The 72,089-nt window shown below is 43.3% G+C and overlaps 1 protein-coding gene and 1 long non-coding RNA gene across 2 annotated transcripts; one reads left to right on the top strand and one right to left on the bottom strand.

Annotated features, from left to right (window-relative positions):
* Positions 1-51,061: 51,061 nt before the first annotated feature.
* LOC139029702 (uncharacterized) lies at positions 51,062-57,178 on the bottom strand. The gene is made up of 4 exons (XR_011481916.1): positions 56,590-57,178; positions 56,332-56,461; positions 55,163-55,232; positions 51,062-52,301 (listed from the first exon to the last, which is right to left on the bottom strand). It is a non-coding gene; the product is annotated as an uncharacterized lncRNA (long non-coding RNA).
* Positions 57,179-59,195: 2,017 nt separating this feature from the next.
* Positions 59,196-66,046, top strand: POU3F2 (POU class 3 homeobox 2). The gene has a single exon (XM_070450075.1). The coding sequence runs from the start codon at positions 59,453-59,455 to the stop codon at positions 60,761-60,763; it is 1,311 nt and encodes a 436-aa protein (XP_070306176.1). The 5' UTR covers positions 59,196-59,452; the 3' UTR covers positions 60,764-66,046.
* The last annotated feature ends 6,043 nt before the right edge of the window (positions 66,047-72,089 follow it).

The following is a 72,089-nucleotide window of genomic DNA, read 5'->3' as shown; positions in this document are numbered from 1 at the left end:
GCAGAATCATCCTCAGGAGAATCATTCAAGATAAGAGAAAATTCCTTTTAAATTTTTTTCTCTAGATACTTCATATCTTCCCAATAAAAATAAATGTTCGTTTCCAAGGCAAACTATTCAATATCATGGTGATCCAAGTCTATGCCCCAACCAGTAATGCTGAAAAAGGTGAAGCTGAATAGTTCTATGAAGACCTACAAGACCTTCTAGAACTAACATCCCAAAAAGATGTCCTTTTCATTACAGGGGACTGGAATGCAAAAGTAGGAAGTCAAGAAATACCTGGAGTAACAGGCAAATTTGGCCTTGGAGTACAGAATGAAGCAGGGCAAAGGCTAATAGAGTTTTGCCAAGAGAATGAACTGGTCATAGCAAAACCCCTCTTCCAGCAACACAAGAGAAGATTCTACACATGAATGTTACCAGATGGTCGACACCGAAATCAGATTGATTATATTCTTTGCAGCCAAAGATGGAGAAGCTCTATACAGTCAGCAAAAACAAGACCAGGAGCCGACTGTGGCTCAGATCATGAACTCCTTATTGCCAAATTCAGACTTAAACTGAAGAAGGTAGGGATAACCACTAGATCATTCAGGTATGACCTAAATCAAATCCCTTATGACTATACAGTGGGTGTGAGAAATAAATTTAAGGGACTAGATCTGATAGACAGAGTACCTGATGAACTATGCATAGAGGTTCGTGACATTGTACAGGAGACAGGGATTATAAGACCATCCCCATGGAAAAGAAATGCAAAGAAGCAAAATGGCTATCTGAGGAGGCCTTACAAATAGCTGTGAAAAGAAGAGAAGTGAAAAGCAAAGGAGAAAAGGGAAGATATTCCCATTTGAATGCAGAGTTCCAAAGAATAGCCAGGAGAGATAAGAAAGCCTTCCTCAGTGAACAATGCAAAGAAATAGAGGAAAACAATAGGATGAGAAAGACTAGAGATCTCTTCAACAAAATTAGAGATATCAAGGGAACATTTCATGTAAAGATGTGCTCAATAAAGGACAGAAATGGTAGGGACCTAAAAGAAGCAGAAGATATTAAGAAGAGGTGGCAAGAATACACAGAAGAACTGTACAAAAAAGATCTTCATGGCCCAGATAATCACAATGGTGTGATCACTCACCTAGAGCCAGACATCCTAGAATGTGAAGTCAAGTGGGCCTTAGGAAGTATCACTACAAACAAAGCTAGTGGAGGTGATGGAATCCAGTTGAGCTATTTCAAATCCTAAAAGATGATGCTGTGAAAGTGCTGCACTCAACATGTCAGCAAATTTGGAAAACTCAGCAGTGGCCACAGGACTGGAAAAGGTCAGTTTTCATTCCAATCACAAAGAAAGGCAATGCCAAGAATGCTCAAACTACCGCACAATTGCACTCATCTCACACACTAGTAAAGTGATGCTTAAAATCTCCAAGCCAGGCTTTAGCAATACGTAAACCATGAACTTTCAGATATTCAAGCTGGTTTTAGAAAAGGCAGAGGAACCAGAGATCAAATTGCCAACATCCACTGGATCATCGAAAAAGCAAGAGTGTTCCAGAAAAACATCTATTTCTGCTTGATTGACTATGCCAAAGCCTTTGACTGTGTGGATCACAATAAACTGTGGAAAATTCTGAAAGAGATGGGAATACCAGACCACCTGACCTGCCTCTTGAGAAACCTGTATGCAGGTCAGGAAGCAACAGTTAGAACTGACATGGAACAATAGACTGGTTCCAAATAGGTAAAGGGAGGTGTCAAGGCTTAACTACTTCACCCTTTGACTTTTGATACTTTATTGCAAGACACACTAAAATTACAGTTAACTGGTACGAAATTCGGGAACGAAAGTTTGATGTAGAGCAGAATATCCAGGAGAATCATTCAATAAACGTTCAATTTTTCTAGATACTCAACTTCAATGAAGCAAAAGTGAAGAAATATTCAATATCTGTGATGAAATGCAAAGAAGGTGAAAAAGTTGGCTGAAAGTCACATAAGACAACTAAGACCTCAGACACTCCAAGGTCCTCACTTCATGGCAAATAATGGGTCAAGAACACCTGGATAACAGGCTAATATTTTGCTTGGGTACAAAAATCACTTCAGATTGGTGATCTGGTCATAGAAATTAAAAAAGGAGCTCTACTACGTCCAGTGGAAGAAAAGTTGATATACCACCTAGAAGCCTATAAGTAAAAAGGGCTGAGTAGATCATGATCTTTGCCAAACAGACTGTTAAGAAGTGGCATATGAGGTTGACCTGAATCAACCCTATGGATGTGGAAGTTGGAATAATATAAGGAAATGTGAGTGCTGATGAATTGGATGAGTTTGACTTGTAGGAGAAGATTATAGAGATCCCCTGGACAAGAAGATGCAAAGAACTAAAGGATATCTGAGGGTTACAATGTGTAAAGGGAAGAGAGGGCAAGAAATGAAGACTCAATCCCTTGCAACGCTGATGCAAAAATACCAGATTTAAAAGCCTTCCTCGTGAAAATGACAGAAAAAGAGGAAACAAGGATGAAGATAGAGATCATCACCACATAAATGTTGAGGATGATCAGGGACTTTGATGTACAGGGTCATAGGCGAATGGTAGGGACACAATGAGCAGAAGATTTTAAAGAGTGGCAAGAATACAAGTAATTCCAAGAAATTTTTCATGACCGAAAACTCATGTTGCTCACTCACCAGACAGACATTCCAATGTAAGATCAATGGCTTGTTATCCTAAACAAAGTTGGTGTGGAATGTTTTTTTAATCCAAAATGATTAAATGCTCCTACTTGCAGAAATTTTAAATCTCGCGTTCCAAGATAAAATCATTTTTTCAACCAAAAAAGCAATGCCAAGAATAAGAATAGCCACAATTGCATCATCTCTTACAAATAGTATATTAAAGCTTTCTCTACAGGCTTGAGCAATAAAAACATGAACTTCGAGATATCCAGCTCCAAGTTTTAGAGAGAGGAACAAATCAATCAACTCACGGATACGAAAAAGCAATGTCCAAAAACAGCATTTGCTGGACAACAAAGCCTTTACTGTATGGATCCATCTGTGGAACTGAAAGAAGGTGAGACAGCTGCTCTTAGCCTGTCTCAGTGGAAGCAAATTCTGACAGAAAACATGACATTTAATAGAATGATTATCAAGGCTGTAACATTGTCCCCTGTTTAAAATTCAGCAGAGACAGAAAATTGAGGCCAAGTTTGGAACAGTTGAGAGAATTCAACGCAGATATGCAGAGAACACCTTTTATGTTAAAATTGATGTAAGACTAAAGCTACTTATGAAAGGATTTAGAGCATGCAAAAAGTTTTCCAAGCTCAACATTCAAAATAAATCCTAGCATTCCTTTCACAAATGATGGAAAACAGTTGGAAAGTGGCTAATGTTTAATTATTTGGGCAAAATACTAATTATACAAATAAAATACGCTACTCTAGGAAAGGTCTTTTAACAACCTAGACACATAATTAAAAATGTAAAAAGGTCCATCCAGTCAAGGCTATGGTTTTTCCAGTGGTCATGTATGGATGTGAGAGTTGGACTGTGAAGAAAGCTGAGAACCGAAAAATTAATGCTTTTGAACTGTGGTGTTGGAGAAGACTCTTGAGAGTCCCTTGGACTGCAAGGAGATCCAACCAGTCCATCCTAAAGGAGATCAGTCCTGGGTGTTCATTGGAAGGACTCACGCTGAAGCTGAAACTCCAGTACTTTGGCCACCTCATGCAAAGAGTTGACTCGTTGGAAAAGACCCTGATGCTGGGAGGGATTGGGGGCAGGAGGAGAAGGGGACGACAGAGGATGAGATGGCTGGATGGCATCACCGACTCGATGGGCATGAGTTTAAGGAAACTCCGGGAGCTGGTGATGGACAGGGAGGTGATGGACAGCGTGCTGCAATTCACGGGGTCACAAAGAGTCGGACACGACTGAGTGACTGAACCGAACTGAACATTGGATAAGTTTAAAGTGTACAACGTGTTGATTTGATCCATTTATGCATTGTGATATAGCCACCACCGGAGCATGAACCAACACTTCTGTCACAGCTACAGTGTAACTATTTCTTTTTTGTGATGGGAATAAGTTAGATCTAGCCTCTTAGAAATTTTGAAGTTTATGATACAGAATTGTTGTCCATAATCACTATGCTGTAGTACAAGTTCTAACCATGACACAGCACTGCCCATGAGGATAGAAAAATTGACTGTGAAGGGCTTTATAGGTCCTGCAATAGAATTTGAACTTGATAGAATATGACCATCAAAAGTTTCAACAGAGTCAGAATTGGGGTATGGAAATGTTACTCTAATGGCAGCATATAGAAAGGACTGGAAGGCTTCCCTGGGGGCTCAGTGGTAAAGAATCTTCCAGACAATGCAGGAGACACAGGTTCCATCCCTGATCTGGGAAGATCCCACATGCTGCAGAACAACTACGCTCGTGTTCCACAGCTATTGAGCCTGTGCTCTAGAGCCCAGAAGCTGAAATTACCAAGCCCACGTGTCACCACTACTGAAACCCAAGCACCTTAGAACCTGTGCTCCACCATAAGAGAAGTCATACAATGAGAGGCCTGCCTGCAACAACTAGAGAAAAGCCCATGCAGCAACGATAACCCAGCACAGCCAAAAATAAATTCATTCATTAAATTAAAAAAAAAGAATGGATTGACTTTGGTGGAGAATTTGTTACTTAGAAGATATATTTGTGAGTTATTTGAAGTGAGAATTATACCAGTGAAGAATTATACCAATTAATGGATTAGACATCAAGGAAATCATAGGTAAGAAGACCTGTTAAAATTTTATTGCAAAAGCAGAAGCAGGAGACAGTGAAGACTTTCATCATGATGGTGAGTCTGCACAAGAAGAAACAGAATGAACAGAGATTTAATGGTTACATTAATAGGGTTTGGTGACCTCAGCAGCAGGAGGTGGGGAATGAGGTGGAGACTGGAGTCCAGGAGCACATAGTTTCTAGCCTGAGCCACTGGGGAGATGCTAAGTCCCTTGGTCAAGCATCAACCAAGGTGGAAATGCAAGAAAAGGAAGTTTGATTATGGATGTTAGTAAGTTCCCTTTGGGAGATGTTAAATTTGAGGTACTCCTTGAAATACATTTCAAGTGTTGAGAGGAGGTAAAGCCAGAAGATAAACATTTCTTTGTCATTGTCACAGGCAAGGCGGGAGCCATGGAGGGACATGAGTGAACTTAGCGGTGATGATAAATTTCATCCAGAGGTAGAAGAAGAGATCACCTAGGATGCAACTCGTGGGTAAAAGAGCTGAGATGAGGAGGAGAAGTCCACAGACAAAGAAGGTGAAGAGGGAGGAGAGATGGGGGAAAGGAAGGAAAAACAAAAAGAAGTAACAAAAGAAAAGTTGAAGCAAAATAAAGAATTGTTCAGTCATTCAGTTGCTCAGTTGTGTCCGACTCTTTGCGACCCCATGCACTGCAGCACACCAGGCTTCCCTGTCCTTCACCATCTCCCAGAGTTTGCTCAAACTCATGTCCACTGAGTCGGTGATGCCATCCAACCATCTCATCCTCTGTCATCCCCCTCTCCTCCTGCCCTCAACCTTTCCCAGCATCAGGGTCTTTTCCTGATGAGTTGGCTCTTTGCATCAGGTGGCCAAAGTATTGGAACTTCAGCTTCAGCATCAGTCCTTCCAATAAATATTCAGTGTTGATTTCCTTTAGGATTGACTGGTTTTATCTCCTTGCTGTCCAAGGGACTCTCAAGAGTCTTCTCCAGCTCCACAATTAGAAGGTATCAATTCTTCAGCACTCAGCTCAGCTCTCACAGCCGTACACGACAACTGGAAAAGCCATAGCTTCGACTCTACAGACCTTTTGTCAGCATAAAAAATCTGACCATCTTAAATTTCCAAAACATAATCTTACTTTTAATAGGGATTTGGCTTGTAATTTCCTTATATTTCATTTTCACTTCCATTAATGGTATTTAAAAATATGATTATTTTAATAGCTGAATAGCCATTGTATGGGCTTCCCTGATAGCTCAGCTGGTAAAGAATCTGCCTGCAATGCAGGAGACCCCAGTTTGATTCCAGGGGTGGGATGATCCCCTGGAGAAGGGATAGGCTAACCAATCCAGTATTCTTAGGGCTACCCGGGGGCCTCAGACAGTAAAGAATCTGCCTGCAATGTGGGAGACTGGGTTCGATCCCTGGGTTGGGAGGATGCCCTAGAGTAGGGCATGGCAACCCACTCCAGTAGTCTGGCCTGGAGAAACCCATGGACAGAGGAGCCTGTAAGGTTATAGTCCATGGGGTCGTGAAGAGTCAGATAAAACTGAGCGACTCAGCACATACAGGCACTGTATTATCTGTAAATAACTAACAAATAGATCTTCTAAGGAACAAATTCTCCACCAGAATCAATAACTTCTTAAACATAGAGAGGAGAGGTTTGTCACAGACCTTGGGAAAACCCTGTCCCCCTGAACAAGAAAAGAAAGAAGACACTTTCACACAGGAGGCATTTAGGCATTTTCTACTTTTGCTTTTCCATGAGAGCAAATTCAGATCATTGAACAAAGAGCATTGGTAAATAATTTTCAATGAAGTCAGAATTATACCAATTAAGCAAACATTGACAGAATTCTCACTTGTAACTTGTCTCCACTAATTAAAAAAGAGATAAATATTTGCATTTCTGATAAATTAATGATAATCATTAAAAATCATATTTGTCTAATACGAAAATGAGTTGGGTTCTTTCTGAAACACTTTTTCAAAGACATGAACATGACTCTCTGTATGTGAGAATTTTTCACATACTGTTAACTCTGTATCAAGAGAAACAGGACTTATATTTAGTACCCAAGTGTGTGCTTCCTGGACCAGTGTACCTAGTCTGGAAATAACCAGAGCCAGTGACATCTATGAATCTCACAGCCAGCCCTGGATAATTTGATCTCAAATGAATAACAGTGGTTTAAAAGCCAGAACCATGGAACCATGAATGACAGCTCCCTTGGCTATCTTCCTTCTCTCTTTGGTTATTTGTTCTTCCAGCAGTCAGATTTCAGTGAAAATCAAAATTATAGGCAATACAAATACCACTTGTTGTTTGAATAGGATAATAAAACTTAAGACGCATACATTATCTATAAGTGGGTATGAATGTTCCTCACGTTACATAATCAATATATCCCTTCAAAGTGTTGTACAAATAAATTATAGTAAATGAGCTAATATTTTAAGTGCCTGCCACTTAAAGAAATATTATGTTTCTATAAAGTGTCAGTCAGTCAGTTCAGTTGCTCAGTCATGTCCAATTCTTTGCGAACCCATGCACTGCAGCACGCCAGGCTTCCCTGTCCATCACCAACTCCCGGAGTTTACTCAAACTCATGTCCATCGAGTCGATGATGCCATCCAACCATCTCATCATCTGTCATCCCCTTCTCCTCCCATCTTCAATCTTTCCCAGCATCAGGGTCTTTTCAAAGGAGTCAGTTCTTCACATCAGGTGGCCAAAGTATTGGAGTTTCAGCTTCAGTATCAGCCCTTCCAATGAATATTCAGGACTGATATCCTTTAGGATGGACTGGTTGGATCTCCCTTGCAGTCCAAGGGACTCTTAAGAGTCTTCTCCAACACCACAGTCCAAAAGCATCAATTCTTCAGCACTCAGCTTTCTTTATAGTCCAACTCTCACATCCATACATGACTACTGGAAAAGCCATAGCTTTGACCAGAAGGATCTTTGTTGGCAAAGTAATGTCTCTGCTTTTTAATATGCTGTCTAGGTATATGCTATAAAGTATAGCATTTTCCAATAAAATAATCATCTCTTAGGTTTGCTTACAGATGCCTCTGCTAATCCCTTCATAAGTGAATCAATCCTCACTTGATATTTTTAAAGAACTTAAATTTTCAAACATCTCCCCTAAAGCAGAGCACAAGTACAGCCACAACGCTAACACCATCAAATTAAACCAGTAGGTAGTTTTCACAGCCACCCTCAGAATGTGACCACTCCTGGGATGTGATGACATTAAAGGACCATAGGCTGCTGTGTGGGGAATGGAGTGCAGGTGGATGGAAGGGGAGTCCAGTTAGGAGGCGCTTGTACTGGTCTGGAAAAGATGATGATGGCCTAGACTGGGATGGGGCAGTGGAAATGAGGAAAATCAGATGGATCAGGAGAGAGTCAACTGGACATGTTCACGGATTAGATGTGGGATGACAAAGCAGTGAGTGGAGATTATCTGGATGGATGAGATGCTGCCTCCTGAGATGCAGAAGATTTGACTGGAGCAAGTGTGGCCAATCATTCTTTTGAGGCCAAGTTTGAGATGTCTTCTAGGTATCCAAGTGGATGTCAGTTTTACACGTACACATGTGGCAGATTCATGTCAATATATGGCAAAACCACTACAATATTGTAAAGTAATTAGCCTCCAATTAAAATAAATAAATTTATATTAAAAAAAATAAAGTATTGATGATAACATGTACCTTGGTGGGTTGTTGGACAGAGTACAAATAGTGCATTTAAATCACCCAGCAGACTGGCTAGCCCAAAACAGGTACCTCACAGAAGAAGCTGTTTCTATAATTATTGGACATGCATAGGAAGGAGGTAATGTTATTGGGAGTAAAAGTCAGAATTATCGATTTAGACTTTGGAATCACCTGCACAGCTTAAGTTCACGGCAATAGACTTAGAGCACCTACTGCGACCCAGGTATTGGGCTAAGCAATAAGGAACAGATATAAGTGACAAAAATACAGTGTTCCTTCCTTCACAAAGCTCAGAGCAGATTGTAGAGGAGAACAAAATGCTCAAAGGGCTGACAGTGAAGAAGAAAAAGAAAAGGCTTCAACTTGGTGAATCCTCTGTTGAACATGCAAGAATTAAGAGGAGCCGACAGAGGCAGTGTGGAGAAAACTAGGAAAACCACCTGGATAAGCCCAGGGTCACTGCCACCCAAACAGGGCTGTGTTTCAACAATGCGACTTCATTAACTAGAAGGAAAGCTGAAGGTGAATCAAGGCCAGGAAAATGGCAGAAGATCACAGGTGACTTGTCATTTTCGTGTAAAAGAGTTAAAAGAGCCAGAAACTAGATTGCCAAAGATTAATTAATGAGAAAGCATATAGGAAGTAGTGCCCTCGGATGAAGAATGCCCCGCAGCAGAAGTCTGACAGGGCAAAGAAGGATGGAAAGACATAAGAGCGACTCAACTGGCAGAACCTACCACTCAAAGCCATCAAAGACACAGAGGAAAGATCTTCACCCAGCTGTCCCCGAGACAGACTAAAGAGTGAACAACACTCTGGACCTCAAACAACTGAAGACCTAGAGTACAGCTGTCTGATATCTTTTCCAGTGCTTCACTTTATTTGCACAGGTCATATGTGTATATGTGAATATCTACAGACAAACATACACACGCACTTAAGGACCCCTTTTATCAATTCTCTTTACCTTATGAGAAAGTTGAACCAGTGCAGCATCAATTCATGGTCATAGTTTCAAAAAAAATACCGTATTTTATGTTCTCACACTTGAGTTTTTCTCTCCTGACACCGTTTTGCAGTCATGTTTTATTGTGAATTCAAGAGCACCATGGAATGCTGGTTCTTTACTCCGGGTTTCACTATTAACTGATGCGTATCTCTGGACACAGAACTAAGCGTTTGCAAGATTCTATTCTGATTCTTATAAAAGGTGGTTGGAAACCACTTTCTTATGAGAAAAAAAGTGTGACTGTCTCCACCTCAGGTCACCCTAAGTAGATGAAGGATAATTCCAAGCCTCTAAACATTAAGGAAAGCACTAATCTAAAAATTCAGTAAGCTTAATACTGCCAGGTTTTAGAGATGGATATAAAGACGGACACAGTCAGCTTGATAGCCAAGTCCATTGCTGGTGCTGCTGGGTGAGGTCACTGTTATAATAGAGAGAAAAAAAGATGAAGCGACACAGGTCACTGTAAAAGTGTACACAGCCATGCTCTCAGCATCACTAAAGGGAAAGTCTAGATTGAGATTTATATTATTTAAATGGGAAATGTGTTCAACTAATTGAGTTACAGACTCAATTTAACATGCACAACTAGTTCATAAAGGTGTGTAAAGATGTGGCCATTCTCAGTTGAAGATATATCTATAGCTATAGATGACAGATAGCTTCACACTGCTTTTAAATGGCCATATTAAATATTTTAATGACTATCAGTAGTCAATTGTGTGCTTAATCTGTGCTGGCACTGTTCTAAACAGTTTACATGTAGTAATTCAATGATCAACACAACCACATCAGGTGAGGACTATTAAAATCCCCACCTTTTAGATAAGAAAGCAAGACCTAGAACAGTTAAATAACTTATCCAAGATTATACGGCAAGTAACAGACAGCCTCGGAATTTGAACCCAGGCAGTATGGTTCCTGTTCATCTATCTCACCATCACTGTATACTCTCTGCTACAAATATTTATTTACCCCCTCACTATATTACAAGTATTGTACTGTGCACTGGAACACAACAGTAAATGAGGAAAATAGGGATTTTATAAAACAGTGGAGGATATAAACAAATATGTGTGTGAAATAAAGGATTCTAGGTATTAGCCTAGAGGAGACACAGGGTGCCCTGGGAGCACTGGGTCAGAGCAAAACTCAGATATGTTTGGAGGGAGGAGGAATCTCAAGGAAGGAATCCTTGAAACAAAAACTGGAAAGATGAGTAGGGGATCACCAGGAGAAATGAAGTCGGGGTGAGAGGGTGAAGAGTGGGAGAGGGAGAGAGAGAGTCCTCAGGGAAGAGAGTGCATAGCGCATCTGCAGAACTGAAGAAGCACTTTTGAAGCTGGGGAAAGACAGACAAGAGAGGCTAGGTGAACTCAGACACGTGAGCAGGAGCCAGATCACCCAGGGACCTGCCAGGATGAAAACACTGGATTCTGCTCTCAACCAAAAAGGAGCCAGTAAAGGGTGATAGAAGTGGAGTTTCTTGATCGTATTTGAAATGTATAAAGAACATTATGACTGCTGTGTGGAGTCACCTGTAGGAAGACAAGCGTGAAGGTGGAGACTCATTAGCAACTTAGAGCAGTGATGTAGGTAAAAGAGTATAGTGCCCTGATCAGGGCAAAATGAGAAGAAAACACATTTAAGAGGAATTTAGGTATGAAACACAGAACCTCCAGGGAAGAGAAATAGGGAAAAGAGCTGTCAGGGTTGACTACCAAATTTATGGTTTGCCAAGAGGTCTTTTCCAGCAGGTTAAGGCAGTCTGGTGTGGGTCTAAAAGAGGCAAAGAACTAGAGTGACCCAGGATTGCGGATCTGCAAGCCTGTGGGGCAATGGGGCAAGTGGGTGGAGGTCGCTAGCAAGAGAATAATTTAAAGGATGGAGTATAAAATCTAAGTTAAGTAGGGAAGAAAAGAGAAGTTAGAAGGTAAGGGATTCAAGGAACTAGAGATTTTTACCAGGCTGCAGGAAAGATGCAATGAGAAGAAATGATGGATCGTGGTCAGCAACTGGGATGCTGAACTTTTCGTTGAAACAGTCCCATAGAACACAGACTTTAAATAGAATGGAGGGATATGTCAAAGGGAGGTGGGGTGTTACCTTAAAGTCAACAGGGTGTCATGTCACAGAAGAGAGATAGGGCTAAATGGAGAAGAGGGGGCTGTGTTGTGCTTAGCCATTCAGTCATGTCCAACTCTTTGTGACCCCATGGATTTTAGCAACCAGGCTCCTCTGTCCATGGGAATTCTCCAGGCAAGAACACTGGAGTGGGTTGCCATGCCCTTCTCTAGGGGATCTTCCCAACCCAGGGATCGAACCCAGGTCTCCTGCATTGCAGGGGCATTCTTTACCATCTGAGCCACCACTGACCACAAACTAAGGATGCCTCTGCCAACCCCTTCTCCCCACCCCCAGGCTCTCCCATCCCCTCCCCTCCAGTAGAATCGCCTACTCTTTACAGTGCCAGCAGGGCTGTGAGGTTTGGTGGATTTCATTACTCCCAACAGGGGCAAAAAAGGGCAGTTGCAGCCTAGTCTCTCGAGGACCAGGAACCAAAAGCTTATCCTCATGAAACCTCTGGGACCCTTACCCTGGCTGCTGGCCTCTCAAACGCTATGGTTTCTTCACACGTAGCAAAGAAGAGGGGCATAATGCTTCCTCCTGCACTTACATAAATCACCCAGAGGTCTTTCTCCAGCCATGCATTCAAAAATTATTTATTGAGTGCCAGCTATGTGCCAGGCATACAGCACCAAGCAGGACAGATGTCCTACCCAGCAAGCAACCCAGGCCTGTCTCTAAGGATTTTCAGAACCACTGTTCCAGCTGGAGGGTGAAAAATCATGCTTCGCTGGCCTCAAAAAGATACCATACTGGCAATGCAACTGGAGAAGTAATAAATAAAGCTAATCTGTAAGGATCTTTTTTTAAGTAAGCAAATTATCATAGATCTCACTATTATTTTTTGCATGAATTCCTTATAGGGAAAAAATGAAAACTGAATAGCATAAATATACAAAATAGTTGGCATGCAAAGGAGAATTTTTCTGCTTTTCCAAAGATTCAAGAATCATTTTTTTAATTGAGAAATAATTGACATGTGACATTATATTAGTTTCAGGTGCACCACATAATGATTTGATATCTATATGCACTGTGGAATAAGCACTACAGTATATCTAGTTACCACCTGTGGTGAATGGATGGATAAAGATGTGGCATATATACATACAATGGAGTACTACTCAGCCATAAAAAAGAGTGAAATCTTGACATTTGCAACAATATGGATGGACCTAGAGGATATTATGCTAAGTGAGGTCAGTCAGATAAAAAAAGACAAATACCATGTGACTTAACTTATATGTGAAATAAAAAACAAAACAAAACTCACTGATGCAGAACAGAATGGGGATTGCCAAGACTCATTCTTGAATTGTAAGAATGAAAGTATTAAGCCTGTGAGAAGAACTGTAATGCTATATGTAATCCAAATAAGTCACAATTTTAAGTAAACATGTATATGCATAAAAAAACCTAATAATTTAGAAGCAAGACCATGTTTTATTTTAACACCTTCCCAAACAACCATTTGTAGTTGCACAACTTGCAATATTCACAAAGGAAACTATTTGCTCCTTTATATTTATTTTCAAAAAATACTCTGCAAATTGTAGAATAGTAGAATGATTTAAATTTCTCTTCTCTATTGATAGTAGATTTTATTTTAATAAATTTATAAACATACAGCTCATTAAAATCTTTGATCTAGGCAAAGCCTACAGAACACAAAGGTAATTTTAATACCAAATCACAAAAGGAGGCAAATTTTTCTTTAGTTATACCAGCACAGTTATAGTACTCAGCTTAAAGCTACAAGAAAAGGTGCATTGTTTTCTCTGTCTACCTGCTTATCTTCCTATTTATCAAAATTTAATTCAAACAGATTATTTCAGATCAAGCTAACATCATTTAGGCAGGTGAAGACTTGGCCTACATGCTACTGAATGAAATACATGGTATCTGTGCTCTCCATAGAAATGTGGTGAGAAAAAAAATTCATGTATGCATACATATATATTTGTGTATATCTTATATACACAAATATCATAATTCCTAGTATAACACAGATTTTTAAATGACTGTAGCAATTCAACAAACTATTGGTTAGCACGCCTAAAATATTAAATCTCTAGGTAGTTTTAAGTGAACTTGAACTTGATTGTTTCTTAGTTCTGCCTCAGAACCTCATGTTCACGTGCATGCAATTTCCACAGAAGCGGAAATGTGGATGTTGTGGGTCAGTGAGCATTCCTTTCCAGGGTGCTTCTGAGATGAAGCCCCACGATTAACACAGTGCCCTTAATGATGGGCGGGGGGCTAACATTCCAAGATTGGCCTGGATTCTTGCCAGAAGGGAGAGAAAGGGGTCTTTGTATGTGGACATCTGAAGGGCGGGCATAAACATGTTAGTTGATACTTAACACCCCAAACCAGTGCCAAAACCGTTAGCTCCCCTCAATAGCTTACTCTGGTTTCAACTGTCCACGACAATGGAGCGGCCACCTCAATATACAAAACTTGCTCTTTAAACATCCTCCGAGGAATTCCCAAAATAGCAGCTGTTAGAAGCAAACAGACTCCAATTCATAGACCTAAGCAGACCTCCTAATGTTTTTCTGCAGACAACTTTACTTTTTTTTCTTTGGTACCTACGCGACCATCTATGCATTTTTAATAATTACCTTGTAGATTACGTGATGCCATTCCTCCAGGCACTTGGAGAATGAGCCGCGGGATTCACATTCAGATGAAATTGCTAGTTTTTGCGGCAAGCGGCCCGGCTAATTTATGTGGTGAATTTTTTATACGTTTCTCCCCCGGTTCTCCTTCCCTGCTGTCCTCGCCCCCTTTCTTCTTCGGTACATTAAGAGATTCTACGGCGCCTGCAGCCACATCCGCCCCGGTGGCTGACTGCGGCGAAGCCAGCCCAGACTCGCCCGCCGGGGAGCGGACCCTGCGCGCCGCCTCAGCGCAGCTCCGCTCCCTCGGAATCCCCTCTGGGGTCTAGAATGCCACCCCCTTCCACCAGGCCTGGATCTAATCTCACACCTTCAATAACTTTTGTGGGCTCAGTTTAGTTCCCGGCAGTTATCTGTGTTACATAAATTCCACTCGGAAAGCAAGCAACCTCCTATCTCTAGAGAACCGTAGGCCAGGCAGGCTGCTGCAGAAGCGGCAGGTCCAGAAACTTCGGCTTAGGGGTGGCCACGTGTAGCCAGATAAGAGAATAAAATGGTATGCTCGCAATTCCAAGGGCTTTGATTGCTGCCTCCCCATATTTATGTATGCAAAATAGTAAGTCTACATTAAGAGGTCATTCGGTAATTTTTTAAATATATATATAAAAAATAAATACATATTATATATGTGTGTGTGTGTATATATATGTATATAGGACAGACGGTTAATACATTTTCAAAAGAACTAGGGCTTAACTCAGAAATGTCAGTTCTCAACGATTTGCTCAGCAAACAAGTCTGATCCGCACAGGAGGCTGGCATCAACGTGGATGTTTATTTGGGAAGGCAACATTCCCACAAGCATCAGCCACTCCAAGATCACTATTCCTCATGAGGAAACCTCTTAATGGAGACACCTACAAAACACTATTAAATTTGAAACTAGCTAACACATTTAAAAAAATTACGTCTAAGAATACACATAATGGCTTTTAAATATAAAAATGATAACACGAAGTGGCCATTAGTAAGAATGAAAATACTTTTTTGTTATTCTTAAATATCTTCCATAATTTTTAAACCATCAAGCACTCTAATATATTTTATTTATAATGTTGAGAAGTTTCATTTAATAAACATCTATTTATCTGGAGTAGAATTCCAGTGCTACAGTGAGAAACAACACACTTTTGGTGTAACCGGAGATTCTAGTAAAAGTGAAAGCAGACATTACAAACTTAACAAGCCGTTTGTGTGACCTAATTGCATCAGAATATATTAGTAAGGTTGCATATTGTAGGTTTTATGTTTCAACAGAAAGGTCCGATTTGGGTAGAATCGTTAGAGATGAGACCACACTAGTGGAGTGCTCTCTACAGGATGAATGTACTTTGCTTCATTAAAATTATCTCACTGTACCTTTGTATTCTGATTTTACAGTAGGAAGAGACGGTAGGACAGGTTGGAAGTCCCAGAGTCCATGCTCCTCTAATTGAAACTGATGGTTAATTACACCATGACATTGTTTCTCCAAATCACAAACAACACTGTCAATGCAGCCTTCCTATTTGTTCTGATTATAATCAAAGATATCAGCCCCACGACCTGGTAAATCATAGAAGACCTTACCTTCCAAATGGTAGTGTTCTTTAACATTTGGGCCACTGTATTCAGAAATCTTGTGCTATTTTGGGAATTCCCTAATGGCCCAGTGGTTAGGACTCTGTGCTTTCATTGCTGAGGGCACAGGTTCAACCCCTGGTCAGGGAACTAACATACTCCAAGCCGCGCAGCATGGCCAAAAAAAAAAAAGAAAGAAATTTTATACTGTTTTAAGGCATCACAATGTTCAATGCCAGAGTTTTTATTGAAACAAATACACGTTTTCTGTGTAGAATTCCTAAATGTTTTTATAGATTTAATAAAAACAGAAGCCTCAATCATCCTCAGTTGATGTTACCTGTAATTACACCAGGAAGAAATTTTAGTTGCTTGCTTTCTCTCACTCATGACAAAAAATATAAATAAATAACATACATAATGATTCATTCTGGTAAGAATTTTGTGAGAATTCCTAAATTCTATTAAAAGATAATAAAGTATCCTTTCATTTAATCTCTAGATAACATGAGTTGACACTTGTGTTTGGTTCTTTTTGGTTACAGAGAACAAAAACATGCAGATTACCTAGTATAATGGGCTTTATTGTAAGGATGCCCAAGAGAGTAAGGAATCAGGAAAAGTTTTTTCCAAGCAAGACCTGTGAAAATGCTAACGATCACTCACCATCCCACTGAAAAACCTGTTCAGCGGCTACCATCATGTGCCTCCACTTCCTGCTCCTTCTCTACATCAGAGATGTGCTTGTCTCATTTCAGAGCCTCCCTTCACTTCAGAGCCATCCTTTTTGGCCTCATTTCATTCTGTTTAAAGCCAAGCTCTTTAAGAACAAGGATGCAGTTTGGCTAGTCGATCCTCATCCTGCTGAGAGCAGCCACAATGGAAGGAGCTATCCTACCTGACCATTCAAATACTGACCCAGAAGATGGTCCTGGCTCTTAGGACAAACCCCACTCTGGCTGTGGCCAAAGTAGCAAGGTCCTGTGACAAAGCAGGAAATGATTATACAAGGAAATACTTGCTCACAGGGGACTCTGGGTTTGTGATGGCCACTCAGCACCAAGAGGATACATCGCCTCAGCACACACAGAGAATACTGCACCCGAGAGTCAGCCTCAAACCACTTACCGCCCATGAGAATTCTTTAAGGGACTTGCTAGCTAACCATCCCTCTACCAAGGTGGATATCAAATGCTCTCATTAGTGCCATATTGTCTACACCCCTATGGAATTGTTCAGAACAAAATAGGACACATTTGAAACAGCTGTGCCCTATATTTAGGTTTGAGCTTTCTGGTGGTCTAAGTGAAAAGGGAAAATTGGACATTCTAAGATGGGGAAATAAACATTTTCTCTGGTGCACACAAAATTTTTCCTAGCACATATCCCTGAAGGAAATTAGTCTTTAATTCTTTTCAGAATATTCAGGACTATTCTTTTCAGTCTTCCTTTTGCTTTCATTTATATTAATGAAAAGGGGGGAAAGTCTTGTTTTAGAGAACCTTTATTGCATTCGCTGTATGAACACAATTATGAACATCACATATGAGTCTTCTCATATACAGTTCTACAAGAGAAATTTCCTTCGGGGATATGTGCTAACAAAAATTTTATGTGTACCACAGAAAATGTTTGTTTCTCCCTCTTGAACGATTATCCAATTTTCCCTTTTCACTTAGGCCACCAGAAAGCTTAAACCTAAATATAGAGCACAGTTATTTCAAATGTGTCCTTTCAAAATGTTTTCTTTCTGATCTTGTCTTTTGTTCTAATTCCAGTTTTCCTTCATCCTGATTTTTAAAATGTTTTGTATTTTGCCATTCTTTGTGTAAATTAATCCAAATCCCTTGAGGAAATAAACAGAGTAAAATAAATAATATTTTAAAGACATACATGACAAAATACAGCCTAAGACACAAGAAAAGAGCATGCTACTTTACCCTATCATACTAAAGTTCTGAGACCATCACAAAGGGCCCTTGCTGGCTGGCTGTTCCATTGAACTAAGCAGTCAATTCAAAAACACTGCAGAAGACCTTACCAAAAAGAACTGTTCTAAATGTAAGTAAATATCATAAGCAATTTTAACTATGAAAAATATCAGAAGTATTTAATTAACCTCTATGGACTTTCAAACAGCAGCTTATATGATCATAATTAGTACCTAATACTATACAATGTATTAGTCAACACCATTTCTAACAACATTTTTGTCATGGACAGTACTGTATAGATGTAAGAACCCAAGTTAAAACTGACATAAACAGAAATATATAAATTTCCATATTTTACCAATAAAAAGGAAGGAAACTAATCAACATGATTAGGTGACTTTTTTTGTGAAAGAGAGGGAGGCAGGAAGTGAGGAAAGAAGAAATGTAGGTAGGTTAAAGTGCCTCAAATCCTTACTTCCATTGTTTATTCTATAGTGTGAATAAATAATTCCTATTTTTAGTAGAAGAAGGAGATACAGTGCCAAATGGCTGTTACTGAGTCTGCTTCCCCAGTGTTCTCAAATAAAAGGTTGTCCAATAGTACATAATGTTCTTTTAATTTAACCCTAAACCACCACTGGTCTCCACAAAGTGGGTTTTAGGTAGCAAGGTAGCCAGTGTTCAAAAGTACTCCAGTTCTGAGAAAAAGGGAAACATCCTTGTTAAATGTGCAAGTCTAATCCCCAAAACTCTCTCAGGTGGAGCAAAATAATCATTTTATGTTGCCCTTCCAAACAAGATCTCTCTGTATCTCACACATACACATATCCCCTTGTATTCTTCCACCAAACAAACAAAGATAGTTTGCTACATCCACAGATTCAGGCGACATGCTGCCTTACAAAATCAAATAGGAACAATAAAATTACATAGAGATACTCTTTCAAGGCAGAAAAATTTTCAAAGTGATAAAGGAGACTCCTAAGTTTCACATCTCTCTCTAATGAAGATGAAAATCATGTTAAACACCAAATACACTTGTCTAATTACATCAGGAAATACTGTTCTGTATTTGCTAATGAAATGTGATGCTACTGTGCTCACTGAGAGCCAAAACAAAGTGAAGATATAACATTCTAATTACAAAAAGGCAATTGGTAAAATGGTTGTATGCTTTGAACTGTAATAAAAATTAATAAAATTATGTAAATACAAACACAGTTACTGAAAACGTGACACTCTAATTTTAGAAAAGCCACAGAACATAATGACTTAAGAAACTTCAAACCATTTTTAACCTCGTTCTCTTCATAGAGAGAAAACTAACGAGAAAATGTTTGTCTAAAAGGCTAATATTTGTTTTAATATATTTACCCCATTGCTCTATGTGTGGAAGCCACTCCATATCCTTTTGGCAGTTAAGGGGAAATTTCTAAATAAATAAATATGTAAGCATGAGTTTTCCAGCCACAGCATTTTGCAATCTCCCAGCTAAGTCACCACTGATGCATTCATAAACTTAAGGTCTTAATGGCCTTACTACATAGAATCCTGTTATAACGCAGGAGCCAGAGGATACACCCAGCCCCCTTATCATATGCTTTCCAAGTTTCAAGAAAGAAGGAAAGGAGGTGTATCACATATCACTATGTACACAGAGAACAGGAATCAACCACCATGATCAAGTCCATGGTATAACCAGGTCCCTTGTAAGAGGTTATTATTGTAGCTGGTACTTAGTGATTCTCACAGTGGGGTTTGTTCTATACTAATTTTTCATCCTAAAATCTCTTCAGAGTGTTCATGTTGACTCAAGAAATGTAGCGTCTTTAAAATTAACCTTAGGAATATATGTTCCATTAAATTTTCTAATAATTTAAACATGAAACTCATTACTAAAATTCATATAGCCTACTCCTACATTTTAATTCTTTAAAATTAATGTCTTCATTGGCTGTGACAGAGATCAGTGAAATGATAGCTTTCTTACTTTCATCACTTAACAATATCTTGGTCAAGAAGTGAATATGGCTCTAAACCAAATAAGCAATTTAAAAACTCTTCAAACGTTGTGTCTCTGAATCATCTGAATAAATACCATATTCTTTACTAACAGTCTTCAATGATAAATGTGCTTATTTGCAATACACTTACTCAAGGAGTTATAAAGGGACTAGAGATAATGTAAAAGGTCCCCACTTGCTTTAGTATGCAGGAAAAAAAAACTACTTCAAGTCTGAAAATATATGATGAAGAGTATATCTTCCATTTGGTTCTGATTACTTTTTGTAATCTACCGGGAGTTAATGTAAGTGCACATATCTTCTGTGTTTCTATAGAAGTCTTCCCTAAGGTAGGTATGAGAATTAAGCCAGCTGCAGAGGGTGTGAATTTACTCTAGTAAAATTGGTACAAATACACTATCAAAATTATGTGTATATGAAAATTGGGAAGATTTTTATTTTCAGTCACTTTCAAGACGTGATTACATCAACAATGAAGGATTTACTTAATCCATAAAAATATAACATTTCTTGTGCTTTTAATGCAGCTCTTAAAAATATACACTTCACATATCAAGCACACTGGAACAAAACCAGAGTAGTATTTAAAACACCCAGATTAAACATCTAAATGATAACTATTGCATGGTCTTGCACATCTGTTCTTTGTAGTGTTTTCCAGTAATGCAGCGGAGTGCAGCATTTCAGCAAACCAATTCAAACATGAGAATCGCTATAGCGCAAAAGCCCTTGTCACTGTTTGTGATTGTCTAATGGTATATGGTTCAGTCATAAAGGGCAGCTGACAGGCTGGTATAAGAAATGAATTTTCTTCTTCCTCCTGACACATCAGGGTAGGGCCCCCTGCTGTAATGCAGAAAATCTTTTATGCAAAAAGAATACACCATCTTTCAGCACATGATTACTATTCAGAAGATTCTGATTAGGTTTTTTGGTGCATTTTTAAAATATTGATACAAAATTGCGCAAAGAGTACACTAGATCTAGGCTGATGCCTTATCTTTCCCGCTCAGTCCTTCTGTGACCTTGGACGTGTTACCTTCATTTCCCCATCTTTGAAATGGGAATAGTAAATATAGTTCCTGTCCTCCAGCAAAATGAGATGAATAAAATGAATGCATATTTATTCGTTAAGAATTTCAGCAATGTGGAAAAATATCACCAGGCAGTGTTAGGGAGACAATGTTATTTTTTCAAATACTTAAAGAAAAACAATCATACTAAAAGCCCTAATCAAAAATTAATCAAACATGTGACATTTTTAATTTTTATATTTTATATATACTGTATAAAATGTAATTTCACTCTCCTGGACACAGAGCAATCAGCAGTCCTGAATAAATCTGTGATGAAAACTAACATTTAGTGTCTGTGGGCTGTGTGCTAAGCACTGTGGTAAATACATTATGTTTATTTTCTCATTTAATCCTCACAACTTCTCTAAGAAGTTAACGCTATTGTTAATTCCATTTTACAAAAAAAGAAAACTGAAGCCTGCAGACTTCTGTATAACAGCCCCTTGTCAAAATATCCAGGGACAGGAGGATGTTTTGAACTTTTTAAGAACTCTGGCTGTGCAGCCTGCAGTCATGAACTACTACATTATCCTGTATTTTTTCACTGGATGAGCTACCCAGTATCAGGGAAAGATGAGAGAGTGAAAAACAAAAAGAAAACCAGGGAGATTTTCGGGCTGGAGGAGAGATGGGCGCTCACTTGGGAGAGGAGACCTCGATCCTCTAGACAAACCCCACGCAAGAGTCCAACAGGAGACACATGTAGGTGAGTGGAAGGGCAGGTGCAGAGGCTTGTCTGAGCAGGAGCAGAGAGTCCCGGGCCTCAGCTAAACTGGTGTGAGTGTTAAGAAGGAGTGAGGTTCACCTGTAGCGTTTCTCTCGACTCCGCATATATGCATTAATGTATGATACCTGTGTTTCTCTTCCTGTCTTACTTCACGCTGTATGACAGACTCCAGGTCCATCTTCATCTCTACAAGAGACCCAGTTTCACTCCATTTGATGACCGAGCAGTACGCCACTGCAGGCTTAGAGAATGGACGTGTGGACACGGGGAGGCGGGATGAATGGGAGATTGGGATTGACATGTATACACGACCGCATGTAACAGACAGCGAACCGGAGCCTGCTGTGAAGCGCAAGGAGCTCAGCTCAGCCTCTGTGATGGCCTAGAGGGGCGGGGTGGGCGGGGCATGGGAGGGAGGTCCTGGAGGGAGGAGATGGAACCCGCCTGCCAATGCAAGAGACGCAAGTTCGATCCCCGGGACCGGAAGATCCCCTGGAGCGGGAACTGGCAACCCACTCCAGTATTCTTGCCTGGGGAAATCGCATGCACAGAGGAGCCTGGAGGGCTACAGGCCATGGGGTCTCAGAGTCAGATACTACTGAGGGACTAAACACCATCATAGCTGATTCACTTCATTGTACAACAAAGTAAAACAACGTTGTAAGGCAACTATACCCCAATAAAAAAAAGAAAAAGAGGGGAAAGGCCTGGGCAGGTGGGCTCCCCCTGGGAGGGCCAGCACGATTATACCAATAAGAGAGGCGAGGCTGAGGTTGGGAGGCAGGCTGGAGGCACGCTAGTCACCTGGGAAAGGAACCTCGAAGGGAAGCAGTACTAATGAATGTGATTTATGTGAGTTCATGTTCATAAGGCTGTGTAAATGCAAGTTGTTATTGCTTGAGGAGTCTTATATTCACCAGAAGACAAGTGTTACAAAAGAGAGACGTAGGAATAAGATATCCCGTGCAAATTAACTGGAGCTGCTAGTCTGTGGCTAAGAACGTCCTCCCTCTGGCTGAGTATCACATTTTCTGAGATGGGCAGGGGATGGATTAGTGTTACTTCCAGAGGTGGGGAGAGAGATCTTCAAAGCACACCCTCTCAGAGACGGAGGTGCTGTTGGAATTTTTAAGAAACACAAAGATGCCTCATTTTCTGAGGAAGAAAGGAGGAAACAAGCAGAAATACTTAAAGGGATGCTCCAGTTGGCGGGGGAGGAAGACAGGTCTGGGTGGTGGGGGCATCATGGAAGATACTCTTGTAGGAAGCTTGAATGGGAAAAGGACTCACCTTGTGAGTCTGAGAACATCTAAACTGACTAAAATGCCAAGTTTTACGTTTACACATCAGTGTTTCTTGAACTGAGGTCTGTGAGTATATTCTGATGACTCTAAGATTGTGTTAGCTATTTATGGTCACAGTACTTTCTCATAACTATTTGATTGATTTATCACACCTGACATTGTCCATTATTTTAATTCAGAGAAATCAGGCAGAGATGATAGCAAAACCCTGGACAAGATAGAACCCTAATATCATACATTAGACCCTTCAGTTTATATGGCCCACAGAGTCAAGTCATAAGCAAGGTAAACTGAGTGGTTCTGAGAAGAATCTTAAATAGATTAAACCACTATGCTGAAAACTGTTAGGATTTTTACTCCTTTCCAAGAAACCTCACTAACACGGGGCTGGTGTCCCCTAGGAAGAGCTCATTATGGAGTTAAACGACTAGTCTGAGGTGTTTTTTGAGGTGATTTTTAAATATTCAGGGGGAAAGTGTTTTAAATCATTTAGAAAGTCTCTTAAAAGCTATTGCAGAAGATTGGGAAGACCAAGGTCATAAAATGTAAATTAATCCCAAAGTAAAGTGTTCATAATACGAAAGAAACCAAGGGAGAAATGCAGGTTTTCTGGGACCTTAAACTTATACAAATTGGGGTCTTTTTTAAGAAAGAATTTTAAATTATAAATTAAAAATACATACTAAAATGGGTATTTCCAAATGATGCTGGTAGGAGCCCAGGCAAATGAGGAGTCTTGAAAGTTCAGCATCATCAGCCTCATAGTACATCCACTCCTGGGAGGAGCTAGGAAAGAGGACATTCCCTCATCTTCTGAGTCTCACAACACAGGGCCTTAGATCCTTTCACTGGAATAAATTAAAGGTGATCTTTCTCATAACTAGAGACAGCAATAAAGAGAGGTTAGTTGGTGTTAAAATTAATGTATCAAAATGATTCCTATAAGGAGCCAAGAGCCAGGAATACAGTGATTAAGCAGCGGTGGGGGATAAGTCATGGATAACCCTGTAGTTTAAAAAAAAAAATTTAATGAGCACCATGTATTAGAAAATAATGTGGCATGACCTTGTCAAGTTAACATTCACATATTGTAAACCTGACAATTCTGCTCTAAGTGTGTGCATATGTATGTGTGCGTATATATGTTAGAACAGTTTTGCATATGTCCACCATAAGACATGTACAAAAGCGTTCAGAGCAGAGTTTCTTGTAACAGCGAATAATGATCATAACAGCCTAAACCTCCACTGTGTGTGTGTGCTAAGTTGCTTCAGTTGTGTCCGACTCTTTGCAACCCCGTGGACTGGAGTCTTTCAGGCTCCTCAGTCCGTGGGATTCTCCAGGCAAGAATACTGGAGTGGGTTGCCATGCCCTCCTCCAGGGGATCTTCCTGACCCGGGGATGGAACTTGAGTCTCTTAATCTTCCACATTGGCAGGCGGGTTCCTTACTGCTGAGCCACATAGGAAGCCCCAAACCTCCACTGCCACTTTAGAAATAACTGTGATTAATTTATTCAATGGAGTATTAGGCAATCATTAAAAATACACAGTGTGGACCAATTGCAGAAACCACAATACTGAAGAGAAAAAAAGTAAAGTTACAGAAGACTATGCTATATAATTCCATTTTAATGAAATTTAAGGACAAGAAATACAAAACAATATATCATTTAAGGATACATACATAAAAGTTTCCAGAAAAACATCTGGTTCACTGACTACTCTAAAGCCTTTGACTGTGTGGATCACAACAAACTGTGGAAAATTCTTAAAGAGATGGGAGTACAAGATCACCGTACATGTCTCCTGAGAAATCTGTACGTGGGTCAAGAAGCAACAATTAGAACTGGACATGGTGCTACTGGCTGGTTCAAAATGGGGAAAGGAGTACAAGACTGTATATTGTCACCTTGCTTATTTAACTTATATGCAGAATCAAGATTGCTGGGAGAAGCATCAGCAACCTCAGATATGAAGATGATACCACTCTAATGGCAGAAAGTGAAGAGGAAATAAAAGAGCCTCTTGATGAGGGTGAAAGAGGAGAGTGAAAAGCTGGCTTAAAATTCAACATTAAAAAAACGAAGATCATGGCATCCCATCCCATCACTTCATGGCAAATAGAAGGGGAAAAGTAGAAGGAGTAACAGATTTTATTTTCTTGAGCTCCAAAATCACTGTGGATGGTGACTGCAGCCATGAAATTAAAAGACGCTTGCTCCTTGGAAGGGAAGTTATCACAAACTAGACAGTGTATTAAAAAGCAGAGACATCACTTTGCCAACAAAGGTCCATCTAGTCAAAGCTATGGTTTTTCCAGTAGTTATGAACAGATGTGAAATTTGGACCATAAAGAAGGCTGAGCACTGAAGAAGTGATGCTTTTGAATTGTGCTAAAGAAGACTTTTGAGAGTCCCTTGGACAGCAGAGGATGAGATGGTGGAATCCATCATTGACATCGATAGCATCATCAATGGGCATGAGTTTGCGCAAACTCTGGGAGATAGTGAAGGACAGGGAAGCCTGGAGTGCTACAGTCCATGGGGTCACAAAGAGTCCGACGCAAATTAGCAATTGAACAACAAAGTGTTGAATAACTGGGTTGATGATTGATCCAAGCAGTTGAGCATGAGGAACTCAAGCCAAGCAAGGACAGTAGAGATGGGAGGAAAACTGTGACGACAAAATTAATTAAAAGTCAATTTTCATTTCAATCCGAAGAACGGAGGGGACATTGGAGACACTGTGATTTTAATCCAAAGGGATTCTACTTTTCTTATACTGTGCTGTGCTATGCTGTGCTAAGTCACTTCAGTCATGTCCGATTCTTTGTGACCCTATGGGATGTCCTGCCAGGCTCTGTCCGTCCATGGGATTCTCCAAGCAAGAATATTGGAGTGGGTTGCCATTCCCTCCTCCAGGGGATCTTCCCAGCCCAGGGACTGAACCCAGGTCTCTTATATCTCCTGCATTAGTAGATGGGTTCTTTACCACTAGCAACACCTGGGAAGCCCTTTCTTATACTACTTCCAAATAACACCACAGAGAAAATCTCTGTGTAACACATTGCTCATTCCCTAAACTTAAACAGTGACCAACTAAATCATGTAATGCAACAAAATTCCAGTAAAAATTTGACTAGTGTCCTGAAATTTGTCAGGATAAATTTTTAGGACAAAATTTGAACTACAATACTGAGAAAAAAAAGAAAACAATTTCTAGAGAAGGAACCAATAGAAAAAGAGTAAAATTTGCTTTGACACTTATCCTGAGAGAGGTAGGGACATAAGAAAAGTATAGACTATTAAAGTCTTCACATATCACTTTCATTATTGATTAAGGTGCTGATCCATGGTCAGTCATCAGAAGCTATTTGGGAAGGCTTGGTATCCATCCCTCATTTTTTAATTACCACAATCAAAGGGCTCCCCCCAACGAATGCTGGACTCATAGTTTAGTGTTCTCACTGTTTCTGGAGATCCAGGTTGGATCTGTTTCCTTAAGGATGAGCTGGTAGTGACTCTACTTATTTCACACCCCTTCCCATCCCCCTTCCTGCACTCCCTGTCCATTCTCTGTATTGAAACAATCTGTCAGGCAAAAAATAAATCCATCTCTCCCAGAAAGTGTCATGAGGTCTAAGAAAATCACAGAGAATGAAAGCACAATAACAGTATACACGTACACATTTGTAAAATATTTAACAGATTTCCTGTCACACGGCAGAAGATCAATAAATGGAAATTGATTGATTATTTCTTCTACTTGACTTCTGCTGTCACTGCCTAGATCACTGCAATAGAAGATGATGAAAGAAAGTAAACATGAGGCCCCTGCCCCCAATGAGCTCAAAGGATGATATCACAACCACATCAAACATGGAGATGCCATTCCAGCAAATAGCAAGGCCAAGCAAATAAAACTCTTGGCCACTTCAAACACGGTTCATACTCGGTACAGTAACACAGTGCACATTGTACATACCGCTATGCAAAGGAACAGCAAATTCAAACCACAAGTGTCAACCGCAGGTAAGGAAAGGATTGAAGAAACCACCTCTCTCACTTACACAAAAGTCAAACCCCAAAAGGATCACCTTGAAAGGATGTGCTCACCTCCTACCCTGGTTGACTTTCCTTCAGTTTCATTGGTCCTGACATCCTCCTCTACTGTCCTGAGCAGGGAATACACCCTTTGGGGGCAGGATTCTCATGTCTTACATGTGTCCTGTAGCCCCACAGTCAGGAACATCAAAGCTTTGGCTCCATCTCTTCTTGTTCCAAACTTCTGTTCCGGTGAAGGGTGCCATCTTTTGACTCACCATATAGAAACTGCCACTTACATACATTGAGACCTTCTGCTAAAGCTTAAGAGTGATTCTCAAGAACCCACAAGCCTAGAAAAATGTTCCAATTTGAGAGATAAACTCCTTTCTCCATGACTAACAAATGACAATAACTAAACAAGTGAAACTCCACCTCCTCAGGCCTAACAAGCTAATAATGTATTAATCATTTGACTGAGTTGTATAAGAATTACACTCTAATAAGAACAACAGGGGATTTCTACCACAGAAAATGAGCAAAAAGAAAACAATTGCCCACGTGCCTAAAATCTTTAGCCAACTTCTCATCTGTACAAAGTGTCCTGCTTCTGTAAGTCAACTACATTTCAATTAAAAACCAATTTTTAAGTGTCATCTTTAGATGTTTGCCAACCAATAATTTAAACTGAGATGCATGTAGCACCGTGGTAAACACTTTGGCAGAAAAGTTGAAATATGGGCTTTTTTTTCTGGCGAGGTCTTTTTCCTGCAAATGACCATTTGAAAGTGAAAATGTTAGTCAGTTAGTTGTGTCCAACTCTCCACCCCAGGGACTGTATCCCACCTGGCTCCTCTGTCCATGGGGTTTCCCAGGCAAGAGTACTTGACGGGGTGCCATTCCCTTCGCCAAGGACTCTTACCAACCCAGAGATCAAACTCAGGTCCCTTACGTTGCAGGCAGATTCTTTGCCAACTGAGTCATCAAGGAAGCCTCCCATGGCCAATTGATCTTTAATAAATATTTAGCTCTCACTTTGCCTTAGGCACTGTTCTAGGCCTTGGGATATACCACTGAAGAAAATGGACAAAAATCTCAATCCTCATAGGGCTTCTGTGCTACTGTAGAGAGACCAACCACAAATTAATAATACAACAATAAAATAATAAATAACTAAATGACATAGTAGGTCAGAATGTAATAAAAACTATAGGATAAAGTAGAGCAGGGTAGGCAGTTAGGGAACAGAGAGGGGACTTGAAGCCAAGATGTTACAACTTCAAACAGGGCTGTTGGGATAGATGTAATGGGGACGTTAAAGTCTGAACAAAGATATGAGGGGAAGGAGTTACCCATGGACTGTCTGGAGAGAAAGTGGGACAGAGAGAAAACAGTTAGTGCAGGAATCTAAGAGGGGACATGTGTGGTGTGCTGGCAACACAGGAATGAGGCCAGTTTGAGCAGAATGAGGAGACAAGGAAATGACTGACGGAGAAGGCAGAGAAGCAGATCATTGCGGGCTGTGGACCACTGTAAAGATTTCAGATTTTGCACTAAGAGAAGGCGGAACACGGGTGGCGGTGGAGGGTGTTGAAAAGAGGAGATGATTTGACTTTAAAGGGATAAACATATTATTACATGGCAAGAATGAAGGAGAAAATCCATGTAAAGACCATCATGGGACTTCCCTGGTGGTTCAGGGGTTAAGAACCCACCAGCCAGTGCAGGGAACACAGGTTCGATCCCTGGTCCAGGAACTAAGACGCCACATGCCACGGAGCAACTAAACCTATGTGCCGCAGTGACTGCACCCCACGTACCCTAGAGCCGGTGCTCCACAGCAAAAGAAACCACCACAACGAGAAATCCCAGCTCCGCAATGAGGAGTAGCCCCCACTCATCACAGCGAGAGGAAGCCTGTGTGCAGCAATGAAGACCTAGTGCTGACAAAATTAAATTAATTAATTAATTTAAAAAAATTTTAAAGGGCCATCGCAGTGACTGGGATGATAGTGGCTTGAAGGAGGTAAGAGCAATGAGGGTGATAGGAGATCAGATGATGGGTACATCTTGAAGGTAGAGCAGACACATGGTAAGATGTCAAGAGTGAGAGAGGGAAGATACAAGGATGACCCCAGACTCTTAGCATGAGCAACTGAAAAGGTGGACTTACTACCAAGTGGAATGAAGATGCTTGTTCACCTTTGGGGGGAAGTTCAGGGCATTCAGAGAACAACACCAAAGAGAAAAAATAATAATAAAATGAGGAATCCTCATGAGGAAAGAAAGAAAATCCCCGTCTCTTCTTTTGACTCAAAATCAGACAGAGAGCTAAGAATTTATTCTGTATTTGCGTACTAATTTGACACAAACCCTCTCTCTCTCTCTGCCTCTCTCTGTCTCTATCTCTCTCTCTTTTCCCACCTTGAAAAGAGAGCATTTTAAAAGAAAGATATGCATGGAGGAGCTTTCTATGTCTGCAGTTTTTAAAACTGTAGTTGAAAAATCACATTGCTGGAAGAGATCAGGGCAAGATTTAGTCTTTGTAAAATTTTTATTTCAGACTACATAAAGAGATGAATACTTTGTAAAACCCCTCTTGAAGGTAATTTGTCATTCTTGATGGTACTTTGTCTAACGTTAATACAGCCACTTCAGCATTGTCTGATTAGCGTGGTGTATCTTTTTCCATCCTCTTACTTGTAATACATTTGTGTCATTATATTTAAAGCACATTTTTGTTGTAGACAGTATATATTTGAGGCTTGCTTTTTTATCCAATCTGAGTATCTCTACCTTTTAAATGAGATATTGAGACTATTTATAGTTAATGTGATTAATAATATAATTTGGTTTAGTCTCCCACATTCTATTTGCTTGCTATTTATTCCATTGGCTTTTTTCTTCTTTTTGTTCCCCTTTTCTTCTTTTTGTTTCTGATTTCCTTTGAACTAATTGAGTGTTTTTCAAGATTTTGTCTTCTCTTTTGTTGGCTTATCAGATAAGGTTCTTTGCTGTGTTATTTTAGTGATTGTTTTAGGATTCATTGTGTAACATCACAGTCTACCTTCAAATGACATTATACCACCTCATGTATAAGAATTTTACAATACTGTTTTTATTTCTCTTTCCTGAACTTTGTTCAATTTTTCTCATACATATGTCATAACACAAAAATACATTATTCAGTCAGTTCAGTTGCTCAGTCGTGTCCGACTCTTTGTGACCCCATGAATCACAGCACGCCAGGCCTCCCTGTTCATCACCAACTCCCAGAGTCCACCCAAACCCATGTCCATTGTGTAGGTGATGCCATCCAGCCATGTCATCCTCTGTCATCCCCTTCTCCTGCCCTCAATCTTTCCAAGCATCAGGCTCTTTTCCAATGAATCAGCTCTTCACAACAGGTGGCCAAAGTATTGGAGCTTCAGCTTCAACATCAGTCCCTCCAGTGAACACCCAGGACTGATCTCCTTTAGGATGGACTGGTTGGATCTCCTTGCAGTCCAAGGGACTCTCAAGAGTCTTCTCCAACACCACAGTTCAAAAGCATCGATTTTTCGGTGCTCAGCTTTTTTTACAGTCCAACTCTCACATCCATACATGACCACTGGAAAAACCATAGCCTTGACTAGATGGACCTTTGTTGGCAAAGTAATGTCTCTGCTTTTTAATATGCTGTCTAGGTTGGTTATAACTTTCCTTCCAAGGAGTAAGCGTCTTTTAATTTCATGGCTGCAATCACCATCCGCAGTGATTTTGGAGCCCAGAAAAATAAGCTCAGCCATTGTTTCCACTGTTTCCCCATCTATTTGCTATGAAGTGATGGGACAGGATGCCATGATCTTAGTTTTCTGAATGTTGAGCTTTAAGCCAACTTTTTCACTCTCTTCTTTCACTTTCATCAAGAGGCTCTTTAGTTCTTCTTCACTTTCTGCCATATTTTTGCTTTAAACAGTCAACTATATTTTAAAGCAGATTAAATGTCTTGTTTATCCATATAGTTACTAATCCAGTATTTTCATTTCTCTCTGCAGATCCAGATTTCCATCTGGTACAATTTTCCTTCTGCCTAAAGGACTTCCACGAACATTTCTTATAGTACCACTCTGCTAGTGATGAGGTCTTTCAGCTTATGTCTGAAAAGCTGAAAAAGTCATTATTTCACCATTGCTTAAAAAAAATACTTTCACTGGTTACAGAATTCAGATAAACTGCAACATCCACTTGGGTTCCCCCTCTTTGCACTGTAGCTCAAAACTCTCTCCCAGAAGTAAGCTGGCGCAGTCAGGAGGCTTTCCTCTCTACTGCCCCATCTCTTAGGAATCATGTCCTTCACTGCATGATGCCAATGTCTTGCAAACTATTATTTCATGTATATTTCTTTCAGTGTTGTAGTTGCTTAAAGTGAGAGGGTAAATCTGGTTCTTCTAAACCAGGTTTTTTAAGATAGAAAAAAAAAAAAAAAAAACAGGCAACGCCATCCAAAATGACCAGAGTTATTTGCAATTGATGGCTAGTTAAGGAATGGTCTAGGAAAAAGGAGAAAAGTGTAAATTTGGAATCATGTTGATCTTTCAACTAAGGAAAATTGCTGCTCATCTCCTGTTTGGCTAATTAGCTATTACAGTCTTCAGTGGGATGCTGATCTTTTCTATCAAAAATCAAGTTGAACCGAAGTAAAAGAGGAGGAAGAGCAGGGGCAGGAAGGGCAGGAGGAGAGGAAAAAGGAGAAATTTGAAGAGTGGGACTTATTGTAAAAATGCAGAATACTAAGGTCAACACTAAATTCCTGTCATATGCTTCTTGTTATGTATTTCCCAGTAAAACATAGAGCAAAGATAAAATTCTCTATCTTAAGTACTCTGGGAAAGTTTGCTTCCTTCAAATCTAGGACTTCATTGGATTATCCATTTTTTAAACTTTGAAAAGCATGATACACAATCTTTTCATATCATTTAGGGCAATAGAATTTAGGGGAAATTTTGAAGCAAGATTGACAGCAGCTTTCAGATAGTGACCAGTTAAATTTAAGGAACCCAGCTGACTATCCTAGTCCTTGTATGGCACTATGGTTTCAAGTTTGATTGGGTGTTACTATTATTTTTCCCCATGAAATAAACATTTTTATTTGGGGCTTCCCAGGTGGTTCAGTCTAAAAGAATCTGTCTGCCAAAGCAGGAGATGCGGGCTCAATCCGCAGGTCAGGAAGATCACCTGGAGAAGGGAATGGCAACCCTCTCCAATATTCTTGCCTAGGAAATCCATGGACAGAGAAGCCTGGCAGGCTACAGTTCATGGGGTCGCAAAAGGAGTTAGGGAGTTACAATATTTCCTGAAACTTCTTAACTTGTTCCCAGCAAAACAAAAAGTAGTCTACATTTTGTAGAAAATGAAAACTAGGAGTTAAAAATCCAGATTAAAACTAGGAATGAAAGATGGTACTTATCTTTTCACATGAGAAGATATAACAATATATTTCTCAATGAATAATGAAACAATACTCTCTACACTTATGTAGAGGTGATAAGACATCTATTAGATGTCTTATAAATATGAATTTGCTTTCCTAAGAAATGGGAAGCTTTTAATATGTGGTATAGAAACATATGATTCTGCATTAAAAATGCAAAGTTAAATTTATTAAATAACCTTGTCAGTAAATAATAGTGTTTCTCCAGCAGAGAATCATCCTACATCTCTATTATACAGAAAGGACATCAACTTCATCTCATTTTGTCTATCAATCAGCTTTGAAATGCAAATTCCAAGAGATCACAGAGCGATCACATCACCTGTGAAAACTATCTGATCGACATAGTGAAATTTTCAATAAAGGTAAGAGTTTTCAATCTATAATGCTGCTTAAAGAATATCACTTTAATTAATAGATACGTACACATATATATGAAATTCAAAAAAGTAGAATTGCTAGGGATAGAAGAGGACACTTCCAATAGAATTAATAGTTGTTGTATTTCAAAATTCTTCTTAGACAATCTCAAGCTCTTTCCTGAAGATGCTTTCTACCCAGCAAATGTGGAAGGGAGCATGAAGGATGTTCATTGATATAAAATTAAGCTAAAAGATACTTTGGCCTCAATTATCTAGATATTTTGAGCAAATGCCAGATGGTTTCCTCATTTTTCACTTCCTTTGCAAGAAACAAACAGCCTATGTCTTCTTTACAGGAAAAACTTTGCTCCCATTATATCACTGAAAAATTTCAAAAGTATAAAATGACTTAGAGATGAATCATCTCTAAGAGACCAGAGGCTTGAATAGTTTCCCCTTTTGAGACTGGACTTCTTCGTGATTTCACAAAGATCTTGGCACTTTAAGTCTGGGAGAGCCGTGTGTGATCCCACCCAAGCAGAACTCTAGTGTTGTACTAGTTTAACCCTGTGACACTTTTCTGGGCTCCTGGGCACTCTGCCTCCCCGCTCATCACCCCGCACAGTCCTGAGACTTCGCTCCTTCCCTCCACCTGCTTTATCAGTCCAGGCTCCCCTAGACAGGCTGGCTCCTAGTTCCACTGGTTGCATTTTCTCAGCCCTGTCTCCTAGCAGAGTTTCTGCACTGATGACAGAAAAAAGGAAGGGAAAGAGGCATTGAAGGCACATGCTCTGGCTAGATTTACTTGTACCAACCCCACAAGCTGAAATTTGAAAAATTTAGTCAGTGTGCATCAAAACACTTGATTTGACTATATTTTAATTGTGGTGTTTGCTTATTTGGCTGAACTGAACACTAAATGGCTCTCTTCTTAAGTGCCAAATGATCCTAGTAGCTACTTACTTTCAGGAATAACAAACTAAAAATATTTGTTAAATGAAAATTACAATTCTGGGCTGATATACTCCAACCTTTACGAGATCAATAATAAATTGATGAGCCATTCATGAGTCTAATTCATTCTGTCATCTAAGGGGTGTGTTCTGTAACTCTGGGAGGCCTGTCAGGATGCCAAGATGGTAAGCGTACACTGTACAACATAACATTTTGATTTGGCTGTGGATGTCTGGTAGCACCCTCTCTGGAAAACACTAAAGCGAAAGTCATTTCTGTCATGCTACTTGGGTTGTCTTAACAAAACAGTTTCAACTGCCTTGGAAAACTCTGGCTTGCCCACAGTTCTGTCTATGACCCCTGCATGTGAGGTATAAAGGCATCATGTGAGGGCAAAAACACAAAGCAACCTCCTTAACTTTCTTAAATGTGTGGATACCACCACTTGGTTCCCATAGGAATGAGTTCTGTCCTTGATCCACAGTGGAGCGGAGCTGATAGGCTGTTCACCAAGCTAGACAGAATGTCCTTGATGTGTTTGACAATGAGATCCAGACAGAAAGTAAATTTAAGCTGCCTGCACCTCTAGAGTCAAAGTTCTACAGATAGTGTGTGTGTGCATGTATGTGTGTGTGCATGCGCACGCACTAGTCACTCAGTCGTGTCTGACTCGTTGCCACCCCTGTGGACTGTAGCCCACCCAGCTCCTCTGTCCATGGAATTCTCCAGGCAAGAATACTGGAGTGGGTTGCCATTTCCTCCTCCAGGGGATCTTCCCGACCCAGGGATCAAACCCTGGTCTCCCGCATTGCAGGCAGACTCTTCACCATCTGAGCCACCAGGGAAGCCCAGAGATATGTCATATTAAATATCGAAAGGTTAAATACTTAGGCAACTTCCCTTCATAGCATAGCACATGGCCTTTTCTCAGAGGAGAGCATAAGAATGATCCACACTGACTGCACTTTTTGTTTGGGTGAGGCCAACAGTTGCTAAGGATGTTCACCCCTTCTGTTACACGAGGCACATATGCAATAGTTACAGGGGTCAGTTATAGGAGCAGCTCCTCCACGAAGGGATGTTTCTTATTTCCTCCTCTCCATAATAAGTTAGGTCATTTATATCATCTCCCCTTTGTCTTTGCTACCAGAAATGCTCACAATCACAACCACTGTTCTCTAGTGTTATTTTTCCCTTCTTAAACTGCTTCTCCTCTTTGAAGAATTCATATGGGATTTCCCTGGTGGTCCAGTGGTTAAGAGTCTACCTGCTAATGTAGGGATCGATCCCTGGTCCCAGAAGCTTCCACACGCCTGGGGGCAACTTAGCCCGAGAGCTGCAAGTACTGAGCTTCAGCACCTCGAGCCTGTGCTCCACAAGAGAAGCCGACACGACAAGAAGCCCGTGCAGTGCAGCTAGAGAGGAGCCCCACTCAGCACGACTAGAGAACTCCCACATGAGCAACAAAGACCCAGGGCAGCAAAAAATAATTAATCTCCTCCTCCATTAACTTAAAAAAAAAGAATGTATCTGTTCTGAACATTTGTCCTTTTGTAAGCTGACCTGATTTGCTTCCGGTAAAACTGAAAGTGTCTCTCTGTCCTCACTCCAAGCCATGGACTCCCTCCTCATCAGCACATTCGCATCCACAGCTGTCCAGCATCGGCTCTCTATACGGTACACGTCCCTTCTTGTAAATGATCAACCCCCCAACTTTTCTATCCTTCTCTCTGCATACAAACCTACTGTAATAGTCTCTATATGAAATAGAACCTGGGTTGGAACCCATGTGCCCTGCGGCTAATGTCCATTTCTCCAGGCCTCATTCATAGCAAAAGTCCTTAAAAGAATAGTCTGGGTTCACGGTCTTCAATTCTCCTCCTCCCAAGCCCTCTTGAACCCTCCCTGGTTACGTGTTTCTTCACAGCACTACTGAGTTAGTTTTTGTCAGAATCACCAGTGACTCTATATTCTATTTTTTTTTAAGTTGGACTTTTTAATTAACTTTCTGGAGTGATAGTTGCTTTACAATGTTGTATCAGTTGCTACTGGACAGCACAGTGAATCGGCCATACACAGACTCTCCTTTTGGACTTCCTTCCCATTACAGGGCATCGCAGTGACCTGCAGTAAGTAGAATTCCCTGGGCTTTACAGGAGGTTCTCATTCGTTATCTATTTTATACATAATATCAATAGTGCATATGTGTCAATCCCGGCTCTGTATCCTGAACCCAATCCATCCTCTGCCTCTCTTTTACCCTGAGTGTAGGTAAGGCAAGCGAGGTGTTCATTGCAGGTGCAAATTTTAAGTAGGTGCCCCAAACATTGAAAGTAATATTTCACTGTAATATTTTCAAAAGAAAATAAATGCAAAAATTTTTTCATGATGAACCAAATAGCAAAACTGTAAATAAACATAAAATCTGGCCAGGCCAGGACCAAAGTGAGAGGCGGAAGTTAAGTGGTGTGAGTCAGAGGGTCTGATCTTGTCTTGACTTAAATTGTGATATTATGTTTATCATGGATTGCTTAAGTAAAATTTTCTTTTTATAAATATTACATTGATATTAATTGTTTTGATGACTGAGTTTCTTGCTACCTCCTGTAGATTTTGCACCCGAGGCAAGTGACTGGCTCTCCTCACCCTGTCTCAACCCCTGCTGCCACCCCCTTCAATCACTTTCTGAATTTGGTTTTGAGGGCATCATCTTTTTCTCTTCCAATCTGTGGTGACTCAGACGGTAAAGAATCAGCCTGCAATGTGGGAGACCCGGGTTCGATCCCTGTGTTGGGAAGATCCCCTGGAAGAAAGCATGGCAACCCACTTCAGTATTCTTGCCTGGAGAATTCCCTGGACAGAGGAGCCTGGTGGGCTACAGGCCATGGGGTCGCAAAGAGCTGGACACGACTGAGCGACTAAGCACATCCTAAAACATCCACTCTCACAGGTTACTATATTTCAGTTTCCTCTGCTGGTTTCTCCTCATCCCCAATCTCTCAAATATTCAGGGCTCAGCTCTAAGACTGCTTCTCCATCTATACTCATCCCCTAAATGATCTCATCTGGGCCCATTGTTTAATAATTTTTAATATTTATTTTACTTATTTACTTAGCTGCTTTGGGTGTTGGTTGTGGCACGCAAGATCTTCCATCTTTGTGTGGCATGCAGGGTCTTTAGTTGTGGCATGTAGGATCTAGTTCCCTGACCAGGGATCAAACTCGGGCACCTGGCATTGCGAGCAGAGTCTTAGCCACTGGACCACTAGGGAAGTCCTCAGGCCCATTGCTTTAAAGAGCACATATGACCTGGCAACAGCCAAATTTTATCCTCAAACCATACTCTTCATTTTCTCCCTTAAACCATCCACCCCTATGGTTTTCTGCATCTCCATAAAGACCTATTCCATCCTTCCAGTTGCTGAGGCCAAAACCTTTGGGGTCCTTCCTATCTACTCTCTCCCTCTTCTCTCATATCACATATATTCCATCAGTAATTCTTGTTGGCTCTGCCTCAAAATAAATGCAGAATCCAACCACTTCCCATCACCTCTACCACTATTCCAGTCCAGGCCACCATCCCTTCTTGCTCAGACAATGACAGCAATCTCCAACTGATTTCTTGGCTTCTTTCCTTTGCTTTCCTACAGTTCGTTTTGAACAAAGCAGCCAGAGTGTTCATTTTTCAATGAAAATCCAGTTATGTCCTATGCTTAAAACACTTCAATGGCTCTCCATTTAACTCAGAATAAAATCCAAACGTAGCCTCCAACGCTGGGTCTCGAACTTGAGCTGCAACAGAATCAGAAATGTCTGGAGTCTTACTAAAACACAGATCAGATCGCTGGGCCACACCTGTAGTTTCTTGACTCGGGAAGCTGGGGTGCAGCACAGTAATTTGCATCTCTAACAAGTTCTGGGAGGTGCTGATGCTGCTGGTCTGGAGAACACACTTAGAGAACCGTGGCCAACAATGCTCTGTGTGATCTGTGACTGCTCTCAACTCATTGCTCCCTGCCTTCTTCTGTACTCAAGCCACACTGGTTTTCTTGGCCTTCAAGCCAGCCCCTACACCAGGATCTTTGTATCTTTCATCTCCTCTGCCTGGAACATTCCTCCCCTAGATGTCCTCCTGGCCACACCCTCCTCAAAGTCTCTGATCAAATACTTTTATAAGGTCCTTGTGTGCATGCATGTGAAGTCACTTCACTCGTGTCTGACTCTTTGCGACTCTGTGGACGTACCCTGCCAGGCTCTGTCTTTCATGGGATTCTCCAGGCAAGAATTCTGGAGTGGGTTGCCATCCCCTCCTCCAGGGGACCTTCTCAACCCAGGGATCCAATCGGTCTCAAGTCTCCTGCATTGGCAGGAGGGTTCTTTACCAATAGCACCACCTGGGAAGCCCAGTAAGATCCTTACTGAATATATAAAAACACCAAAGTTGCCTTATCTTAACTTGCATTGCTTTATTTTTCCCCACAGAACTTACTACCATCTATTCTTTATATATTCATTTGATTACTTGATTATTTCTTATGCTACAATGTAAGATTCATGTGGACACAGACCTCTATTCATAGTTTATTATAAAATCCAGAGCTTGAAATGGCACCTAGAACATGGATGCTCAATAAATACTTGTGAAGAAATGAATGAACAAATGTTGTCAAAGAGGCATTCACAAGAAATCATTCCCATGTCTATTTGCAGATTGGGATCACTGAATGTATCATGTGAACCTGAGCAAGTCATTTAAACACTGCACCCTCATCTTGATTCATTGTAAAAATTATTTTAACTGGCTGAATCATTCAGAAAACAAAATGGACATCAATTCAGTGACCAGTACAGGAAGTTTCCAAATCCTTTTTCTGTTTTACCCACAATCCTGACCTGTTATACATAGAGACCCACTTTGGTTGGCTAAAAATAGAGTCCTTTTACTGTGTTGCTTCCTATAGTCCATCTGTTCCTATGAAGAAGTATCTCTGAGTCTTATTTCCTTGAAGAGTTTTTTTCCTCTATCACTCTCCTCTATCACTTTCTTTATAATCCCCCAGAGAGTCACCCATTTTTGTCCAGCGAACAGTCATTCACTTTCTCCCTTACAAGGAGTGGCCTCAGTTCAGTTAAAGACTCAGAATAAAACCTGGCAAGGAATACAATTCAGATAATTCTGATTCCTTTGCAAGTACCTGGTTTAGACATGTGCACAACATTGAGTTCCAGTCTACGGACATAGTCTTCTGGGGACTTCAGGAAACTTTCACTTCCTCTCTTAAAGAGACATATGAGATGAAACAGCTTTCTTCTACTGTTGGACACTGTGATATGTTATGCCTGAAACTGCATCAACAATTTTGCAACAATGAGAAAAAAAAAATGGCAAGAACATGGGTGCTTAATGAATCAATGAATCTTAATGAATCTTAATGAATCAATGAATTGACAACACTCTGACTCAGGATTTCTTGATATGTAGGACAACCGAAGTTTCTTATTGTTAAGATAGTTGACTTTGGGGTTGGGAGTCATTACTTGCATGCTTGCTGATACAGAGGGCTGTGTTCACAATAACATTACTACACAACAGCCCAGTTACATACATAATTTGTAGAAAACAGCAAACTCCATATCCCACAAAACACCTTATATCCTGGAATAGCCCCTTCCATACTCCATAAACTGCTTCCTCAGGTTTGAATGCCCACCATGGAGCATCTCTTGCCGAGTTGCGCGTGTTAAATTTCATATGGGCCCCAGTCTCTTTGAGATAACAACAAAAACCCCAGACATCTGCTTCCTGGGTGTGGCTCCAAAAGAAGCTGGCTTACATATATAAACCAATGGATGGAAAGAACTAGTTTTTATTCCATATAATGACCAGAAGCAGTAACTTCTGGTTATTATTATCATGAGATCTAGGAAAGAAAATGTATCTTGAACTTTGTAGGACCTTTTCATACAATCAGCTCAATAGAACTTCTATAGAGTCTCACAGATTAAAAATGGAACAGCTATATGACATTTAAAAGAACCCCTACAGATATGCATAATTTGAATAACTGTGATATTTTAAAGTTTCAGAAATTTCCAAATCAAAAATATTCTATTATAACTATTAAATATCTCAATGACACTCAAATGTTTATTCTCACAAAATATTTGCATCACTGAGGTTTTTTTTTTTTTTTCTTTTTAAAATCACTTTTAAAAATGGAATCTCTACCTAGACTGGGTTGCTGCTGCAATGTGGATAGAAAATTCAGGGGATTTTTTTGGTTTTGTTTTTTTGTCAGTTCCACCTCCAGCCTTCTTTTGGCAAGATCTAGGGGTTTCTTCTAGGGTTTAGCTAATAATCCTTACTCAAGAAACCTCCAGATGGACATTGCTGAGATGTTGCTTCAGTTTTTTTTCTTTTCAATTTGGACATGCCATGCACAACCTCACTGATGTATAAAACATCAGTACAAAATACAGAAAAGTTCTTTTGGTTTTTGCCTGCGTAGACCCTTTTTATGATGAGCTGAGATGTTTTTCCACAGGCAGGAGTTTTACTAAAGAAAAAAAAATGAAAAATAAAAAGCTAAAATAGAACAAATAGAAACTTTGCATTCAGATTTTTACAGTTTCCTGCATAAAAATATGAGGATGCTGTAAAGTCTCTGGGAAAGCAAAGAAGCCCAACTAGAGTGGCACTTTCAAGGAGGGATGTCCAAAGTACTGTTGCACATTTCAAGAGTTAATCATTATGGATCAGATTATCAAAGAGGCCTCCATCCTAACATCCAAAATTATATTCACTGTTTCCATATTTTCATGAGAATCATAAGTAAATAAACATTGCCCAATTGTGTTACACGGATACGCTGAGACATAGGAATCATGATGCAAAAATATTGACATTGCGTGATTTCCTTACAGTAGATCTTGTAAAATACTTTAAGAACATGGAATCATGACAGTATTTTTATGTTGTTATAGTTCTTCACCTACAAACCTTTAGAAATTCATGTGAGCACTTTATCCATATTAGAACACTGAAAATGTCCTTTTAAAATAATGAAAATAAATCCTGTTTTTTATCTTTCCTTTCTATTGGGAAGTATAGTTTCCTTTTTCTGGGAGTTAGTATAGTGATTTGATCTGACAGATCTAGGTTTCAATCCTGACTCTGTCACCTACCTGCTCAATCCATAATGCTGGGCAAATCCACCAACATGAGAAACCCTCCGATTCTTCATTTGTAAAATGAGAAGAAAGACCACAGCTCCCCACACTCATGTTTATCAAAGGCTTTTCACACTGGATTATAATTGTCTGGTTGCTTGTCTGTTTCTCCCAGGATATTATGATATTCTTCTTCCCTGAAGAAAGGAAGAATACCTTTCTCTCTTTAGAACAGTGGTTCTCAGCCTTGAGAGCAAGTTGAATCTCCCAGGACATTGTTCCCAGCAGCAGCGCCCATGCTGCCTCCAAATCACCAAAACCATCATCTCTGAAGGTGAACCACGATATCTTTGTTAAGTTTTCCAGGGGATTCTCCTCATTAGAACCAAGGTTGCGAACCACGGCTTTAAAAGGCTTAGCACAGTACCTACTGTGTGGGCATGTTACATAGAATGAATAGGAAATTTCATCAGTAAGTGAGTGAAGATGTCAGAGACTACATTATGATATCTCCCCCAGCAGGCTGTGAGCTCATGAGAGAACCAAGGGGCGTATTGTTTTCTATCCCCATCTCCTAACACAGTGTCTCATTCACCTTTACATCCCTTGACTCAATGTTTGGTTGAAAAAAAATGTAAGGTGAAATAAGAAGAAAAGAGTTTTCTTGGTCAACGAAACTTTAAAAATATTTTTAAGTAGGAGAGAGTTAGAGATTAGATTTTGCTCATGTGTTTCCAGTGGAAGGAGAGAAAACAAGTGTTCCACTGTTCCACTTCCACATATATTGTGTGCTAACTCCATAAATACAGAACTATGTACTGAATAGTCAATGTACAATAATTTGGCCTTGACTGATTACTCTGAGAAAATCTTGAAGCAAGTGGGAAAATACATCCTTTTTGACTTTTATCTGGACTTTTGAGGGCCGTCCTGGAAGAGCTGAGCACATCATCCAAAAAGGACAGGCTCACACCTCATGAACACAAATGTAAACAATGCATCCTTTACTGGATAGCCATTGATTATAAACTATCCTGAGAAGCCAGGGATGCCTGCTTCCAGTTTCAGTGAATGTTGCTTCTATGCTTCCCTCACACACAGCGTGAATGAGATGAGGTTTTACTTGCTCTCCTGGCCTAAATATAGTGAGAATGTTCCTGAATTCTGTGAGACAAAGCCAGAGAGACTCTCATTTTTGGGGGTGAAATGTTTACTGAGTCTCTCCTGCAAAACTCTTTCTTCAGCACATAAAATAGCTGAAAAGTGTGTGAATATTTACTTATTTTTTCATTATTTTATTTATACATCTCAGTAAATTCATATCCTTTAAATAGTTTGACAGAATTATCATGACATTTCTTTAATTTCCTTTAAATTCTCACAGGAACTTGTGTATGTGAGTAAATACAAGTTGCAATGAAAGCAAAGTTAAAATAAATACATACATAAAACAAAAGCCAAAACATAAAATCTGCCAAGTGTTTGAATGATGATGATTTCACTTCATCTATACAATAAATTTATTTTCCTTAGAGAGTCACTGGTTCCACCTACTGGAATTTTGACATCCTTATTATGCAATAATGTTATTGTATAAATGCCTAAGATAATAAGACTGATGGCCCAGCTGAACTTAACTGAGCAAAGTTATTGAAGAACAAATCTTACTGGGTCAGCTATTAGAATAGATCTGAAGTTCTTCTTACAACTATCAACTGAGGACTGAATATATGCCCTGTGTAGAATATAGAATATGCTCTTGTGTACAATGCACACACACACACACACACACACACACACATGGGTGGTCCTCACTTCACATAGTAGGAATGTAAAAAGACCGTTCAAGCTGAAACCATGCAGCATGATCTTAATAACCAGTGAAAAATTCACTGATGAATTCTGTGAAACATTTGAAGAATTACCATCAAGACTTCTCAAACTCTTCCAAAAAATATTTATGAAACCATTATTATCCTGATACCAAAGATAGACAAAGGTATCACAAGAAAACTAGAGACCAATATTCCTTCTAAATATAGATGTAAAAGTCCTCAACAAATACTAGTTAACTCAATCCAGGCACGTATTAAATGAGCATACATCATGACCAAGTGGGCTTTATTCCAGGAGTGCAAGGTTGGTTCAACATGAAAATCAATCAGTGCACCATATTAATAGGTTAAAGGTAGGAAAAACCACATGACTGTCTCAATAGACACAGAAAAATCACTTGACAGAATTCATGATAAAACCACTGAACAAACAAGGAACTTTCTCAGTTTGACAAAGGGACCCACACTAACATTATACTTGATGCTAAAAGACCGAAAGCTTTCCCTCAAGATCAGAAACAACACAAGGATGTATATTCTCACCACAGCTATTTACACTGTACTAGAAGTTCTACCCAAGGGAATTAGACAAAAGGAAGAACTAAAATTATCTCTGCTCATAGATTATATGATATGATATGATATGTAGTAAGAAAAAATTACTGGAACTAATAAATGAGTTTAAAAAGTTACAAGATATAAGATCATATAAGATCAACATATAAAAATCAGTTTCATTTCTGTATACCAGGAATGAATAATGTAAAAATAAAATTAAGAAAAATAATTCATTTATAATAGCATTAAAAAGAATAAAATACTTGGGAATACGTTTAACCAAAGTACAAGATAGATGTGTTCCCTAAAACTACCAAACATTATTAAAAGAACTTAAAGATGATCTAAATAAATGGAAAGATACACCATGTTTATGGTTTAGAAGACCTAATATTGTTAAAATGGCAGCAACCCCCAAACTAATCTGCAAATCAACATAATCCCTGTTAAAATTTTAGCTGTGTTTTTTTTTCCAGAAATGATCAAATTGATCCTAAAATGCATTTGGAATTGCAAGGAATACAGAATTCCCAAAACAATCTCGAAAAAGAACAAAATTGCAGCAACCACACTTCCCAATTTCAAAACTTACTTCAAATCTACAGTAAACAAAACAATGTATGGTACTGACAAAGGAATAGGCACACCCTGTTAACGGAATACAATTAAGAGTCCAGTTGAGGCCATTTGTGACTGAAAACTAAAATATGTCTGCTAATAGCATTCCCAGCAGCTGGGATAACAGATCTCTCCTTGAACAGGGAGTTGGATGGCATACTCCTGGATCCACTTTGCTGATGTGTATGATTCCATTAAAATTAAACATTTTTTGGTGAAGGATATCTTGGATTAAGTTAGTAGACAGGAAGCAAAAAGTGTGAAGACATCAACAATGTTTATAACTAATAATTACAAATATCTAGAGTCTACAAAGAAACCCTGTAGCAATCCCAACTGAAGAAAGATGGATAATGCATATAAACAGGTAATTTACAGGAAAGAAAATCCAAGCATGAAAAATGTGCTTAAACATAATTAGAGAAAAACAAGAGAAAATGAAAAGGAACATACCTTCATACAAGTAGACTGGCAGAAATAGGAAGGCTGGATAACATCAAGTTGGCCAGGATGTAGGATAGTGTGGTGACTGTACATCCAAATTTGTCTGAAACAGTCCTAGTTTACATTTAATGTCCATCATAATTATCAATATCTGCTTTCATTGTCAAAAGTGTCTCCATTTAGAGCATAAATCACATGATCTCCCTGGGATAGAGGAATCATCAGAGATAGCTGGTATAAATATAGACTGGTACAGCCATTTGGGAAAACAATCTGACACATTATTCAATCATATCAAGTATTTAAATAACTTATGGTGTTGAAATTTCCCCTTGGATATCTGGATTATGGTCTTCCCTGGTAATTCAGCAGTAAAGAATCTGTCTGCAATGCAGGAGATAATGCAGGAGACTCAGGTTCAATCTCTGGGTTGGGAAGATTCCCTGAAGAAGGAAATGGCAACCCACTCCAGCATTCTCGCCTGGGAAATCCCATGAACAGAGGAGTCTGGAAGGCCACAGTCCATGGGGTCATAAGAGTCAGACATGACTTAGCAACTAACCAATCACCATTTGAATTATGAAATATATATATATGATATATACATATGTACATATATATGTACAAAACTCACACAAAAGTCCATAAGGAAATATCTAATAAGCTGATCTTTGTGTAGCATTATCTGTAGTGGCGAGGAGGTTAGAAGCTATCTGAGAATCCACAATTGAAAGAGTAAAAAAGTAAAACATGAGGACCCATGAGGAGCAACACAAAAGGGGAAACATAAGAGCACAGATGGATATTTAAGACAATGCTGAGAGACTAGGGAAGAAGCTTGCAGCTTTACATACAGACTGAGCACAGGGCACAATCTCCAACTTTTTTGTATGGTTTATTTTTTTACCTACTGAAGCTTGACAGATACATACACAATCAAGAACTGTGTAGCAATTATAAGCAATGGATTACATGTACACATAGCAACATAAATAGGTATTCAATATATAGTACTGAGTGAAAATGCAAGAAAGAGAACAAGGTGTTCAACACAATGTCACTTACATGAGTCAAAAATAATTCCTTCAGAAAAACAACATGTATTTTCAAGAATACATGGAATTCTTGGTGGGAATGTAAATTGTTGCAGTCACTATGGAAAACAGTATGGAGAGCCCTTAAAAAACTAATAATAAAACTATCATAAGATACAGCAATCCCATTCCTGGGCAAATATCCAGAGAAAACTATAATTTGAAAAGACACAGGTTTTCAATGTTCATAGTAGTACGATTCACAAAAAGCCAAGACATGGAAGCAACCTAAATGTCCATCAACAGATGAATGGATAAAGAAGATGTGATACATGTATACAATGGAATATTATTCAGTCATAAAAAAGAATGAAATAGTGCCATTTGCCGCAACACGGATGCAACTAGAGATCATCATACTAAGTAAAGTAAGTCAGAAGGAGAAAGGCAAGTATCATATGAGATCACTTACACTGGAGTCTAATATATGATACAAATGACTTAACTACACAACAGAAACAGACTCACAGACATAGAAAACAACAGATGGTTACCAAAGGGGAGAGGAAATGTGGGGAAGGGATAATTAGGAGTTTGGGATTTAAAAAAGAAAAAGGAAGAATATATACAAACAGAACAGTGGCCAATGACAGAGACAGGAATCTGAGTGAGATACGGGGATAAAGAAGGAAGGAAGGAAAAGAGTAAGGAAGGAAGAAGGGAGGGAAGGAAGGAAGGAAGGACGATAGGTGTGAGAAGGACTTTGCACGACCCAATGATGATGCTGCGCCATGAGCTGAGTCATTTGATTAACTTAACTCTCTGCCCTCAACAGCATGAGAATCATGAAGGAGTCAAGACTGTTTCCATTTCAAGCAACAGAAACTCAAACTAATTTCAGGGGGTTGGGGGAGTGATTTTTTGGCTTACATAAAAAAAGAATCCAAGGGTAAAGGTGCAGCTGAATCCAAGAGCTCAATTATGTCATCTTATGTTACTTGTCATTTGTGTTTCTCTGTATTGGTTTCTTTCAAGTATCTCCTCTTCATAACAGAGCCCTAAGAGGATGAATGATTTCACTTTAGCAGGTAAGGTAATGAGAACTTTAACTTTTTTCTTCTTCCTCACCATTCTAGACAAAATTATGAAGCTAATGTTCATTGACTCTGATTGGCCTATTCGGGTCATGTGCATTTCCTGAACCAGTCATGATAGGGTGCAAATAATTTCATAGGCCAAAATAGGTCATTCTTCCCCAGATTGTGGGGTCAGTCCCATGAAAACCTGTTACTAAAGGCAAATTCCACATGCAACTCCATTAAAACAGTTCCAACACTGTCCAGTTACTAATAAAGAATTCTATAATGGCACTGCTTTTCCAGTAGAAATTTCGTATCTGCGTAGATCACAGAGGTAGAGCTGGTCTCTAAAGAGAGGACAAAGAAGGTGACTCATGGCCATGTGGCTATATTTTAGGAATGCTGCAAATTCCTCTTGCCTAAAATATCTTCCCCATCTGCCAACCACAGTCTTAAATTCCAGTTCCACTACTGAGACTCATTGTTTGGGGCCTGTAACATGGACCCTCCAAGATGCTTTGGAAATACATGTAAATACCTCTTAGCATGTATCAGCTTTTAACACTTTGTATTGATTACCTTACCACACTGATGATGACAGGGAAGAGTCTAAATGGGCTAAAATGTCAGAAAGGGCAGATCTGGAACTGTGGGATCAGGGTGATAGGCAAAAGTGAGAAGGGTAGAAAGGGACAGGGTGCTTGAGACACAGCCTGACAATTTTTCTTGGTAACAACCTTACTGTGTGTCAGAAAGAGCATCCAATGAGAGGATGTTTGGAAGTCTAGTCCCTTCCCCTAACAAGACAAGTCCCATGTTGGAGACCTAGCTGTAGAAGAGCCCCTGGCCTGTGTCTGCTGAGAGAGGTGAGATTGTTTAAATAGAAGATGCTCAACGGGAAGAACCTTGGACTCTAAGAAGCTTATTGATATATTTCTAGCTTTTAATGGTTAAACAAAGATGTTGCCAGAACGTTTGTTGATCTCTTCTGTTGACTCTATTGACATGAAAGTGCCAGTTCCTAAATGATATTTTGCTTTGTCTTATTTCCAGCCAGTTCAGTAGCAGTGATAAAGCAATACTCAGAGCTCGCTTCCCACATCATTTGGGACAAGTTTTTTTCCCTGGTGGCTCAGTGGTAAGCAATCCACCTGCCAGGGCAGGAGACTTGGGTTCAGTTCCTGGTCCAAAAGATCCCTTGGAGGCAGAAACGGCAACCCACTTCAGCATTCTTGCCTGGGAAATCTCATGGGCAGAGAAGGCTGGCAGACTACAGTCCTTGAGGTGGCAAGAGTCAGACATGACTTAGTGACTAGACAACATTTTCCTTCTTTAGAGTATCCCAAACTTGAACTCTTCATTACTAAGTTTCTTATTTCACCAGGCCCCATCTTGCCAAAAGGAATTGTAACAATGCATAACAATAAAAATCTGGCCCAAAGTTTAGTAAGTAGATGGGGAGTCGGGGAGGGAAGGAAGGGAGGAAAGGGAACTTAAACTATCAGCAGTGGTTATCTCAAGGATGGGAACTGTGATGTAGGTGAAGGTAGTGAGAAATAAAAGTTACATTTTATTTCATATATTTTATTATTGCTTGACTTTTGTTTACAGTAATCATGTATTCAAGGATCCTCTTAATAATTTAGAATTTAGCTAAATTTGCACTTGATTCTACTAACTGAAACTTGTTCTCACATTTAGGATTAAACTTAAGAGAGGCAGGGCTAACTCTGTGGCCTAGATAAATGCTGACCTCACAGAGAACAAGAGTATCCTATAAATGTCCCCACTGTCTGAATTAAGCTTAAGAATGATGCTCAAATTACAAGACACCAAGTTTGAATAGAAATGCAAAATATTCCAATTCTTTGTTACATCTACTTTTTCCTTTTTTCAAGAAGAATGAACTACTGCTGTTCTTGAGAGCATCATAAAGATACAGGTCGTTTATGCTGCTACCCTGTATGGGTTTCAGTTGGTAATAAATGGTTTTCTGAGAGGTTTGAGTTAAAGCTCTTATGTAAATAGAGAGAGGCTTACATAATGCTCTTTAAACTAGAACTTTGAAGACAATCTGCAGTAGGCATATGAGATCTGTCTGTGCAGCAAATGGCATCTGAAAACTATCAGGAAGCCATCCAAGATTTGGTTCAAGGAAACAGGAAGAATAAACACCCACGGTGCAAGCTTCTGATCAATCGTTTAGCCAAACCTCAGCCACAACCAAACAGACAATGTGTAAGAGATGTGCCTTAGGTTTACAGTAGTGCTACTAAGCCAAAGTATATTTCAGCAGCGCTCTTGAGCACGGTTCATTGTCAATTTCTACGTAAAATTCTCCAGGGGTTGGAGCCATGCCTTCGGCCGGGCCATTTCCCTCCCTGTAATGTTAGACAGTGCATCATCTCACGGAAGAGGCTAAACTGGTATTGATTTTCCAATTTTTAAAAGGAGTAACCGTTTCCAGCAAAGGCACGCTGGGGGCGGGAGGTGGGGGAGAGGGGTGGTCTGCGTAAAGGAGAAACACTTCAAACTGAAAGCGCTGCCGAGAAGGGAGGAGGGACGCTGCGGTGAGCCAGCGGCGGCTTCTCTCTGCCCAAGTATCCGGGCTGCGAAGTTCTGGCCACGACAGCTGCGACGCTCTATTCGGCGGACCTGCCGCGAGAGTTGTTTCTGTGCCAAGGGAGAGAGATTTCTGTACTTCGCAGGGAGGCGGGACGCACCCTCTTCCGACCGCTTCCACTGTCGCCTCACCTCGGTTACTCGCGTCCTTACGCCCTCTGTTCGGAGCCCCATCCTTGAACAGCCGGGAGGGAAGGAGCGCGCGCGCTGGGTTTCAAACTCGGCCGAACTTTGCTGAAGCCCCGGGTCTTCAGCCGGCTCCGTGCAGACGTCCCTCCCGACTCCCAGTCCTACAGCCCCAGGGCCCAGAGAGACGGTGCTCTCTAACTTTCGGGCTCATTGCAACCCTGAGATCGGACTGCACCCGGAGTTCGGGGTCGCGAAGTAACTGCTGCGGCCGAGCGAGCGCGGGGGGTCGGAGGGCGGGCGGCCGGAGGAAGCCGCCGGGCCTGGAGCCCCGGGAAGTGTCCCGCCCGGCTCGGCCCGGGATGAGCCCCTCTCCGCCGGCCCCTTCCTCACCCCTCCGCTCCCACCTCCCCCCGCCCCACCCGGTCCCGACGGCTCCGCGGGAAGGGGACCCCGCAGGCAGAGCCCCCAGCAGCCGGCATCTGCTGACTGCCCTGACACCTCTTTCCCCTGCCACGTAGACACCATTGAGAACTGCGTAGACTCGCGCTCCCGCACCTGCCCTTTCCCCAGAAGCCTGAAAGTGGCTGAATGGAAACAGTGACACGTGAAAACTCTATTCTGAGTGACTTAGCGTCCGCCGCCTTGAGGTTTTAATCTTGCTCTGCTCGTCCCGCCCGGCGCTCGGGGCAGCTGTCCGCAAGGTCCCGGAGTTCTTTACTGTCCCCGGGGGAAGGTGAGACGGGGAGGATGGGGAGGGCGGAGAAGGAAACGTGAGAGGTCTGGGGCCACTTGGTTTATACAAGAGGATATCCTAATCCCAGGAATTTAGGTCCCCTGCATTGTTTCCAAGCCAACTGCACAGAGCAGCTTTTTCCGGAGCCCTGGGACCCCCAAGTCACGTCTTACGAACCGAGAGAACGGGCGCGCGCGCCCCCACTGACCATCTGTCCTGGAGGTGGGGCCGGTGGCCGTACTGTTCACTCTCCCCCTGCCCCTGCATCAGCAACAGGTATTAAAGTACCGAGACCCACGCAGCATCTGGTCCTCCTCCCCCGCCACCTTGTGGCCGACGCCCGGCCCTGTGTTGCCCCAGACAGGGTAAGACAGGGTCTCAGGGTCACTTGTGGCCAACAAGGGGTGAGATTTCAAAATGTCAGGGCACTGCTGGGGAGACGGCGGACAAGGCTCTAGTCCAGCCTCTTCTCGAAGGAACTGAGTGCCCTTGTCTTGGCCTCTGACTGTTTCCCACCTAAGAAAACCTTTTTTCTTTTGCATATACAACATCGAGGGTCTCTCGCGTCCCTGCAATTCTAGCTTTGATGCTTCTTCTGAAAAGGGTTCGCGGCGGTGCATTTTGGCTGGACTTCCCTTCCTTCCGCTTCCCCGCAGGGATCTTACTGCCTAGTTTTCTCAGCCTGAGACAATGACCAGTGACCCAGGTTTTCTCCAGTTGATACGGGTCCCTCTGGCGTTCCAGGTCTACTTGAGGACCGCCCATCAAGCTCCTCGCTGTCCAACTACCACCGTCTGTACAGGGTGGAGGAGATTCCCTCTCTAAAATACGACCTCTTCCAGCCTGAAGGCTCTTCCCCATGAAGCCAACGGAAAGAAGCAACGGAAAGCAGCGGAGCGGGTGGCTGGACACCCCAAACTTTGACCTCAGAGAAGGAAAACCTTCCACTACTGACTCTCACCACCTTGCATTGTATTCCTGAAACCCGGGGATGAAAATGGAAATTGTTTGATGTATGAGGAGACGTTATCTAATTAGGGCATAAGAAATTTAATCTTTCCAGCATGCAGGTCATATAATTAATGTTAATTTAACGCTCAAATTCTCAGTCATTAATTTTTATTCTCTTAGATGCAGTTTGGCAGGGGCCCCTGATCCATGGCAATGGATTTTGCTGGCTGTGAGAGTACACTTGGGCTTAGGAGTGACTCACCGCAGACCTTCCCATCCCAGTAACAAGATCGCATCATGTATGCATTATTAAGCCACGTAATTGAACGGTCCATAGTTTGCATATCAGACTATTAAAATAATGTGTTTTGCTTTTCTCCGAACACGAATTGTTCAAGCCTCTGCGAATATGTGGCGATTCTGATAATTATCACCAAATTACTGCAAATGTTCTCTTCATTAACATGATTTCTTTCAAGCATTTTTAAAAATGTGAATATTATTATGAATTAAAGAACTTCTTATAAAGTTGTCTCAACTTTTTTTTTTTTCCAAAGAGACTTGTCACTTGGAAGGAAAGGATATAATTTAAGTCGGGAAGGGAGAAAACTTCTCTTGTTATGCTTTCCCAATAGCTTCCTCCAGTCACATAAAAGTTTTCTCTGGATTTTCAGACAGTTTCTAGGCAAGAGGCAGACACAGAGAAGAAAGAGAAGGTAAAAGTCACAAAAGAGTAAGAGAGTTGATTTTTTTTTTTAAGTTTTTACTATCTGATTCCCTCCTGGCATAGATAACTTGTCCCCACAAACAAAATCATAACTTTTTTGCCATGCCCAGAGTAAACGAATATTCTCCCCTTTAAAAAATACCAACTCAAAATTTTCTAAAACTAACAGATAGTAATCAACTAAACAATACTGTTTTCCCCTAGTTGTCCTAAGCTTTGTGGTTGGAGAAATTATAAGCCAGATCGTAAGGAGCCTTTATTGTAACCCTCCCTTCACACACTGTGTTCAAAGTTGAATAGTAAGATATTAAGAAAAACAGAAAAGGAAGAGAGAACACTATTGCAAAATAAGAGTCTCTTTTAAATGTAAGAAATTTGCATCTACACGCCTTTCCAGTAACATTTCCCTTTGGGTGATTTTTAAACTCAGAACAAACTGCTCTTTCTGCCTCTGGTGTCACCGCTCCGTCTCGGTACAGCGTCGCTGTCGCGCGCAGGTCTCTCTCCTCCGACGGCGCTTCCAGCGCGGAGACGCTCCCACCAGTCTAAGCCAGAAGGGGGTTTCACCCATCGAAACGTCTCTCGAGTTTGAGAGTGTTGTAAGAGTTTTCCTAAATAAAATGTGGCAGAGAAAGTGTAGGGGGAGAGAGAGAGAGGCGCATCCGCCCGCTCCAGCAGTAACCTGCTTGGCTGTTCCCTGCTGGGCTGGATACCCCCTCCTCTCGTTCGGTGCCCGGATCCTCCCGGGCCCTCTTCTCGAGCCCGCTGTCAGCTCTCCGGGGAAGGGGTGCCAGGCCCCGGGCGGCACTTTTATTTTGGCTGAGAGGAGGGAACGCTGCTCCCAGGCCCGAGGGAGGCGAACTGAGCCCTTCTGTTTGGATTTCCCTCCTCGCTATAGCAACCAGCAGCCTCCGGACAAAAATGCGCCCTCCCTGGACAATGGCCGGGCCTCCCGCTTCTCGCCCTCGCCTTCCTCCCCCGGATCGCAGCCAGGACCTGCCTAGGAGCTCAGTGGCTCTGTGGCCGGGAACGCCCCCACCCCCAGCCGCGGCGTTCCCTAGCGGTTCCCCCGGGAGGTCAGGCCGGGGCGCCCGGACGCCGCCGCCCGTTCTCCCTACGCGGGCTTACGCCCCACGCAGGCCGAGGCCCGGACACACTGCCTCCCGGCGGAGTACGCGCGATCCCACCGCGGAGTTTTCCGCGAGATGGTGTGGGTGGTTGGATGGCCCTGAGGGGCACAAACTCCAGCGTTTTTCAGTGTCTTTTTTTTTTTTTTAAGGTTAGTATAATATACGAAGCAGACTACTCCTCCACCCCGCACATTCACGTAAATATAAGCATCCTGAACCACGGACCTAGGTTTGATCTCTGACTTTGTTTCACTCTCCCAAGGTTAATTAAGTTCCTGTCCACGAGCTCCTCGCCTATTCATTATTCTCTCCCTCTGACCTAGGGCGTCAATATGATCAGGCCTGTGACTCTGCCTGTCCTGTTTTCCTATTTTTTGCATTTAATGCTGGGACCCAGCTGCCCCAGATTACCATCAAAACTCTCAGCAAAGACCAGAGGGGTGAGATGGTCTCATTGCTCCAAACTACGGCTCCTTTTTTCTGAGTCGTCTTCCAGACAATGCCAGCCTCTGCTTTCCCAAGACCCACATTCTGGAAACCAGCCTTTTAAAAAATAGTCATCTCTAGCTTCACTAAGCCCCAAAGTGCCTAGAATGACAGTTTTGAAACTCAGAGATCTAGAAGAAGGTCCCAGTCCACAGCTATTATCGCTGTGGTCAACTGTACACAAGAAAAACTTCGCTCAATGCACCAGGACACCAATAGGACTTGGTGCATTGCATTCTTACACTTCAGCAGGGATTTGTATTCATACTCTGTCCAACCAGAATAAGAAAAATGAAGTCCGACTTCAACCAAATGCAGCCTTGTTCCCCCCAGTGATGGAAGTCCAGCCCTAAATCTTGGACACGTCACCCATAAAATAGCTGAGGATACTCTTCCCCTGCACCTGTGCACAGGTTTGGGGGGTGCTCCTGGCCCCTCCTTCTGCTTCTCAGACTGTGCCCCAGAAGATAAGAAAGAGAAAGGACTGTGGCAAGAACTTCATCTCAGTACATCTCCATAAGCTTTGAAGCAAAGGAGGTTTCTGTTGAAATTAATTTATTAAAAAGTTGTCATTTTCTCCTGCTTTTTTAGGGCAAGGGATAAGGGTGGGAAACACCTTCAGGTTTCATTGTTAGGAAGTCACTGAATGTTAGTCCTTTGAAAAGGAAATTTCAGAAAGGAAAGTAGGAGCCACCAATCCCCTCATGTTGTGTTCCTGCTATTTCAGTATAAACAAGCTGTATTAATGCCAAATAGAATTTGCCTTGTACACTGATGGAATGTGTTCTTTATGCTTTCTCCCCTGTAAGGCCTCATATTCACCACTCAAAATTTAGCAGACTTCCTTTGATAAATTACTCAAAGTAATCCTTGAAATAGCTAGACTGCCTGGGTGATATGGTTTTAGAAGTCTTCAAGCCGTGCCTGTCTATAAAATATTCACTTGTGGACTACAAAGGGGGGGTCACTTTTAATGATGAGATTCAGAACTTGAAGAAAAGGAGAAACAGATTAATATCCACAAATTCAAATAATTTCATTTTAAAATACTGAACTTAGAACATTACATCTTACTGGTTTACACAGTAGTAAAGACAAAATAGAATCATTTGTATGTGAGACATGGACAAACACATATTTGTCAAGAATATGAAGAATGGGAGTTTCAACTTTCAGAAAACTTTTCCTTCTTCAAAACCGTTTATGATATGGAGACGGATGCACATTTAGAAACTTGTAAAATGTATATATAGACAATAACATATAAATCTATGTGGAATTTTTTTCATTAGGGAGGCATTGTGCTGCATAATTAAAGATATTAATGTCTGTTCTTTTTTAAAGTAAATGTTTATTGTATCTCACAAGAACTGGCAGCTTGGAAATGCATTTTCCTTGCTTCTTACAAATGCATTTCTAAGCCAGTAAGTCTTCAAGCTCTAAGGAGGTTTTCATTAAAGGAGCCAGCTGCCTCTTTGTGTGGATTGGCTGTTTAAAGCTGAAGCTCTGAAGTGGGAACCTCAGTTTTGACATTCTGTAGGCCCTTAGCAAAGAAGTTCCATTTAAATATGGGGAAGCTCTCAAACAGCTCCTGGAGACTAACAGAAGAGCAGAAAGTACAGGAAAAAATGACTGGGATAAGGGAGAAAAGAGAGCGAGAGAGAAGGGACTTGAAATCCTCCTCCAAGGTGGATATATTAAAAAGGAAATCCCAGTAGGCAATTTTACCCAAGTTTAAACCAGCTGCCACCTTGGAAGAAAATTCCCTTTGTTTCCTGATTTCCATTATCATGGAACTATTGTAACATCAATAAGAAGTAAATTAAGATCTATCAAATGAATAAATACCATCTCACCTCTATTTTAATAACTGCATCCTTTCAGCTCAATGTTTAGGAGTGATTATGGTGGTTTTTCTGCCAAGACCTGGTATGGAGAAATACAATAAATGATATTTTACATACGGTGTGTGTTTACTAGATGAAGTTAAAATTGAGTTCATATTAGAGTGTACAGGTTGATATCATTACTGTTACTCATGTGAAGACTTTGGGAGACTTTGGTCAAGGTTCTGGGCACTGCTAAGACCCAGGTCTGGCTCACGCTTTTGAGAAGTGTGACAATGTGGGGATAAATATGTCTTTTTGGTTTAGCTCGGATTCTCTGAGTTATTTTCTCTCCAAGCAGTGCAGTACGAAGTCCGCACCAATTCCTCAGACCAGTCTAGGTCAGGATACCGACTCAGCAGAGCCCTTGCTGGGACCTAGAGGACGGGGATGGGCTGGCGAGGTTGCTCAGGACGCCTGGAGCCTGTTCTCGTGAAGGGGGCCCGGGGGACCCAGCAGTCAGCCAAAGAGGCTGTGAGGCCCGCGTGAACCGCTTCCTCAGCCATTGTCCTAGCCAGTGATCTCGGGGAACTGTACTGGAGTGAGGGAGATATCAAGACACCTTGTCAGTTCAAAGCATTTTAGGTTTGTTTGAAATCCTCTCCACGTCAACGTAAGCAGCCTCTGTATTTGAACAGTGCTTTGAACAGTGAAAGGGAATGAGCTGAATCAAAACCTGGAGGTGTCTCCCCGAGACACTTTCAACGTGCTTTTATGAGGGTGGAGAAAGGCAGGGAGACGCGTGGACTCTGCTCCGGCGATGTCGGTCGCAAAGAAAGGCGCCCACGACGGTGGGAGGAAGGGAAGGGAGGACCACAAAGCCCCTCATCGGGGGTCTACAACCTCTGAGGTTCCTGGAGCCCCAGGAAGGGGCCTCGCCGGGAGGCAGACTGGAAGCCGAGGTACTCGGGACCCGGCGTTCGCGCCAACCGGGCCTCGGGCGGCAGGCGGAGAGGCGGGGGCGGCGCGGGGGAGGTGGTACCCAGAGCCAGTGTGCGCGCCCAGCCCAGCCCGCCCGGTGATTGGCCAGGCTGCGGGGTGGGGGTGGGGTGGGAGGCTGAGGCCGGGGGTAGGGCAGTGCTTTGTGTACTCCCGGGGATTTATTGGGTGCATTAATCGAGTAGAACCACCCGGCTTACCCAGTTGGGAATGTTTCGGCTCCGTTGCCTGCCAGCGAAATGAAGCGAAGGTGGGGGGAGGGGGTGGAGTGGAGACCTGGGACGTCAGCACGGGATGAATCTCCGAGCAGTCATCGTCAGTGAAGTCCCACTGCAGACAGGAAGTTTGGATGTACACACGCAGCCTATTCTTGCTCCCCCACCCCGAAACCCCAGCGCCCAAAGCCTGAAACTGGGGGAAGGGAGGCAGAAGGAGAGGGGGGTGGATTTTAAACTGACTCCGAGTCTGGCCGCCTTGGTTCCCTCGGAGATTGGAAACGCTTTTCTTCCCTCGAGTGTTTCACCCCCACCGGCTGCAAAGGGCCTTGTCCCTAGAGAAATGAGAAATCAAATCCAGAGAAAAGCAGACACCTGCCCCGGAAGGGGGAGGGGGCGAGATGTTCAGCATCCGGACGCGGCCCTTCCCGGCGGCTGGATCCTTCCATCTGTGGGAGCTCCAAGTTCTCCCAGCCGAGCGGTTGGGGAGGAGGACAGCCGGCGGCCGGGGGGTTGCCGGGGGGTTGGGGTGGTGAAAGGCACGGCGGGTTGGGCCAGGACGCGGCTGGCGAGTGGCCCGTGCGCTTCCAAAGCCCCAAGAGAGCCAGGCGCCCAGCGCTGGGGACACCGAGGCGCTGCTCTGAGGGAGGCGGTCCTGCCCTCCGCCCAGCCCCTTCACTCTCGGTCGAGCCGCCGCGGACGCCAGCGGCCGAGTCTGCGCGCTTCCAGGCTTGGACTTTTTCATTTTTTCCTAGCGGGGCAAAGTTACGGGATTCCTAGCAGCCCCCAGGCGCGCCGCCAGAGTGGCTCCGCGCTTGCGCGAGAGCCCAGCGCCAGAAGGTGTGTGTCCTCGCCTCGCCGCGCGGGTGCGCGCGTGGGGGGATGCAGGTCCGTTCGGTTGGCGGCCTGTGGGCTCGCCCCTCCCCTAACCATTTCTCTCTCTCTCCCCCACACACGCTCATAAACACAGGGCACGTGGAAATTCTCCGCCAAAGCGCCTTGCCCGGGCGAGTGCTCAACGCGGTGATTTATAAACAGCTCAGCCACTCCCCAAAGACCTCCGCTCCTCGTTAGTCATGATGAATTCTCTGGCCCGTTCCACTTTGCTGTCTAGATTAAGATGCTCGGAGGCCCCAAAGTGCTCCCCTTGAGCGTAGATTTGGCTTCCCTCACAAACCCACGATCGCCGGCAACGCCAGCGCTAAGGGCGACGACGGAGGGGCGGAGGGTGAGAGGTGGGGACGCAATTCACTTTCCCTTTGGTTGGGTTTTTCCCCCACTCCAGGGCAGCAACTTCTGATTCGCTTTGCAGTATTCGCGCGGTACCCTCGATCGTGCGCGGTGGTTCCGCTGCTCCGGCACGGGCCTGCGCCGGATCCTCCTATCTTCGCTAGCAGGCTCCGAAAGCGGCGGCAGGCACCTGCTCCGTGTGGCTGCGGCGCTGACGGCGCGACGCGCTCGAGCTGGGTAGAACCGTCCTGGTGGTGCAGGGTCCCGCAGCCTCGCTCCGGAGTGCTCTGCTGAGGGCTAAGCAGACAGCTTCGCCAGTGAGCGCCTGGCAGCTGAGTTAGACCACCCCACCCGCTGGCGTCCGCCGAAGTTTAGGATTCGGAAGATTCCCTTAGTACAGCCCATTTTCCTTCACCCGCTCTTCCTCTCTTTCGAAGCAGCTAACGGAAAAAGTTGCATCCAAAAGCTCCAGGAACACGGAGAAGCGCTCACGCAGTCGAAACCGCCCTTGGTGCCTCCCTGCCCCTTACAGAGGCCAAACACCCCCTTGACAGCGCTCCCATCACAAAATGAAGGTCCATCCGAGTAGGATCCTAGTTTTCCCTAAACCCAAACCTGTGCGCGCCCCCAGTGTTTGAATGTGTCAGAGACTTTTAGAGTTTTGTTTTGTTTTCAGTCCAGACCCTGCGCTGTTCAGAACAGGCAACACCTCTGCTCCTGAACAAGTAGTCTCTTACAAGCCGAGGCGCCTGTGGAGCCTGCCTTTAATGGGGTCCTCACCCCGAGGTGCTGGAAGACCATCGGGTCTGGAACCTAAGAGAAAGAGATCTGGCGCTAGCGGGGTGGGTGGAGGCGAATAAAAGCACCTTTGGGGAGGCGAAAGTGTCACACCCTGGAGCAAGAAGCACAAGGGCACTGAAATTCTAACAGTTAGGGAAAGGAGACTTCAACGTGTGTGTAGGGGGTGGTGTGTAGCCTGACTTCTGGCTCTAGGTATGAGACGTTGGCGTGTGTGTGTGTGTGTGTGTGTGTGTGTGTGTGTGTCCCAAGGTGAATAAAAGTCGGACTCCCCCTGGCTTGTTGGGACTCAGCCTTTCTCTTCCTCTTTCTTCACTCCTTCTCCCGCCCTATTGGGAGGAGAAGGTGGCCCGACACCCCGCCCCCCCACCGCCACCCAAGTCTTGCAAGTGGCTGTGGTCGATAGAGGGCCGGGGCGCCCCCGCCCCCCGCCACTTCTCTGCCCGGACCGCTAGGCGCGTCTGCTTGGGAGACAGATGGGGGGCGGGCCCATCCAAGAGGGTCGGAGGAGGCCGGGGGTGGGGGAGAAGGGGAGGTGAGAACTCTGAGAAACTGAATGGGGCGGGGGGGTGGGGTGGGGGGAATCAGAGAACAGCTAAAAGGACTCCGCGCCCGGGGGGGTGGGGAGGAGGAGGGGGCATCTCTGCGCCAATCAGTGGCGCCGGCCTGGGAGGTTGCTAGCGGTATCCACGTAAATCAAAGGGCGCGGAGCCAATGGGAGGGGGTGGAGGGGGCGGGGCCCAGGCGCGTGCCGCTGCGAGCCGGCGCTGCCAAGAGAGCGGGAGAGAGCAGGAGAGAGCCGGGAGAGGGGGGAGCGCTGAGCTAGTCGGAGAGTGAGCGAGAGCAAGGAGGGAGAGGAGGAGAAAGAGAGCGAGGGCGGGCGGGAGGCGGCGGCGGCGGCAGTAATAGCAGGAGCAGCCACAGAAGGCGTCGGAGCGGGCGTCGGAGCTGCCTGCTGGCGGGGAGAGAGAGAGAGGAGAGAGACGGAAAGCGAGCGAGGAGAGGAGCCCGAGGCGAAAAAGTAACTGTCAAATGCGCGGCTCCTTTAACCGGAGCGCTCAGTCCGGCTCCGAGAGTCATGGCGACCGCAGCGTCTAACCACTACAGCCTGCTCACCTCCAGCGCCTCCATCGTGCACACCGAGCCGCCGGGCGGCATGCAGCAGGGCGCGGGGGGCTACCGCGAGGCGCAGAGCCTGGTGCAGGGCGACTACGGCGCGCTGCAGAGCAACGGGCACCCGCTCAGCCACGCTCACCAGTGGATCACCGCGCTGTCCCACGGCGGCGGCGGCGGGGGCGGCGGCGGCGGCGGCGGGGGCGGGGGAGGCGGCGGGGGCGGCGGCGACGGCTCCCCCTGGTCCACCAGCCCCCTGGGCCAGCCGGACATCAAGCCCTCGGTGGTGGTACAGCAGGGCGGCCGAGGCGACGAGCTGCACGGGCCGGGCGCCCTGCAGCAGCAGCAGCAGCAGCAACAGCAGCAGCAGCAGCAACAGCAGCAGCAGCAGCGGCCACCGCATCTGGTGCACCACGCCGCCAACCACCACCCGGGGCCCGGGGCATGGCGGAGCGCAGCGGCTGCGGCGCACCTCCCGCCCTCCATGGGGGCGTCCAACGGCGGTTTGCTCTACTCGCAGCCCAGCTTCACCGTGAACGGCATGCTGGGCGCCGGCGGGCAGCCGGCGGGGCTGCACCACCACGGCCTGCGGGACGCGCACGACGAACCACACCACGCGGACCACCATCCGCACCCGCACTCGCACGCGCACCAGCAGCCACCGCCCCCGCCGCCCCCGCAGGGCCCGCCCGGCCACCCGGGCGCGCACCACGACCCGCACTCGGATGAGGACACGCCGACCTCGGATGACCTGGAGCAGTTCGCCAAGCAGTTCAAGCAGCGGCGGATCAAACTGGGATTTACTCAAGCGGACGTGGGGCTGGCGCTGGGCACCCTCTACGGCAACGTGTTCTCGCAGACCACCATCTGCAGGTTTGAGGCCCTGCAGCTGAGCTTCAAGAACATGTGCAAGCTGAAGCCTTTGTTGAACAAGTGGTTGGAGGAGGCGGACTCGTCCTCGGGCAGCCCCACGAGCATAGACAAGATCGCAGCGCAGGGGCGCAAGAGGAAAAAGCGGACCTCCATCGAGGTGAGCGTCAAGGGGGCTCTGGAGAGCCATTTCCTCAAATGCCCCAAGCCCTCGGCCCAGGAGATCACCTCCCTCGCGGACAGCTTACAGCTGGAGAAGGAGGTGGTCAGAGTTTGGTTTTGTAACAGGAGACAGAAAGAGAAAAGGATGACCCCTCCCGGAGGGACTCTGCCGGGCGCCGAGGATGTGTACGGGGGGAGTAGGGACACGCCACCACACCACGGGGTGCAGACACCCGTCCAGTGAACTCGAGCGGGAGGGGGAGGGCAGAGCGCGGGGCTCCCCTCCCCTCTGGTCCGCGGCCCTTTCCCGACCCCCTTGTTCCCTCTCTAACTTCTGATTGTTATTTTCTTTTTAATTATTATTTCCCCGTCCCTTAAAAGAAAAAAATAATAATAAGGAAAACAACTAAGGCACTGGACTATCCTTTAAACGGTAGCAGGTGTAATGATATGTTTTGACCTTTACAGGCTAGTACCCAGGCAATGGAGTGGAGTGTCTCCTAGAGAGAGTGAGCAGTGTGTGTGTGTGTGTGTGTGTGTGTGTGTGAGAGAGAGAGAGAGAGAGAGAGAGAGAGAGAGAGAGAGAGAGAGAGAGATGGCGAGCACTGAGTTAAATACCTGGCAAAACTAAATAAATTACCAAAAAGAAAAAAAAATCCACCAAGCCGTAGTAAATACAAAACACAGCTCCTGATGCTCGGTGTTGGCACATGCTGCTGTGTTTATTCAATGTGGATCCCCATCAGGAAAGAGGGAAAAATACACACGTTCTTTGATGTAGGCAAAACTTAACCACATAAATTTGCACTGCAAGGAAATTGAAGTTTACATGAACAAATTCACGAGCATGTTTTTTCCTTCTCCCACCGTTAATTTTGAAATTGCCGGGTTGGGTTTGGTTTGATTCTTGGGAGAGAGTTGAAGCCAGCTTTTGGCCACTCTCCATTTCTAATGCTCTTGTGTTGCCCCTCCTTATTCTTACTGTTTGTGAACTTTGGTTACCTTCAGAGCCCATCTCCTTACATTAGGATAACGTTTATTTGCTCCTTTTACCAAAGCAAACCCGATCAACTTCATACAAAATAAACAATTCTCTGCTTTCAGGAAATAGGCATGGTCTACCCGCTTTATCCAAGGCAAGAATCCTGCTTGGAATACAAAAATGAAAGTGAAGCATTGGTTTTGGTGACCAGCCACAAAGTAAACTTCATTTTCAGGCAGTGTTTCTGGGGGAGGTTGTGGAGGGGAGAAAAAGTGAAATCGATAGTGAGTGACTGATTGCTTCATTTTATCAGGCGGGGCCCATTGTGAAAGAGCTCAGAGGAAATGCCGAGGTTAAATATATTTTCAGAGTTGTCCAACAGAAGGAAAGTGGCACCTTGAAAGGAACAAGGGAAATATATATCTTCAGACACCACCGCTCAGTTCTTTGCCTTCAGTTTTAATAACTTAATTATGAGGAATTATTTGTGCTGACAGCAGCAGTTAAACTTTGTTCCTCTAATAGCTTTTTTTTTTTAACATAAAATAATCTGGGAACTTAATGGTGTATGCATAGACTATGATTCTTAGCACACAAAATACCCACATGCCTACAGAGAATATCTCCACTCTAGGCTGACTTTTGTCTTCACTAGCTCATTTGTTTATCAAATCATATATAAGGTCCCACACCCTATTCATATGTAATTTATTACAGAAAATACCAGTTTGACTTGGACAGCTTTCCCCCCTCTTTTACTAAAGAAGCCAAATGAAGTATAGGGAAACAATGTTATTTTCAGTCCTTCCTACTCTCCCTTTGTTAACAGTTTTAAGTGCAGGGTTTTTTTTTTTTTACCTTATCTTGATGGAAAACGGTTGACTCCCTTAACAAAAGACTCTACAGAGAAGTGTAAGTGGAAAAAAAAAACACAACTTGTAACTTTACTGAAAATAAATACCATTAAACTGTGATCAGTTAAAATATTAGATAATAATCAGCACAAAAGGGCGCTAAAAGGGAAAATACTTTGTATTCATCTTAAAAGTTTGGGGCTTTTTTTTTCTGGTTAGGTCTTAGACAAATTTTTATTTAAAAAAATTAAATTCTCACTACCAGAAAATGATGGTTCAGCATCAAATTAGCATTGCAATCAGTAGTTAAGGTTTTAGGAACTATGCTTTATATTGTCTTTTCAAACACCTGTGATTGTTTCATTTTCAGTGTTTTTGCAAGATAAATGATGGCTTATAAATGGGCGTATTTATTTGCCTGTATTTCATTTCCCCCAGTGAATGTCTCAAGGAGATGGGCATGGGGCTCCTTGGGGGTGCATCATGCTGCCTGTTCCTGAGGTGTGGGAACTGGCCTTTAGAGAAGCAATCCAGAGCAGGACCGAGAGCCAATGGTGAAGGGAGGAAATGAATTTTCAAATTCTTATTACCAAGTGGGTAAGGTCAGAAGCTGGAGTTCAGGGGATGTGTCTGAAGCCTCTTAACTCTCATAGGTTTACTAAGATGAAAGTTACCACTGAACCTTACCGCTATGTATATATGTTTAATATCTGTCTTTTGAAATGCAGAAATAGTTTAAATGTTTCTTTGTCTATTTTCTTTTTTTTAAATGCTACCCAGGGAAATATTTTCATATCATTTTTAAGTGGCCTGCCTCAATGTATATTTATTTCTTTTAAAGCAAAAAGGTTCTGGAAACTGTTTTTCTGTAGCTTTAAATGAGTAGGTAAGCAAAATCTATATGGGATGTAATTTTTTTTTGTTCAGTCTCTTTAAAAATACTTTGTTTTGGTACATTTGGTTGTGCTTGTGGGGAAAATAAAAACGCAGAGATCCTTATATATTTATGTTAAAGTAATATTTTATTATCTACATAAAACAGAAATGCACAATACCTTCGTAGTTTGTTCTAATTATTGAAATATCTTTATTTTATCTTAAAAATAGTGCCAAGTTTTAAGGGGGGAAAACCCTAGACCTTATACTAAGTTGAGTTGTGTGTAAACACTTCCCTTCCTTTATACTTCATAAAGTTTTGGAATAAATTTTATGCATATACTGCCAGATTTCATGTTTATAACTTTCAGGAGCTTTTTTTTTTTTTTTTAAGAGCAGTTATTCTTCTGGTTCACTTTTCTTTGCAAAAACTATTGGTCCCAAACCTTGCAGTTACTATGCCTATAGCATTTCATTGAAATGGTCACTGGGTTTGAGCTTCAATTTGTTTCCATTTCATGGTCTGACAAAGAGATATTTGTCCCCTGATATATCTGCAGTGTCCCTGCATCTTCTTTCTAGGTTAGCTTTACCCTTATCTGATTGTGCTTTTTTGGAGAGCATCCATGGAACTAGGTGAACTTTGATCTTTACCCACATGTCCTCACATAATTTGGGACCTACAGAAAAACAAGGCTTAGTTAAGAGAGTTATTCTTTTTCATGATTAACAAATATCTTTCAACAAAGAATGCTTCTGGCAATATGCACTATGTGTGTTTGCCAGGTGATTAGAGGTAGGTGCTATATGTTTTTCCTTTCAGGCTTACAGAGAAAGATGGGATTTGCAATGGTTTATATAGTAGTGTCTATTTCTCATCAAGCAAGCAAACAGGATCTGAAACAGGAAATAAAAGAAAAGAACGTATGGAAGAGACTCAAGATTGGGATGTGAATAACATTGTTTCAGATAGTCTTAGAGGGAACATCACACTTAACCAAAATCAGTTTTAAGGTTAGTGAGAAATACAAGCAGTGTTGCATTAGTTTACAAGTTTGCTGATGTATTTAAAACCCTCCTTGGAACAGTGGTTTAAGTATATATGCCCATTTGAAAGGTAGTTTCTAGGCTTATTACATCTGATCATCTTTTCTAACTCCTAGTCAATAATACCCAGGTCCCAAACAGATTCAGCCAAATGATCTTATCAATAATCTGAAAGAGAAGTGACAGAAAGAAGAAGTATTTTGTGACCGCAGTCATGCTGATGGGTAAAATGTTTAAACTGGCTATAGATTTGAGTTCTGGGTCAATATTCCCCCTCCATGGTAGGCAGAAAACAAGCAGCATGTGCCCTCTGCAGGGCATTTGAGTGGGCCTTGAGAAGGTGTTTTTTGTTCTTAGCCACGGGGACTACTGACTGGAAACCGTCACGTGTTAAACGGACACGCCATGGTTTTGACCCATGCCTGCCATTCTGACTCTAGAACTACTCTGGCAGTTTTTGATGCCCTTTGGGGGAGTGTATGGCATGCTAAGATGAAAAACTCCATCATTGCCACTGAGAGAAATCTGTGGGGCAGTCATCCCTAAAATGCTGACTAGCCATGACCAACCCTTTCGTTTTCCTAAAGACAGTAACGCAGAATACAGCCATCCTGAAAGAGTTCCTATGTTTCCTTTTAAAATGTATGGTGTAAGATGGGGAAGAAACAATCCTGTGGGAGAGTTATGCATGGTCAGCTGGAGGGAATGGCCATAAATAATATTATGCTTGGCACTTCTAAACATTCTCGGTTCCCACGAAGTTACCTCCTTTATATTTCAGATGCAACAACAAAAGCAATATTCTCCTTCCCCTCCAGCTCCTACCTGGGGAGCCACAGTAGTTGGCAAAATTTTCTGGTGAAATGGCTTTAATAAAAGCACTCATCTTTCTATCATCTTATTTCTCCAAAAGCAACTAATAAAGAGATGCAACAGCAACAATGGGGGGGTGGCATGTGATCACACTGGTACCTGCCCTTGTGTGTCTATATGCTGCATTCATTTTGCCTTTCATTTGCCTTATTGTGGAAGCAGCGACTTGGATAGTGCTGGATTGCAGGGTGAGAGAAATGATCTTTTTATCACTGGTCTCTGTGATTTGTCTTTGTTGATTTTTCAATCAGTTTATAGAACTCAGTTCTAGATTCTATTAAATGCCTAGACAAGGTAAAGAATAAGGGAAAAAACAGAGCTTATACAGAAAAAGGAAGAAGGATGGTGAAGGGAAGGTGAAAGGTGTAAGTGTTTTGCGGGGGGAGGGGGTCTGCTTATATTTCTCAGTGAGGCAAAAGGGACAGTGTTTCTTTAAAATGAAAGAAAAAGATGCATCTTGAAGTACTATGGACAAATCTTGACAACATGACTAAATGGGACCTACAGCTAAATTTTAAACAAATGTTTTCCCTGTTCAGGGAAGTTTACTTTTTCAATGATGCACAGTCTCTTAACAGGGGGCAGATGGTGGTAGGAGAGAACCAGGGCTCCTGGTACCTATCGCCACTTGATTCAGGATGGGAAATAATGCACAAGTTGCAGGGCCTGCCACTTAACTAGCAAATTATGGAATAAACTTGCTCACCTTTGTAGAACTTAAGCCAGACTTACTTCAATGCCCCTTATATAGATGTGAGTACAGAGGGCCAGAAAATGGCTTTTTAGTTTTCTTTAAGGCTTTGCTGGGTTATGGAGATAAATAAAGATCAAAATATTTTCACATTGTTCTTGTGTTTGGTGGGAAACTAGGAAATATGTCCCCCCCCCCTTTTTTTTAAAAGAAAAAAAGTTAATTAACTTTATCATGTAGTATTTTCCCTTTACCATAATAACAACTCTGCTTGGCTTAGCTATTAGAGGTTTTAGACACAATATCACGTCGCATCAAAACAACCCTGGCCTCTCTCATTGTTCCCAGAATTCTGGTTGTTGATAACATGAAGATGTATTACTTTTTTTAATGTCTTAAATGTTATTTAATACATCAGTAAAAGTGCATCTATATCTTAAACTTCATTTCTTCCACGTCTTTTCTGAGTTTTTATAGCTCTTTGTCTGGGATTGGGGTGGGGGGGACTTCCTCATGCGCCTCGCCGATGAAGAGCTTGGGCTCTGGGGTGGTGTGTGGCTGGCAGCAAACAGCTCTCCGCTCTCAGAATGGGGAGCTGTCATCTAGAGAAAAGAAGAAAATAAATGCCCCACAAAGACTCACTTGTCACTGATTTCAGAAAGACAGGGGAGCACTTGGACCCCATCTGAGCAATATGGAGGGGATTTTGATTGTTATAAATTGTGTACGATTAACTCTCTGTGTGCAGAACGGCGGCGATAGGAGACCTCGCGGTGGAGTAAATTTGAATCTGCATCCATTTTGATTTGGAGCATGTATTTTTCCTCCCACCAGTGTTTCCTCTGGGTTTGTTGTTTAAAAAAAAAAAGAAAGAAAAAAGCCGCGCACAACTAAATATGGCCAAAGTTTGGCAGCCGAGTGGGAAAAAGAAAAAGTTTCTTGCGGGCTTGTCAAATCAGCCATTGTGAATTACTGGGCTCTGCTCTTTGGGCAAATCCTTGTGGAAAGTGTTGGGAGTCCTCCGTCCTGCTCTTAAGAAATCTCATCCCGTCCGAGGAATTTTGTGTTCCACAGCACTGGATTCTGGAGAGGATGATTTGACACTAACAACTTTATGTTTGTTTGTTTGCTCTCCTAACAATATTCCTTCCAAGTTCTTGCAGCGACTGAGCCAGGCGGACTAGTGTCCTGCGCGCGGGTCTCGGCTTGGCGCCCGGGAGACACCGCGGCCCGGCTGCGCGCCCCCTACCTCGGAGAGCCCAGGTCGGAAAGGTAGTCCCGGGTTACTCCCCTCATCCCCCGCCGGCTGGGCGCTTGTGGGGCCGAAGGGAGAGGAGCCCCGCTTTCTCCCGATCCCAGCCCCGGCCTTCGCTGCGGGATGCAGAACTACCTCCAAGTGTTCTCGCCAGAGATGGAGACTCTCTGAGGCTCCCGAGCCTCGGACGCCCCAACCCTTTAGGGGGAGGTTGAACAGCCCAGACCTTCTGGGCCGTTCCAGCGCACCCCTTGTCCAGGCAGATCCTGGGAGGCGAAGGGAGGGTAGACGATGGGTAGATCTGGTGATCTGGCGAGAGGAGATCTGATGGCCAGGAGATGGAGGGCAGATGCCCAGGGTGCGACCGCCGCCCCCGGGGAAGTTGTTTCTAGTCGCGCTGAGTTGGTCTCTCTGGGGGCGCGCGTGGCCCGGGCAGAGATACCATGGGGGCAGAGGTGACTAAGGGTCGAGGGGCCAGGAGACAGGGAATCTCCTAGCTTTCTGCCTGCGCAGCTTTTCCGTTTGTGTCTGCCAAGCTGGGCCCAGGACACGGTTTTCTGCTTGATAGAGGCAGTCGTGGAAGAAGGAGCCCCAGGAGAAGAGGGCAGAGGCAACTGCAGGAAAACTGGGGAGGGAAAAAGGACAAGCTGCCTGTGAAGCAGATAACTGGGCCTTTTCCTGTTTGTCGCTTTGGGGGGAGAAGGGGTGGGGTAACGCGGAGGGCCAAGGAAAGGAGCTGGGGAGCTGATAAGCGAACTTCTGAAGTTTGTTCAGCCCACAGCCGTCAAACTTGTGGCTGCCACTGACCTCAGCTCCCAAGCGCTGGAACTGGGAGAAAAGCGAATCTCTAAACCCCCGGACATTGATCTGTCCCTGCTGGGCCTATCGTCACTCTTAGATCTACACAGGAGGAAACTCGGTTCCCCAGAGGAGGGAACCTGGGAGCCCCTTTGGACACCCCATTATCCCAAGTTAGAGCTGAGGGCAGCGAGCGGGGAGGGGCCGCGCCGCGCCACCCGAGGCCCGAGATTCTCCTCTGGGGTCTGGGTACCCAAAGCCCAGGCGGATGGTCCTTTGGTTCCCCAAGGCTCCTGGGAAGGGTCGCTTGGTGGGAGGAAATAACTCAATTCTTAAAACCCTTGTCAACGGGCGCAGGGAGTTCTAGCAAGGCCTTTCGCCTCCGCAGGAGGGGAAGCCCAGCGGGACCCTGGGGCTCTTGGGGCCTGAGGTGCGCGACTGGGCCCCGGGGCGGGAAGCCGGCCTAGGAGGGGTGGGAAGGCGGCCAGGACCGAGGCAGGGGCTCCGGCGGGCGCAGGTCCGTGCTGGCGCCTGGCCCGGCCTCCGCCCCGCGCGCGGGGCCTGCTGCTCGCTCCCGCCGCGCCCGCCCGCGGCCACTCACCGGGCCCCGGGGCCGGTCCGGGCGGGGACGCACGCAAACAAGGATGCTTCTATTTACTCGCCTCTGCCTGTGGATTTCTAAGACATTCAGCAGGCACAATCATTAAACTAATTTGTATTTGATTGTTTGGGCGGACGGAGGGTAGTTTTATTGCGCTAAGCATTCAAGCAGGCACGCATCGCTGATTACCAGTATACATTAAATAAAGTTGTTTGTACACATTGTCTTACCACATATAGGCAGAGGCTTATTATTCTAATTACTCTAATTAGTGCATTGAAATGTTTTCTACTTGATTTGAGGAGACAGTGATTAGTTCTATTACTTCTTTTAACTCGTATTTTATGGAAAACTGTTGGTGCATGTTCAAATTACTTTATTTGCCCCTGGAATATAACGCTGACCCAAACGCAGTGAACTGCATGGCCCTTGCGGGGCCCCAACTTTGATGTGGGCCTCGGCTTGGAAGAGGCGTCTGTTAGGTATTATTTCCCTCCCACCCGCGCGGCCGCATCTCTGTAGAGCTGGGCCCGCCGCCCCCACCCCATCCCGAGTCCCAGATGCGCGCCCCGCACTGACCAAGTCCGAGCAGACGCGGGGCCGAAACCTGCTCGGACGCCGCTTCGCTGGCCGGCTGCCTCGTTAGTTCCCCAGGTGCGATTACTTTTAAGAGACGTCCTGAAGCATATTTCCCGTGAATCTGTTTCTTGAGCTTTAATGTTACTATTAATTGATAAGATCAGCTCATCAAACATACTATTTCGATAGGGAATTGTAATTAAAACCTTAATCCTGTTTGAGACTTTTTTTTCCCCTTTAAATTCCTTTTCTTATGGAAGGGGTGCAAAGTTCACTATAAAAAGTATTATAACAGGGAGATTAATTCGTTATCTAAATAACAATCTTTGCTATTGATCCAACGCACTTTCCGCCACCTTTTGTTGGTCCGGGAGGCCCTTAAAAAGAAGAATATGACAAAGCAGAAGATTCGGAGCGAGCCCCACAGACTCCGATCCACTTGGCCAAGCGAGGGGGGGTCCGCGGCCCTCCCGGCTTAACGACAATCCGAGGACGCTCCCGAGGTGGGTCTTGGGTGGCTCCCGTGATGCCACTGGGAAGAGCCCAGCCGGAGCCCCAGGCCTGAGAGCGGGGCCTCCTGCGTGCTCCTCTCTCCTGGCAGCAGGAGATCTGCTCAGTTTCTAGGTAAATACTCCACCGGTTCTGCTTTTACTGTTAATATTTAAACTCGGATTATCCCATCTCCAAATGCGCGTTCCTAACCTTTGCCGGTGGCGGGGATGTAATAAACCCAGGCGGGGCCGGGGCGTTCAGTCAACCCGGGTTGCCGCGGCCGCCTCCCGCCTCCTGCCCTCACCCCGCCCCCGCCGGCCCCCGCCCTGCGCCCCCAGCCGCCTGCCGCGGAGGCCGCGCGGGAATGAAATCGGCGCCTCCCGACAGCTGACGGCTGAGCATCCCGGGCGCTCGCGGGCCGGGGTGGCCGCCCTTTATCACCGCCGAGGAGTCCTCGGGGGCCGCAGATGGAGTTGGGCAACCCCGCGGCGTCCCGGAGGAGAAAGGGCCCTGCTTCCTAGAGGCGGCGGCCCCCAAATGGAGGAGGGGAGGTTGGGCGGGGTAGCTGGTGTGACAGTGGAGAGAGGAGCCTCTCCAAATCTATAGCCCCTCCTCGCTCGTCCCCTTTCAAAGTGGTCGTGGCCTCTGTTTGAGAAGAAACCCCAGAATTCCTGAAGCGAAGGGGTGCGTCTGTGCGCCTTGGTCAGCTCAGTGGTCCGAGATCTTTTCTAAGAGCTTCCCCCCACTCACACCCTCCTTCCTTCCTTCCTTCTAACAAAGTCTTTTTTCCTCCACGCACAGACTTGTTATGTAACAAAGTCTCCCAGGCGAGTTTAACTGGAGAATAAAGGACACCCCAGCCCCACCCCTCCTTTCCCTGCCTCCTTCCTCCCCCCTCTCTTCCCCCGGGTGCATCTGTTCTCCGGGACGTCTGTCCTCGCACCCAAGACGACCGCAGGCCTTAGCCGAGTAGAACTTTGGCGCCCCACAGTGGCACCGGCTCAGAACTACTTTGAATTTTACAGCCTCCTAAATCTATTCAAATGTTTTGTTGAAGATCCAATTCTCCTTCCCTATTCCCCTCTGTTGCCTCCTCTGTCTACATTCCTTCCCTGAGCTCCTTCTAACGAGACACTTGTGAAGGTGACTTTATGCATCTGACTTATTCAAAGGTTTCTAAACATCCAGTTCTAGAAAGTAAGTATTGACAGTTTGTATACCACTTAGTTCCTAAGTAGGGGTTTGAAAAACTATCTGCAAAGACCATACATTCAACACCAGAAAAATTCCCAAAGAAAGATAAAAGACCGGGTCCCCCAGTCCTTGGTTCCTGCATGTTTAGACTGGGGTGGGCAAGTCTTCAGTCTCTCACAGAAGCCCCAGCTTTTCAGGGCCATCAAGACCAGAAAGCCAGGCTAGATGAAATGGTTAAGAGCAGGAGAAAGGGAGCCCAGTGAATGCTATTTCAACTCAGGTTTCACTTGTGATTTCTTCCTGTCTAGTAAGTTTGTTCAGTTTTAGGGTTCAAAAGAGAGTTTATATATTTAATTAATTGAATAGAGACCCATCCACAAAAGAACTTTCCAGAATACGGAAAGCATCTCCTTCCTCCCTGCAACACCTAATCAGAGATACCAGCTCAGCATTTGGAGCTGAACTTTGCTTCCTTCAGAGTCCACAGTATTAGTTCCTCTCTCACTGTGTAGGCCATGTTCATCATGGATGGTGATTTTCCCCTCTGCCTTCTCCCAAGTAACATGACAAGAGGCAGAAGACAAAATCAAGGCCTGGTGGCCCTGATGGAGCTGGAACAGGGCCTGCAGTCAGAACACCTGCATTTGTGCACCAGCTGTGCACTTCTGTGTGAGCAGCCTCGGGGGAGTCAGTGGACTCCTGAATCTCAGTTTCTTCCTTTGCAGAATGTGGTTAATACCACTTCTTTCTTTCCTAACAGGATTTAAGTAAGGCTCAAATGAAAGAATGTCCACGAATATGTATAAAAGTGCAAACCTAATGGAAAGGGCTACTGTTGCCAATGGAACCTCTGCTGTGACCATCCAACAAGGTTTTTAACTTAAAAATAACAAGGCAGCCTTATGTCTACCAGTGTGGGGAAAGAGAAATTCATGGCCATCTCAATTGCATTATCCAGAAAAGGCATCACCAATTATGGTTAGCTTTAAAACTGGGCTGCCGCTGCACTCGATTTTTTGTATTTAGGATATTCAGGCTCTTCATATTCAGTCACTCAATTGTGTCTGGCTCTCTGTAGCCCCATGGACTGTAGTCTGCCAGTCTCTTCTGTCCATGGAATTTTACAGGCAAGAATACTGGACTGGATGGCCACTTCCTACTCCAGGGGATCTTCCCCACCCAGAGATGGAACCATGTCTCCTGCATTGGCAGGATTCTTGATCACCAAGCCACAGACCCTCACTGGTAGCTAAAACCCTCAGGAGGACCTCTGGCAACACATATTAGTAACCACAACGATTTTAGCCCCACCATGGTGGCAGGCCTAG

Source organism: Odocoileus virginianus, chromosome 19 (genome assembly GCF_023699985.2).
Source record: "Odocoileus virginianus isolate 20LAN1187 ecotype Illinois chromosome 19, Ovbor_1.2, whole genome shotgun sequence".
In the NCBI taxonomy this organism is placed as follows: domain Eukaryota; kingdom Metazoa; phylum Chordata; class Mammalia; order Artiodactyla; family Cervidae; genus Odocoileus; species Odocoileus virginianus.
Note: the sequence above shows the minus strand (reverse complement) of the source record. Positions and strands in the feature narration are given on the sequence as shown.

Coding starts and splice junctions, on each gene's coding strand:
- POU3F2 (XM_070450075.1), top strand. CDS start 59,453: ATGGCGACCGCAGCGTCTAACCACTACAGCCTGCTCACCTCCAGCGCC.